The 64,570-nt window shown below is 41.5% G+C and overlaps 3 protein-coding genes across 8 annotated transcripts; all 3 read left to right on the top strand.

The window, feature by feature from the left end:
• The first annotated feature begins 4,216 nt into the window (after window positions 1–4,216).
• TLCD4 (TLC domain containing 4) lies at window positions 4,217–25,733 on the top strand. 4 transcript variants are annotated; one of them, XM_061379209.1, is made up of 7 exons: window positions 4,217–4,374; window positions 9,598–9,763; window positions 13,629–13,718; window positions 17,706–17,764; window positions 19,547–19,641; window positions 21,667–21,740; window positions 25,044–25,733. In XM_061379209.1, exons 2-7 carry the CDS (start codon window positions 9,609–9,611, stop codon window positions 25,357–25,359), a joined length of 789 nt encoding a protein of 262 aa, XP_061235193.1. In that variant the 5' UTR covers window positions 4,217–4,374; window positions 9,598–9,608; the 3' UTR covers window positions 25,360–25,733. The 4 variants fall into 4 exon arrangements, with proteins under 4 accessions (XP_061235193.1, XP_061235194.1, XP_061235195.1 ...); XM_061379210.1 differs by lacking the exon at window positions 4,217–4,374 and adding an exon at window positions 4,473–4,589; XM_061379211.1 differs by lacking the exon at window positions 4,217–4,374 and adding an exon at window positions 5,268–5,397.
• Window positions 25,734–34,319: 8,586 nt separating this feature from the next.
• LOC133226075 (holocytochrome c-type synthase) lies at window positions 34,320–38,914 on the top strand. Its single transcript, XM_061379208.1, has 6 exons — window positions 34,320–34,494; window positions 35,432–35,577; window positions 36,142–36,290; window positions 37,355–37,474; window positions 37,978–38,064; window positions 38,306–38,914. Exons 1-6 carry the CDS (start codon window positions 34,380–34,382, stop codon window positions 38,502–38,504), a joined length of 816 nt encoding a protein of 271 aa, XP_061235192.1. The 5' UTR covers window positions 34,320–34,379; the 3' UTR covers window positions 38,505–38,914.
• Window positions 38,915–45,175: 6,261 nt separating this feature from the next.
• RWDD3 (RWD domain containing 3) lies at window positions 45,176–54,189 on the top strand. 3 transcript variants are annotated; one of them, XM_061379359.1, is made up of 4 exons: window positions 45,176–45,323; window positions 52,308–52,792; window positions 53,506–53,621; window positions 53,721–54,189. In XM_061379359.1, the coding sequence occupies exons 1-4, from the start codon at window positions 45,287–45,289 to the stop codon at window positions 53,833–53,835; spliced, it is 753 nt and encodes a 250-aa protein (XP_061235343.1). In that variant the 5' UTR covers window positions 45,176–45,286; the 3' UTR covers window positions 53,836–54,189. The 3 variants fall into 3 exon arrangements, with proteins under 3 accessions (XP_061235343.1, XP_061235342.1, XP_061235344.1); XM_061379358.1 differs by lacking the exon at window positions 45,176–45,323 and adding an exon at window positions 46,747–46,850; XM_061379360.1 differs by lacking the exons at window positions 45,176–45,323; window positions 53,721–54,189 and adding an exon at window positions 46,747–46,850 and having other exon boundaries at window positions 52,308–52,745; window positions 53,506–53,582.
• The last annotated feature ends 10,381 nt before the right edge of the window (window positions 54,190–64,570 follow it).

Genomic DNA, 64,570 nt, shown 5'->3' with positions numbered 1-64,570 from the left:
TAGCAGGAAGCTGAAAATCATCAATAGAACCAAGATGTTTAATTGTAATTAGAGCATATATGAAAAGCAGAGCCTGGTTTTTCCTTTACATAATGTAAGTAAGATGATTCAGCTGAAGTCAACAGAATTATGCTGTTACGTGTGAATGCTACTGTGACACTTCTGTGTCTTCTCTACCTTCCCTATGGTCTTTCGGCACATCATCAGAGGGTTGGATCACCTCTCCTATGGAGACAGGCTGAGAGAGCCGGGCTTGTTCAGCCTGGAGAAGACTCCAGGTAGACCTTAGAGCAGCTTCTAGCAAGAAACCTGGAGAGGGGCATTTGACAAGGACATGTAGTGATAGGACAGTGGGGGTGGCTTTAAACTGCAAGAGGGGAGACTGAGATGAGCTCTCAGGCCGAAGTTCTTCCCTGGCACAGGGTGCCCAGAGAAGCTGTGGCTGCCCCACCCCTGGCAGTGTTCAAGGCCAGGTTGGACACAGGGGCTTGGAGCAACCTGCTCTAGTGGAAGGTGTCCCTGCCTGTGGCGGGGGTTGGAACTGGATGAGCTTTAAGGTCCCTTCCAACCCAAACCATTCTGTGATTCTATGATACGTGCCATCTATCAACACAGAATATAATTTTATGTTTTGCTCTGTGTTCCTAAATCTCTGTTCCACACCTCACCTCAGCAAGCCCATTGCCTGTGCCTCCCTGCCCTGATGAAGCTTGGCTTCAGAAATGGTGTTTGTTGCTCAGGAAGTTCTTGACAGTTATCCTTTAGTGGTGGCAACTTTGTTTTGCAGCTGCTGGAAAAAAGATGGCTGCAAAACAGAAGGGAGAGAGGAAAAGGTGTGTTAAATTACGAAAGCCAAACTGTGATCACTGTACAGCAACCAGCTGGCTGTGATACTGCTCTGGTGACTGTTTATTCTACCCTCTAGCTACTGTATTTCTGGTGCAGAAATATGTGCACCACTTGTACCATGTAAGTACAGTAAGTCTTGTACTTTTAGGACTTACTGGAAATGCTCAAAGTAATGTTGTGGTAAGTTCAAGCAACACTTGGTAGGAGTGGTTTTATTGGAATTGCTTTGCACATGAAATACAGGCACGTATTTCCTCTGAATGTTTGCTCTGAGGATCTCGTTGGGATTGCTGGACATCCAAGGTGAGATTGTTGCACATAAGCAGTAACAGCCAATCTAAGAAGATTATTAGGTATCTGTGTATAGCAGATATACAAGCCATTCTCAAAATCTTCCTAGAGAGCATTTCTGATTGCAAAAAGAGGACAGATAACCAGTCTAAAGCAACCTGGACTTATGGTCGCCATATCTAACCATGTCTACAGGCTTCCCTTCTACTGCAAGGCCTTCATACCCCCATAGACATCAAATTCCCCAAAATCTTGAGAAATATGCTGCCGTATGCTCACATGGAGAGCAGTTTCCAGGCAGGAGTCCTCAGTGCACCACCATTCTCAGCTCTACAGTCAACAGCGCTCAATCCAGTGTGTGTATGGTGGGGCTGTTGAAAGATGGCATTGCCTCTGGTCAAGATCTGCTGTGTGCTCAGCAACATGCTGGGCATGGGCCAAGGAGAGAGCAGTGAGGCAGGTCAGACTGGTTTGTTTCGCCCACGCAGCACACCAGGATGAAGGAATTATTTGATAGGCTTGTGTGCTACACAGGCCTGTTAGGGAGGTTTGAAGGAAGTCTGTTTTGTCTTCTAGATGCTTCCTAAGCACAAAGTACATAATGGTGATGGGTTATTTTGAGGCTTACAGCTCTGATAGGTGGTCTCTGGCAAAGTTATATGTTCAGTTTAAGACATTACTGCTAAAGTGTCTGCTTTACCGTGCTGCTAGGTATTAGCACACTCTTATGGTGGAGATTCCAAGTGACAGGCTGGCATATTAAAAATTACCTGCTTTCACTGTTGTGCTCTACTAGAGTGATTGTGACCTCAGGCAGTTGGAAGAAGCAACATCTTAAAACACAGCAGCTAAATCTGCCGGAGCTTGTTGTTCAGAGCTTTTCGTTCTTAACCATGAGTGGAAAGAGTTCTTGCCTGTACTGGTGGGACTGAGAACAACCATTCCTGCCCTCACGGCCACTGCAGGTCCTCTGGCACCCCACAGGTCCACTGCTGGTCCATATGGAAGACCGTGGTCATAGCTATTACAACTGAAGTGGGCAAGGAATATGCATAAAGAAACTGCAAAGTCACTGATACTGGATTAAGCAAAACGTGAGGACTGTTCTTTGGAAGGTGAATTATTAAAGAAAAAATTCTCATGGAATATTTAGTTTGTGTCATCCTGAAAGTGGTTTATGATCCCCCCATGCAGTTCTCGGGTTTTAGTGGCTGTTCTGTTTCACTAAATCTGTAGATGTAGAAAATAGGTCGAAATCTTCTTTTATATGAGGAATAAACTGATATGACATCAAAGATGAGGCTTTTATCCCAATTTCAGTAGCAAATTGTGTTGATATTTTTCCCCTTTATTTGACCATCTGTTTCTGGAATGGAAGAAGACTGGAAGCAGGAATGGGACCTCTTCCTTCACTCAGCTGAGAATGACCTGTGGAATTTTGCTGATCAGTTTACAGCGTGGTCAGCCATAAGACACAAGCCTGTAGGAAATCAAACTTGAGTAGCTCAAATGTTCACGTGAATGCCTACCCAGGAGTCAATTTGTGTTCAAGAATAGACTGAGCCAAGATGAAGCCAAGACTCAGTTACAGGTGCTGGCAGTGTGCCCTGCCCACCTCCCACAGGATTCTCTTCCTGCAGCAGGAATGGCTCAATGCTGCAGTAATCAGCACCTGAGTTTCTGCATTTCACAGGCGGGCCCTTCAAGACAAGCCAACATAAGTTTCTGTTCAGCCTTAAGCCACAGTGTTCCTGTCATGGGAGGCATCCTGCAAAAGGGATTGGTCTACACAGCTGGGGGAGGAGAGCTCTGTTGGCTGCAGCTTAATTAGGTGTGGGATATACATGAACACCTTCAACATTATGTTGAGAGAGGAGAATTCCTAAATTATCAGAAAGATCAGGACACCGTAATGGAAAACTGAGGTGGTTTAGGACATGTATGGTGGTAGAAGCATGCCAAGAGGAATGGTGATCCAGAGCAGCCCTAAGCAGGACTTGGGGGTGTTGGTGGATGACAAACTGAACATGAGCTGCGTGTGTGTTTGAGCCCAGAAACCCCCTGTGTGCTGGGCTGCATCAACAGGAGCATGAGCAGCACAGGTCAGGAGAGGTGATCCTGCCCCTCTGCTCTGCTCTGCTCTGATGAGACCCCACTTGCAGCACTGTGTGCAGTGCTGGTGTCCTCAACATCAGAAGGACATGGAGCTGTTGGAACAAGCCCAGAGGACGCCACGAGGATGCAGGGCTGGAGCAGCTCCGGTATGGAGACAGGGTGAGAGTACTGGGGCTGTTCAGCCTGGAGAAGAGAGCAGCTTCCAGTGTCTGAAGGGGGCTACAAGGATGCTGGAGAGGGACTCCTCATCAGGGACTGTAGCGATAGGACAAGGGGTGATGGGTTCAAACTGAACCAGGGGAAGTTCAGGTTAGATCTAAGGCAGAAGCTCTTCCCTGTGAGGGTGCTGAGGCTCTGGCACAGGGTGCCCAGAGAAGCTGTGGCTGCCCCATCCCTGGCAGTGTTCAAGGCCAGGTTGGACACAGGGGCTTGGAGCAACCTGCTCTAGTGGAAGGTGTCCCTGCCAGTGGCAGGGGTTGGAACTGGACGATCTTAAAGTCCTTTCCAACCCAAACCGTTACAAGATTCTATGATTATGCTTTCTAGTTAGAAAACTGTTTACCATGACCACACTTAATTTTGCCTGCATAATTTTGCTTCTTTTTCAACACAACAGCTCAAAACCATAAAATGAGAAACAATCGGACAAAACTCACAGCGAACATCCGCAATACCTGCTCTCCGCATGACGGATGCTACCCTCTGCTCCGCAGCGCTGCCGAGGAGCGCACCAACGGCTCCCCGGGGCACTGCCGGCCGCCTCAGCGCATTACCCGTCACACACTGCAGACAATGGGCCCCCTGTACAAGAGAACGCTGCCGGATGGTGCCGTTACGCGCCGCAAGCGCTCAGCCCCGGCCGTGACGGACCGCGGGAGCCGCTGTGGAGAGGGAGCGAGCGGCGGGAACTGCTGTGGAGAGAGAGCGGGCGGGGCCGCGGCGGGGAGCACAGCCCGGCGGCAGGTGGCGGCGGCGGCTCGGCCCCTTTAAGGCGACGCCCGCCGTAACCCGATCGCCGCAGTCGGAGCATCCTGTGTCCGGGGTAAGGCTGTCCCGTGGCCGCCGCCGCGGGGAGGTATGGCGGAGGCGGCGCCGCGGAGCCGGTAGCCCCGCTCCCAGGTGAGGCTGGCGGGCAGGGGTCCGCTGAGGGGCCGGGGCGGTGCAGCCTCTTCTCTGCCTCCTTCCCTCAGCGAGGAGCCGCCCACGGCGCGGCGCCGCCCCCCGGGGTCCGCGGGCCACAGCCCGGTCTGACCGCCCAAAGTGCAGCGGCCGCGGCGGGTCCGAGCGCTGCCTGCTGTCGCCTGGCAGCCGCCGGGGCTGACGGGGGAAGCTCGGTAATGTCCGCTGCGGGGGAGCGCTGCGCTTCTCGGGAGCCGGCCTGGGGAGGGTACCCCCGCGGCTCGCTGCCCCCTCAGGGGTTTGGGGGTGATTTCCCCTCTTCCCTGTTGCGTTCCGACTGCAAACTTCTTGCGGGGTTGAGGAGACGGATGTAGGTAAATGCCAGCGCAGCGCACAGCTCTGCATGTTTACCCGGTCCGCGTTAAAAGCGTGCCTAACCCGCTGGTTGCTTTGGCGTTTTAAGCGCAGAAGTGGAGTTTGGGGTGTGGGGAGCCTTGGATAGAAACGGGAACGGGATACGCTGTGAATAGCTTGGGTTTTGCAGCGTTTCTCCTTAACGCTGCTTACTGAGCTAAGACATTGAATGCAGTATGTCTGATCTGTTCGGAGCAATAGAAGCACAGCAAAACTCAGGCACTGCAGATGTTTTATTACTAGGCTTATTATAAACTGTGCAAACAGTCGGTGGTCCCACGCATCTCCCTGCAGATTAGTGCGGCGAGTTTCACAGGGTTTGGATTTGGCTCTCAGTTTTAAACCTATCAGGAGAGCATAGGGCTGGATGGGATGCCTTGGTATCACCGGCAGCTTTACAGTGTAATCTTGTTTGGACATTGATCCATCTCATCTTGAAATCCAGCCTTGAAAGGAGTAAAGGCTGCAGGCCTCATGCCATCTTCTGCATCTCCCTACTATGTTGTGTGGCTGTGCAGCTGCAGTTCTTGTTTTTATGATGTGAAAGTTGATGTGGAAGCAGTGGAATGAGGACATAAACGCTAAATGCTACTGATGGTACAATGCTAGGTAACTCTTCTGTTCCTTTATCCTCTTTCAGTAAGTTCTGACTTGTTTCTATTGGAAGTTCATGATGGTTTCATATTTGGGGTGAATGAATGTTGGGACTTGATATTGTTGGGCTTTTTCTTCTAAATTTCAAGTAGAAGTGGAATTGTAGGAAGACCACAGCATGTTGATATCTGAATGTATTTCCAGCTCTTACTGTGATTGAAAACTGTGTTAGTAGCTTGTTCAGAGTTACTGAGGTCAATAGAATAATGTGGTACTGTGCTAGACACATGTAAGCAGTATCTTGCTGAAAATTGTTATTCACTGATACTTACCTAAAGGCTACACTGAAAAGCTGCAGGAGTGAAGTTCCCATCACTTGTAATCACAGTTCAGCTGCATGGTTGAGGCAATGATTTGGGATAAGTCAGGAAAAGGCCACTGCTAACAAACTAATGGTGAAGAACCAACCTGGGTATAGTACTTTCTTCCCTGAATTACAATGTACTCACGCTACACCTCCCTCCCGCCAGCCTTCCACTAGCTCAAAAACTGTATCAGCAGACTGAATGATAATCAATGACCATGCAGTTTGGGAGAGAAGAGTATCCACTCATATCTAATCCATGAAGTTCTGTATCTTGATCAGACTTTGCAGGACAGCCATAAGAAGATAGAGGGGTAGAAAAACAGTGTAGTTGAAGCTGCTTTTGGCATGCTAACTTTGGCCATTGTCCTCAGGGCAAAGAAATCATATGTAATCAGAAATTTATTATGTTTCTTTTAAGTGATAAACTTTTGTTTGCCAACAGGAATGATTTTTCTTTGAAATGAAATCTGGTAAACAACAGTTAATTTTCATGTTAAACACGATATAGTTGAAAAGGAGATAATGAGAAAGCATTTATAGCTGAGCTGTTCTTCCATCTCACTTGAAATACTGTGTTTACACCTGGTCCTTGTATTGAATGAAAACACAGCGCTCTAAATTTGCTAGGTAAAGCATGACATTATTCTTGGACTTGGTATGTAATGTATTTAAGCGTCATCCTGATAAACATGTATGAAATCACCTTCTGAAATCAGTCTTGCAAAAGTGCTTGTGAGTATCTGTGAGACCAGCCACAGAGGCTGCGTGACTAGTTTCTTCTCTACTACCATCATACCTTTCTCCTCTGTGGGCATCACAGTTCTGTACTTGCTGGTAAGACTTTTGAGAGGTACAGGAATATGATACTTCTGGAAGACAGATCAAGCAATGTCCACACAAGTGCTTTTCCTTAAAGTGAATTCCCTATACAGGCTCCTGAGTAAAAAGATGAGGTTTTCTAATGCATTTCTTGCAAGGGGTGGTTGGGTGGTTTTCTGTTTAATTCCATAATCTCCTGTACTAAAATGAAAACCTGTCACACCCTGACACATTACTTATCTAATAAAATCTTCAGGTACTAAGGAGACAAAACAAAACATAGGGCTCTTTTGTCCAAGAGATTAAGTCAGTGGCTTTGAAGCTCAGAGGTACCAGTATAGTCGTTGCAGGTGAATAGAATGCGTAGCATCATGAGAATTGCTGTGTTCTAGTCAAAAGGATGTAGTAGGTGTGGTTGATGTTTTGCTGTGTTTCTGAAGAGAATTGTCTTCCACATTCGTTTTGGTTTCCTTCACTTTAGAAATGAAACCAGCTGGGTTTTTTTTCCTTTCACTGTCCAAGAGAGGAGTTGCTTACTACAAATGAGATGGTGTAACAATGAAGTGTTGGCCCTGGGAGCAGATTCTGGAATGGACACCCCACAGTGTTTTATCAGTGGGTTTAAACTGGGAGATAAAGAATTTTAATTAATTGTTTTATTCCTTCAGATAGAAAAGTTGTTGAAAATCAACTTTTAACACCCATTGTCTCTAGTACTTTAGACTGTGTCAAAAAGGGCATCAAATTTGAGTTGTATTTTGTATCTTCTTGATCAGTGGATGCAAATGGAGAAGTATGCGGAGAACAGTAAAAAGTACTTGAGAGAACAGTGAATGTATAGTATACATTCAGTATGGTGTTTGAAATTGTTTTGGTTTTGGCTGGGATAGAGTTGGCTGGGCTTAAACCATGACAGACTGGAAGTTTTAATAGGCTAGCATTAAAGAGTGTGCTATAGCATGTATGTGCTGAACTAGAACAGGCCATCAGATAAACAACTGGAATGAGCGCAAGTTTGTTGCAATGCACTGCAGCATGTGTACATTAAACTTTGAGTCTGGAGTAAGTAAAATGCACTTGGGAACTGAATCTTGTGATCCCACCCTGCTTATGGCCCTTCGGTCCATGATGCGTAGCTGTCCCAGATCATGCCAGCTGGGTGCCTTTTGGGTTATACTGAGCAGGAATAGCACATTAAATACAGTCTAACCACTGTAGAGTCCTTAGTACAGAATTACAGCTGGTCTGAAGCAAACACTTGAAATCCCTGATCTGGATGAGGTTTCACTCAGCCAATCTGCTCTTATTTGCTCTGCATTCTGCTTATGTAGCTGTAGCTTTTACTGTGGGTACCAGTCAGAGTCAGGTAATTCACTTTCTGTTTTTACTCTTCAGTTTTGGGGGGAGAAAAGAAAAAGGAGGAGAAGGAAAAAAAGTTTTAGATCATTGAAACTTCTGCTTCTAGATCTTTGAAGACAAAAATACACTGTTCCCTGGTCTGTGTGTAATACATCTTTCTTTTAAAGTTCTAAGTTTAAATGAAACCTGTGTTTCAATATACTCACCATTTACACCACCAAGTGAGAATACTGTAATTAATGCTTTGAAAAGTTATTATTCCAAGTGGTGGGCTTCTCTTTCTGCTCTGCCCTCCCCAAGGTAAAGTTTCTTTCTATCTGCAATGCAGATATAACTTCAAAACTCTAAGGCATGTTCCCTCAATCTCTAATGCATGGGAACTGTAAGTGCATTGCGTAATTGTATCAGTTTTTGCTGACCATTAGGTTGTTGTAGTAACATCAAACTATGCCAGCATAAGTCTGTTATTTTTAGGTATTTTCTTTGGTAAAACTACTACAAGTGACAGCATAAGAGCTATTAAAATAATTATTTAAGTATTTTAAATGAAGCCATTTGCCTTTTTCACCCTTTTCTGTTTAGCTTGATACAAGTTGACTTTTTATGAGCTTGTAATCTTTGCTAGTCTGGGAATATAAAACACTCCACGACACCATCCAACTGCATATATATGTCAAGGCCAGCTTGGACAGAGCCTTGGGTGACGTGGTTGAGGGTGAGGCATCCCTGCCAATGGCAGAGGAGTGCAACTGGATGATCTTAAGGTCCTTTCCGGCCCAAACCAGTCTGGCTTTCTATGATTTTATGGCGGAAATTTGTGGCTCGTGTGTTGCAAAATGTTGGTGACTTGGGAGGAATGACTGAAGTATTTAGAGACTGACATTTACCTTTGGAGTTGATTGGCTATTGTTTTAGACCTCATGGAATAGCTAAACACCCACTGTCTGAGAAGTGTGTTACCTCTGATCATAGGAAACTTCTTGGTGTGCTCTGAAATGGTGTGAAGTTCAGACTTTCACATGAAGAAAAAGAAGTTCAAATGCAATAGCCTATGTGCTCATCTGTGAACAGAGTGCAAATTGAGAACTGCTGTCTCCCTGAAGTGTACAAACATAAAGCTGCAGTGAGGCTGTTGCTTCCTGAGGCTGACCTGAGAATATCTCTACTGCAGCAGTTACCCAATTTCATTGTTGGCTTTAAAACCCTATTGGCAGCAGTCAGTCTGGTAAGAATGAGATTAGTTTTAACTCTGGAGCATCTTGGGACAGGAGTGGAAGCTTTTGAGCTAGTGGTTGCACTGGTCAGTGGTCCTCCTGCCCTTTCTGTGTAGATAAAATGCACGCAACTATAAGCAATGAAAATGTGTAGTATGTGTAAGTTTGGGGATACCTTAAACTATTAAGGCTTAAGTGGAAATGTTGAGCAAGATGAAACTTTTAGTGAGCAATATTTCTGTTGAGAAGTTAGCTGTCAAAACCACTTTCTGTGGCTGCTTAAAATAGTTCAGTGCAGAATGGACTGAAATGGACAGGTTGGACACCGCTTTGGGCAACATGGCCTAGGGTGAGGTGTCCCTGCCTGTGGTAGGGGGTTGGAACTGGATGATCTTAAGGTCCTTTCCAACTCAAACCGTTCTGTGGTTCTAAATTGCCACCTTCTTCTCTTCACAGGCTGAAGAACAATGGCTTCCTTCAGCAACCTGACTATTGGCATTATTGTTGCCAGTTTTACTGTATTTCAGTTCCTGTTCCATGTTTTAAGTTCTTGGGTGTCAACACGAATAACACCTGGTTTTAACAATCTCAGCCAAAAAAGGAAGGTCGAATGGAATTCAAGGTAAGAGTGTTCAAAACAAAATCCAGCTAATGACCTGCCTGGAATTGTCAACATCTGAATCCCCTATGTGTGTTTAACTCTGCGATTCAGGGTGCTTTCCTGCCTTTTTGAATCATAAAGGAAATATAGCAAAATGAGTTTTATTTGTAATATATTACCCTGAAAGGGTATGTAGTGGTGGTTGGAAAGAACCTTATGATCATCTAGTTCCAACCCTAACTATTCTATGATTCTGTATAGTATACAAGCTTCATTGGGTGAAATGAATTGATGGAGTATAACTTTATGCTTGAGTAGCCTATTGTAACTCTAAAATATTTTGCAGGTTTTTCCGCAGTTTGAAGCTCAAAACTGTGCTAGGTGGCTGTTGCTGCACTCAAAATGCGTTAGTTGTATCGTTGTTCCTCCTCAGTGCTATTTAAAGGCAGCATCAGGTGGATACTTCTAAACTTGTTTCCATTGTTCTAGGCAGCATTAGCAACTCAAATAGTCTCGCCTGTCCATTTGGCAAATGTCCACCTGCAGTGTTCTTAAAGGCCCCATCTTAATTTCAGTTTGATCTATGACTAATTACCTATCTGCCAGAACAATGCTGTAGGGTGCCAGTTCATGATACCAGTGCAGGTTTGGTTTATCTCTGTTACAACTGACAGTGGAGGCAGACAGGGAAGCTAAACTAAACTGTTATCATGCTGGAACTGAACTTTTGTCTCTAAGCCACATCAAGTGACCATAGAATTACATAATAGGCTTTCTGAGAACTTATTCCATGCCTTGTAGCTGTTGTAACAGCTTTGCATAATAACATGTGAATTGTCTCACACATAGCAGGTTTGCTGGAAATAACCTGCGCTGTAATCTCTGGGCTCTTTTGTAGTGAGCTGTTCAAGTTGATACAGCACCTGGTTTTACTTTTTCCAAGTTTTTTCTTAGGGTTGGTAGCAGGATGTAGATGTTAGCACACAAATGAGTTGCGGTCCAGTGCTCCATCCAGTTCTGGAGTTAGAAGGCATGCCACACAACATATCGTTCATCAACAGCTTGTTGATGTTATACCTGAGGAAAGTGAAAGAAAGGCTAACTGCTTGCCTTTCTACATAAGACTGACCCTTAACTCTGCTAACCAATGTTCTGTCAAACTGCCTCAACGCTCCAGTGTTTCACCAAAACAAAGAGGCATCCCAAGGAGTATCTTACACATTCAGAGGATGTAGATGGACATACATGCACTCTGCAGACAGCTGTGCAGGTAGAGAAAATTACTATCTCCCAGTAAAGTGAGTTGGGTTAGCTTAAATGATCTAAAAGCAGATGGTTGTTATTTTGTCCTATATTGAACTGGTGTAGGGAGCACTCACACAAATGGTTCTGTTGGCAGGCCTGAAGGAAACTGCCAACAGAACTGACACAGAGGATGGTTATGCATTTTTATCAGCTCAGCTGCCTGAAATGAGCCGCAGCATTGAAAATGCATTGTTACAGTTTGGAGGGTTTTGTAATCAAACATTGGGACTGCAGCTCTGGACTGTGTTTTCCATGCTGCCAATTTGTTCATTCTGACCTTCCAAGAATTAAGAACCAATAATGTAATTGCTTCTGGAATCTTAAGTGTGCAAATGCTCAAATTGAGTAAAATAAAACCTGTACTTTCACACAAATGTAATATAACTCTTTATTTTGTTGTGCATAAATTCCTGTTACCACTTCTACAAATACGTGATTGTACTGCTATTAAGCAGTTGGTAAATATGTGTATCTTCAGTAACAAAGGAATAAGTATGCAACTTACCAGTGCAACTTGTTTCTTTGCAGTTTAATGAGGAGTTAAAGGATACAAGCTTTGTCACTATTCTCAAAGAACTGTGTGGAGCTTGACAGCTTGACCTAGATTCCATATTAAAATGAAGTGTTGCACCGTTTCCCTCCTTCTGCCCCTTCTTCTATAGCAACTTCAAAGTCCAGAGTTGGAGGCAATCTGCTTCTTTCTTCCTTTTGGTTTTTATCCTCTCCCCCTTCATGTGCTGTGTTTGTGTATAGCTTGTATTCTAAACACTAAGGTTTGGATAACGAGCCGCTCCTGAGAGAAATTGCAACTGAGCTATATATTCTAAGACAAATTTTACTTCTTTCACCATTATCTTCTCCTCAGGTTCAAAACCACCAGGCATTTTTCAAATGCTAATACTATGTGCCATGCTTTGTTTTAAAGACAAAGCAAAGTTCCTAGCTCTCTGCTAACTCTGTGTTGCAAGAGCAGATGTCTTAATACTGGTAACTTAAATTTTTTTCTGTTTATTAAATAGAGAAAAAGATTTAACCAAAAAGCAGCCTGTGGCTAGTGATTAGTAAATGTTCTCCTTCAGCTTGTTACATTTGACTATTCAGCTTGCATAAATCTGCATTAATTTTTTTCGGAACACTGTTGAAAAAGTGCTGAAAATAACATGATGATACTCTTTAAACAAATCATAGAGACTTCTCTTATGAACGCACAACTAACTAAACTTCACGTTAAGCACATTAAGGAGAACATCACCCTTATTTGCAACCTACTCTGTCTTTGCAAAGTCTTCCAGAGGGAGTAGGATGATTTTCTCAGATCTTGCATGGTGGAGTTGAGACTCCTGAGAGTGATCGATGCACATTTAAAATATAAATGACTTCCAAATACATGTATTTAATATGTACAAAGACAAAACTAATAACTAACAGCATCTCTATATTTGTGTGCTTATTTTTCGTGCCGTGAATATGGTGCAAAGATGTTTCTGATGACACAGCATCAAACTTGGAGTTCTCATCTTTAAAGGGTATCCATGATTCAGTAGAGCTATTTTAGCACATTTTTTTCCCTTCCTAGCCACACTTGAGAACTGGGAGAGCAAACAGTAGCTACACAGGATTAAATGCAGTTTCTAGCAGTGTTAAACCCATGGCTAGAGGAACAAGGTGACATGTTTTGGACCCATGCCCATTGCATTGTTCTGCCTTCCAAGAATACATGTGGACTCCAAAGGGCAGGAATGGCTGTGTTCTGTGTGCTGGCAGAAACCCTGTCAGGGCCTCTGTAAATAGGTAGTTCTTTTTAAGTGCTTGTTAACTTTCAGAGTTTATCTACAGTGTGCATGCACCCTGTATACTTGAGACTGGTGCCATTTGGATGGGGAGGGGGAAGTGTGTAGTACCCAAGTATGGACAAGGCAACTCTGCTTATTGTGACTTTATATAGGACAAGAGGAGTGTAAATAAAGCAAAGCTTTAAGAGGAGTGTAAATAAAGCAAAGTGAGCTGCTTGTTCATATGAACATGTAGCTGTTACACCTCAGATACTCAGCTACCACCTTTTGTTATGCAAGTTTTCTCTTTGACAGCCAGAATCTACTCAAAATGCACTTGAAATTCTGATGCTTTCCCTGATAGGTTTTTCATTGAACGCCCCAACCTTCACTTGGCAGATTTATTATGGGTCATCTTATTAATTTGGTGCCTGAAAGGAGAAATTTGCTGCAGGACTCGTGGGCTAGTCTGAATGTGGATTGCATACAGACTTGCCAGCAAAATGGGACAACACAGCAAGTATTTGTTAGGGAACTGGATGTTATATTGTCTTTAAGGATTCAGTCATATAGGGGAAAATGAAGATCTGCTATTTTAAGACCACGTGTTCTGTTTAAGAGGCCCCTTGCTCCAATCTAATAGATTCCTTCTTTTTGACTGTTTTTCCCACCTCTCATTGTATTGCAGTTGGATGTACTGTAAAGATGATTGACCTTCACAGAGGTATCTGGATGCAGCTGAGAGCTTAAACACAGTATAGACAGTTGTGAGTGGCAGTACTTTCTTGTGACTGTAATCTCTTTTTTAGGACAGTGTCCACATTCCATGCCTTGGTGGTTGGTGGCTTTTGCCTCTATATTTTGGTATACGATGACGCCGTTAATGCTGACCATCTCTGGTAAGGAGTGTTACATGTATCTTGTGTTTATACAATGAAGTAACACAACTGAGTATGTTCGTTACTGAAATAATTAAGATCCCATTAAAATATGCAGTAATTGTAACATTGGCCTTTTCTGTATGTAGTAATAGATGACTAAATTGTTGCCTGTTTTGGATTTTTTGTCACTGCATTCTGGTATCTTTAGAGAGACCAAGTACAGGCTGAATATCTTACGAGATCTGTTAATCATGTTGGAAAGCAGTACGTTATTATGACTTCTCTTGTGTGTCTCTTGTGGTAAGGTTTATTAGACAGAAGTTTTTATTTTGCTTTGTTTGAGTAGAGCTTGTTCTAAGTAGTGCGAAAGAAGTCATGAAGGCAGAAATAAAAGCCTCTAAGTGATGATAAGTAAGTTGAATTTTTGCATTTACTAAATCATCCTGGTGTATTTCCAGGAAAAAATCAAATTAATCAGAAATCAATCCACTTTGTTTCAACTATTGCTTCTAAATAGTGTCTTCTGTTTGGATCTGTTTACAGTGATTGCTGTCAGTGGTGTTATTTACATTTGGTAGAGCAAGGAAAACTTTATATATATATATATATTAAAATCTAGTGGAAGTGTATCAAATCTGTGTGTTTTAAATGAAAGCTTCGGGTTCATTTCATGGGAGTATTTCTGTACATTGTTGCTTGGTCAAAATTATCTTAGCGGTGTCAGGGTCTTGTCAACTGCAAGTGCACAGAACATACTCCAGATGTGGAAATCGGTGTTCTCAGTTATTAAACTAGTATTTCTAAAATGTGTGAAGTATCAGTGTACTTAAAACAGTTGCAATGATTTGAATTCATGTTCATGCAAGTGATTAAGTGTAAATGAAGACCAAAGAGAATACTGCCTATGGCTTGACAAGTACTTCTATGCAGTCTGTGAGTGAAATACAATTTTGCATTAGGCTTTCCTCTACCAGTGAAGTCAGAATTTGCAGATGTGCATCTTCTTCTAAGGCTGACTTTTTATATTACTCTTAGTCTTGATTTTAATTAAATAAGACTGAAGAGGAAAACCACCAAATTATATGGGAAATGCCAGATGGCCTCTTGCAGGGCTGCTCAGTCTGGAAAACTAATGTCCTTTTGAAGTGCAGGCATAAGCTATAGAACTTAGTCATTTACAGATATGAAGGATGCATAAGGCTTTCTATAGGAGTCTCTTATTAACAATACAAGACACGTTTCTGCATCTAGTTTTAGCAGTTTCTAAGTAAATGTCCAGGAATCCTTCACGCAGCTTTCTTGCACTGCTCTAGCCCAGGCAGCCTGAAAATATTATGCAGATGCTCTGATTTTAGATTACTGGGAAGGTTTTGGTACAGACTCCTTCTCTCTCACAGTTGCCACCATCCTTGTGTAGTCATTGACTGTATGAATGGTATCCAGTCAGCTCTTTTCTGTGGGATTTAAAGATACCTCTATCTGTAATGACAAATCACAAGTTCTGAGCCTCTGTGTATGTCAACCTAAATTCTGGCTTCATGTGAAGCTTAAATGCATGATGCCTATGATACCTGTGTGTCTTGAAAGGGATCAGGACTCCTGCTGAGCATTTGGGTTCAGTGGAGACATGCAGTATTACTGTCAGGTAATGCCTGAATCTAGGTCTAATAGATGCTAGCAAAGGATAACAGAGACTGGAGCACTGATGAGCTAGAGGGAAGCATCAGCATACTGTACGTGTATCTTTTTTGATGCTCTAGGACTTTGCAGAACCCTTTGCTTTTTCTCTCTATGTAATACAGACTACCTAACATAGACAACGTAGAAATTCTTTTTGAGGTGGTGGGAATGACAGAGTAGAAAGTGTGGAAGTGTTAGAGATCAGATAAGGAAAAGGAGAATGTGTAAATAAGTGAATTAAATTGGAGCTTCACAGAACAGGTTTCTTCATACAACTGTCCACTTGATAGTCATTACTCTTTGTAATGTGTTTTATGATTCTGTATCTGCAAAGAAGTTTGAAAATAGTCATGTGCATGTTCATGTATAGTTCATTTGCTACAGATACTTCCTTAGCAATCACAAAAGAGAGAGCTCTTCCCTTTGCTTATTCAGATAACTCCCTGTTTGCCACCCCTCATTCTTCCTTGCATCAAAGCTAGGCTGCAAACATCAGGGCTTGTAAGCTCCATTGCACTTCCTATTCAAGCAAACAGGTTAGGAAATCTAGAAGATTGTAGGCTAAATTCTGAGTTTCCCATTAACTGATCTTAATCTGGGATTCTAACATGGACTCTTCTTGAAGGGATGTGGCAGATGGGCAGTGGAGCCTTGTACGTTGCTGAAGTGCAGGTTTAGAAAGTTCATAGAAGTTTTGTTGCAAGGTGACCATTCTCAAGGAAAGAACACAGGGAAGTGATTTGTTCCCTGTCTCATCCAGTTAAGTCACATTTACCAATACCACAGAACAAGCATACATTGAATCCTTTGCATCTGTTCCAGAGAAGAATATGAAAGTTCTACAGAGCAGGCTCAATCTTGGTGATGATTTACCAAAGTGTGTTGGGAGCACTTACAAGTTTGGGTGTGATGACAGAACTCTAATGGGAGGGCTGTAACTATCTCGAGAGTCTCTGTGTGTGAGAACACATCTGTTTATGCTCTGTGTCTAGCTGTGACTTTCAGAAGAGGTACACCAAAAGAAGCACTGGGCCTTCAACCTAGGTAGTCCATGAAACCAGGTTGAAGGCATGGAAAAATGTTCCTGTTTCAAGTTCTAGTTAAGAGAGCTTCTATGGCTCCATTCTTAAGGGCTTGTGAGCTCCAGGCTCTCCTGGTCATGTTTTTTTTTCTCATCTAAATAGCAGAAATGAGGCTTTGCAAATCCTTCTGTTTTCCTCTAAGCTTTCCTCTCCCTCAGGGAAGCAGTTAGTGTTAGATGCTGAGAAGGCCTTAAAATTTAGTGAACAGATTGTAGTAATACAGGAAATCTCTTCCACTGCTTCATTCCAATAGGATTAAAAAATAAAGGCTAAGTAATAGCAGTTTTACTGCTTTCTAGCTGAGGGAGACTTTGTGTTGGAGGTGCTATAAGCAGAGTTGTGTTCCTTTGATCTCAAAAGGTTTACAGCAAAACTTTCTTTCGTAGATTGTCTTGTGCAGTCAGTGTTGGGTAAATCTCTACAGCTGTCACCTGAAGCTCAATTCATACTTACACAAACAAGCTTACACCACTTAATTAAAAACATGTTATGATCTTTATGCAAAGGAAAAGAGATTTGCTTGCCAAACTCAAAATGTGGCCATACAGAGGATGGTGGAGGAAAGGATAAGTGCTGTAATGTGGATAATTCCCTTTCTTGAGGTGTATTCACAAGTTTGGGTTTGTTGAACATCCTTGAGGACCTGACGTTGTCTGTATGCTACTGAATGCCTGCTAAATGTTTGGCATCAGAAGGCAAGGGACAGAAGGTGTGAAACTCCTCTGGAAAGCATTTCTTCTCAAAGGTTCCTTAGTTTCAGAGAACTGGCAAATAATTCCTTTCATGTCTCCTCCTACTCTGTTTATCCCTGTAAGTATCCATCCTCTTATGAATATGAAAAGTACCAGCTGAGCAAGATATTTTTGTCATCCTTAAAGTTTTAACACTGGCAGAAGAACAAAAATGGAGATACAGCATTCTCTTTTATCCTCTTTTCAGAGAAGCCAGCTAAGGGTACGTGCTCTGTTCCAGTTCTAGACTCTAGCAAGGCTCTTGGGGCACTCTCTGCCCCAAGGCAGGGGGTGGGTATTCCTGGTTAAGGTAGTTAGTAGATGACTTATAGCTGGGTGAAAAAGGAATCCATTTACATAACTAGGACCTTTCTTAACCAAATCTTGAAACATCTTGCTGATGGGCTAAGAATAAGGTGACCTGATAGGCATTATGTTTTTGATATGTGTATATCCTTTGCAAATTGCCTTGTTACAAAGGGTGTAACTATGTATTTTTGGTATGTTTGCAGGGGTGACCCTTCAATTGTGAAACTGAATATTGCTATTACCACAGGCTACCTCATTTCTGGTAATTATGCAATGTGTATATGACACACAGAACCTGTGTGTTTACATTGAGTCACTATGCCTATATATTTATACTGAGTCACTGTGCCAGGGATGTGACATGTGTATACAATGCAGTTTCTCCTGTGCCTTTTAAAATTCCTAATGGAGTTGTGGGTTGTGGTGGAATGACAGGATCTTGCCAGTGGATGTGGAAGATGAAATATCATCTCCCCAAGTATGGAGGAAGTGCCACTGTGTGGCTTCATGATGGTTTGCTACACAACCACCAACTCCAGCTGAGATTTGTCCTTCAGCCAGTTGAGAAGGTGTTAAAGCAGTGCCCTTCACTCCCTCGGGGCGCTTACAGCTTGTGGCTCTATTGTCATATGTTTCTTCCTATGAGCTCAAAATGCTGGCAGAAGGATTTTAATAGCCTTCAATACAAGCTGAGGTGAATGATGGCATAGGATCCTGCCTGCCCACCTCTTAGTCTCCCTTTAAGCGAAAATTTAGTCATACAATGGGGCAATTTTCATTATTTTCTCGAAATGGCATTTTATCCCATATATGTGTCCTTAATTATTTACCGTAAACTAAAACTGCTATGGGAATTTTGCTGCAGATTGCTTTGGAGCTTTCTTTTACGGTGCATGGAGATAATACTGACTTATCAGAGCAAGAACTCGGTGTGGCTTGGACTATTATCAGGGAAAGGTACTCATGTTAGGATAGAGTCTGGTCAGAGACTGGACTTCACTATCTCCCAGACTAGTTTTGTCACCCCACTGGAGAAAGTCTGGTGATTGGCACCCTCCGTTAACCTGTGGGTTAGTTTAAGTCTCTGGTTTTTTCCATAAGAACTTCAGCTTTCATGTTTAAATTCATTGGTATCTATTTCTGACTAATTATGCATTAGAATTTCATGATGAATTAATGAATGCCTTTGAACAGAGACCTGAGCCTGGCCACTCATTCTCTCTCACTTCCTTGTATAGTTAATGTTTAATTATTAATAGGAAGTGGAGCAGCTATGTCAGGTGATATGAAGTCCTGCCTGAAGGTAGCTAATATAAAAGAGATCAAGACTCTCACTGGACATACAAAAGGCACACGAATAAAATCTTTGATTGGAAACCTTGGTCACTAATATTCCAGTTTAAAGTACTCATTTGGAGCAAGGGGGGGCAGAAATTGCTTATTCCAATACAAAATCTTCTGAAATCTTAGACCATCTTGGGAGAAGAATGTTTCTGTCAAAGCATTAACTCAGGCCCACTGCATCACTGCTGCAGTAAATGGAAAGTTCTGATTAAAGAAAGCAATCATGCTTCTCATTCCAAGTGTCCCTGGCAAAATATTTTTAGTAAATGGTTCACTGTTAGCTAATATAACTCCTTTTTGATTCACAAGTGCCCTGTAATAGATCCCTGCATGTATTTGTATATGGCTATGCCTGCTGTAGCCCCCATCCCCCCCCATTTTGGTGGTTTTTTCACTTCTTCCAAATATTTGGGTTCAGAAGTGTGAGGTCTCTCTCCAAGAGTCTGAATGCACCTTTTTCTTCCAAGATGTTTCAGCCTCTGCACGTCTATTTAAGTGAAAGTTGTAATTTATAGCAACTGTTGGAAGAAGACTGTTTCTTTATGCTTTGACTAAAGTTGAGCCTCAGAATAAAGGTTTTTCTCTTCTGAGATAGTGTTTCTATTGATGCCCTCTGTTGGCCTTTACACCTCTAAAGCTATTGTGAGGTAAAAGGTAATATAATAAATTGTTCTTTATCGTTATTTCTTTTCTCTTGTAGATTTGTTGCTTATTCTTTACTACTGGAAGGCAATTGGTGACAAGTATTTTGTAATACATCACTTGGCAGCTCTGTATGCTTACTATTTTGTACTGGTGAGTGCTGTATTTTTCCAGTCACATAACAAGCAGGTGGCATTGAAGACAATTTAAGAGGTCTCATTTGCTTAATGCTCATGAAGTTCTTCATTGGTTGGTGCTTTAGCTTTGTGAAAGGTGTATTTCTATTTACAGTCACTGTTACTTTTGAAATGGTTTTATCAGTCATTTGTGGTATGTGTGTAATATTTCACTATTACAGTCCTTTAACGCAAATGTGTAACTTATTTAACAGCTGAGCTTAAAACTCTGTTTTTGCTGTAGAGAGACTTTTGACAGAGGGCGTTTTCAAATGGTTGTAAGAAAAGGCTTTCAAACAAACTCCCAAGTGTGAAGTTACTTGAAGAATTGGAAGGAAATGGTTCCAAGGGGTTATGTTCTGCTTCTGATTGTATTGCAAGGCCATTGGTCAGTGATCCCTAATCCTGGTGGAGGATGTGCTACAATCAGCTGTGTGGGCTTTCTTCTTTATGGTTACTTTGGTGGGGAAACAGTGGATGATTAACTGTGTCTATCTATAAATATCTGTCACATACATAAACTGAAGGGAAAAGGGGAAGAGAAGGATACTGTCCTAGGATAAAACCTCACTTTGTTATTCCTTGCTGCTGCTGGAAGTTCTCAAAGCTGCCCATATGACTTGGTAGAAGTCCCATTGACCTCTAGAATAATGCTCCTGATTTCCTTCTGTAAAGCTTACGCAGTAAAAAAGAAATCTTATAAAATGCATTTTACTTCATTTACCACATTTCTTTGCCTGCCTGCTGTGTGAATCCCAGCCTTACAGTGCTGAAAGCATTGAGGTGCCAGATTACTGTCAGATTGCCCACGTAATGGGGATGAAGTATACTGAGAAGTAAATGCTCTGTTTCGGCTGAAGATAATTGGATCTTCTAATGTTATCATGGATGAAAGTGAATTAGAGCTGAAGATTAGAGAAATGAAAATACCAGTAGCAAGGCTAATCCCTGATGCAGGAAAATCATTAGTTGTTTCTGGATTTAACAAAGTCTACTTTGTGAGAACTTCATTTAAATCAGTTCTTATTATTTGCCCTTGGATGTCTGTGTGTTACTCTAGTTCTCTTATCTTCAAAGAAAGTTACTCCTAAGTATCTTATTTAAAATATGGCTCTTGAAGATAGGAAAGAATGATGAAGAACACAGATTCTCTGTTTGGTGTAGTGTGATCTGATGTGAAATCACTGAAGTAGTGGGTACAAACACGTTTGATGGGGAAAAGGGGAATCATGACATGCACTACACAGATTGTTCGTGAAGCCTACCAAAATGTTTTAAAAGTCTTTTTATCTCTACATTTGCTGCTGGCCCAGCCATTGTGTAATGGGACACAACCAAACGATAAGGCAGAGAATATGCTGTACTTTGTCACTTGGAGGAAAGTGCTCAGTTACAACGTGTATCAATGTGAATGTGCCACGCAGTCATCTGGATGCTGCCACGGAGGAGATGTGATCATCTTCCAACTCACAGGGCATGGCTGGGGCTGTGACACAACTGCTGGAAGGGGTTTCCCTTGCAGTGTGCAAGAGGCAAGAAAAGGCTTTATGTGCCCTTTCTGCTGCCAAGGAAGAGCTGGGAATTCATCTTCACTGGGTGAATTATGTTCCTAAACCAGTGCAGGGACACGTTTCTTTAGCTTATGGTGTTTATTTTGGGGCTTGTTTAAACATTGAGAAAACCCAAATCTTCATCATTCTCTTAGTAATAGCATTATTATAATTCTAACCTAACTTGTGCCAGTCTTGCATAGCATGGCCACTTAACTGTAAGCTTAATTTCAACAGTACTGATTTGAGCTACCTGAAGGACAGTTGCAGCTTTGGAAGTAAACCTTACTCTGAAGCTGGGAGGAAGTAGCCTAGAGCTGGTGAACTTGTTTGCTATTGTTTTAATAAAGAAACTGAGATGCTGTGTCAATCTGTGTGTACTTGAAAGCTGTAATCAAGGTTTCACATCTCTGCTGTTGATGTTTCAATGTCTGCTTTGTTTTGCTAACCAGAGCAAAGGTCTGCTGGCTTACTTTGGAAACTTCCGTCTGCTTGCAGAGTTCTCCACTCCTTTTGTCAATCAGCGGTAAGTGCTCAGGGAATGTTTGCATCATTACTTTACAGCTTAATTTGTATCACGATTTCTGCCACTTGGGAAGTGTTTTCTGTTGTCAAATGGGAATTTATATATATTGTATTTGTAAATACATATATTAATATATACAAACTAAGGATTACTATGTGCAAACCTTTTTTGCTGCTATAGCTGCAGCAATATAACTAATGCATTCATCCAAGGTCCTTTTTAGAATAGACCAGTCTTCATATCTAATGCCATTTTAAAATGAAGCTTCTGAACAGAAAACCTGACAAACATAATATTGTTCATTATCCCTTTTATGTTAATTTTTCTAATAAAGCCATCATTTTCAATAGGGATTTTTTTAGTACTGTGGATTAGGAAACGATAACACCATCAGAATCCTAGAATGGAATTGCATTGCCCTACGTAACTGGAAGTTTATTTTGCAGTGCTGCACATGTATAGATCAGTATTAATATATGAATACATGAAATAATATAAGTGCATATTCTTTATTTACTTTCAAAAATAGATCTGGATATTATTTTGAGGACTTAAACTAGAAAAATAATAAAGCACCTAAAATATACCTGGTTAATCTTCACACTTGTGTTCAAAGAAGGAAGTGGCAGAAGGCATTTTGCAGAGCTCAGTGAGCTGAAGCCTGCTATGGCTTCTGATCACAGTGTTGCTATGAGAATTGCTGCTGCGGGTATCAGAACGGGAGCACAATGATGCCCTGTACCACAGGCAAAGGAAGCAGTCAGGGGAGTTTTCGCAGTGCTCCGGGGAAGGTGACCTCTCTCCTGTGCCATAGCCACTGTGATCCAGCTTGGTACAGGGATTTGCCCCAGGAAAACCTCACCTCAGGAGAGGGGCTTTGGTATAGGGCAGTGCTGTCCTCCTCTCCCATAACTTCTGTACATGTGTGCCATCTGTTTTCCAGGCATCTGGTAGAGAAAGGATAATGTAAGGCAAAGAGGGACTGTAGTCCTCCTGCAGACAGGGTATCTTGACTATTACCCGTCACTGCATTATGACTATAAACCCCAAAATACTTGATGAGACTGCATCATTCCTCAGATTTCTAAGAATAAAAAAAGATTGTGCTGAGACCCCTTTCAAACATGAGCTTGGCAAATTGAAGTTGCAGGAGGGAAGGATGGGTTAATGACGGTCTCCAGAAGTTGCTTCCATTTGCCCAAGCAGAGTGGAGTCAGAGATTAGAGTCTAATGTAGTCTGTGCTCCCGTGTGCACAGAAGAACTGAGGAATAAGTAAACTTCTTTAAACTTATTTTTAGTAATACAAGGAAGAGGAGAATAAGAAGATGAAAAAGGGTGTGTTATATTCTAGGTTTTTATATTGACATTCATATCTGAGTGAATGGCTGTTGTCCCAGCTGACTTCCCCTGAGACAGAAGTACATCCTGGGTTGAAGTGGTACCTGTACTAATGCTTATCTTCCAGGCTGAGTTAGGAAGCATTGTGATACGTCTGGCTATTAAAAGTAATATGTATTATACTTTTTTAATGCCTGGGAGGAGATAATGTGTCTTTGAATACGGGCTCTTACTGCTTTCTCAGAACACCAGAAATCATTGCAGGAGATAACAGTTCCTTGCACTAAGGGACATAATCTTCTTAGTGCAGGAATGTTTTTGGGGGTTATTTTGGGTAGGTTTTTGTGTGAATATTTCAGGGTTTTTTTTAATTAAATTTGAAGAGAGCCAGACCCTCAGGGCAGAAAGTAGTGGATAATGATAATTACTTCCATTGTGTTTCATGTTTGCATTCTTAGGATTACCAGAACAGCTATTATTAAAGTATAAAAAGATACTCTAATCTCAGAACTGTCTATGTATTTCCTGTCTGTGTTGTTAGGGAGATCTAATTGGAGGTTGTCTCCATGCCAAGCATTTAGATCTTGTAATGTTAGTATCAGCATCTATGTAATTAAGTGTGAACTGTTGTGGGTAAACTTGTAGGGATACACGTGATTTATTGACTTGTATTTAGCTGAATTTGCTGGGAGAGGGAAGTTGCTAAGCAGATGTCCAGTCTTCTACACTGTCCCATTGCAGTGTATTTTAAACCCTGGTTTTATATTACTTTTGGAATCTGCATTGTAGATATCAAGGAAAGTACAGGCTCTAATTGTCAGTCTGACCAAAGATATCAGCTCTCTCTGTTCAGCATCCCAGTGAGTGTTTCTGTGGTGAGGTATCCTGCTTCTAGGCTGGGCTGCCACCTTGAGTACCTGGATTCTAACTGTCTCAGGATCCTTCTGTTAGAGCTGGATGTCTGGCAATTCCCTTTAGCATATCTCTAATTACCGAACATATATATTACCTACTATATCTCTAATTAATACTAAGCATTAATCTGTAGGTAATTAAATTGAAAATTACTTTCAAAATCCGTTTTAGAACTGGTATCGTATTAAATAGTTTTACCCTCATATCTCTTTGGAAATAAATGAATTATTCCACGTCTCCTCCCCATCTCCCATCACGAATACAGTGATTTAAGGAATTTTCTTCTGTTCCTATCTTTAACCTGCCACTGCTGCACTGATTTTTCCTTGTGTTTATTCTGGTGTAAGTGTTCCTTTTCCTAATAGAGTTCAACGCAGGGGTTCTGTGTGTAAAGCAGTACATAAATCATGCCTCTCTACTAATGAATTCATATGCAATAATTACTTTTTTTTAAGACCATTTACAGTAGTAGTAGCAGGAGAGGGGCTTTTTAGTTTTATCTTTTCATAACATACCTGGCTGTGACATGGTTTAGTGCCATTTACACTGGTGGGGAGGAACAGGAGCAATGCCAACTCTAGAAACTGGAAGATAGAGCACTGTCTAGATTACCGTATCCAAGTACAATGCTAGAATTGCTTTCAGGGGGAGGAAATTAGATTCTTAGTTGCCCATTGGTGCAAAATAATAGTATCAAGTAATGAGTCTGTATCATTTATCGTAAATTTCTCATATGAAATTTGTCATTTTGAATTAAAATTATAAAGTGTATTACACAACAGCACTGAAAGGATGCTGGTTGTCAACTGGTTTCCAGTTCCAGTTGGGATTTTCTTCATGTTATTCTGCAGTATACCAGTTATCATATACTGCTTAAGTGGGCTTCAGCCAAGCAGAAGAATTTGCAATTAAGCCAAGACAGTGTAAGAATTTAGAAATTATAAAGTTGGAAGCATTTAATAACTTACTGCTTAAAAAAAGGGAATAAAATATTTCTTTAATGAGATGGCTTCAAGTCTGCCTCATCTCTGTGACTGCTGCTTTTGCAGGTGGTTCTTTGAAATACTGGGGTATCCTAAATCTTCCAAGGCCAACATCATCAATGGTTTGCTGATGACAGTTGTGTTCTTCGTGGTGAGGATTGCCGTCATGCCAGTGTACTACAGCCACGTCGTTTCCTCCTTTGGAACAGAGGCTTTCCACAGATTAGGGTTTGCAGCCCAGAGCGCCTGGATTATCTCAAGTGTTGTCTTGGATGTTATGAACGTGATGTGGATGGTCAAAATTGCAAGAGGATGCTACAGAGTCATCTGTCTTATTGGACGGGAGGAAGTCAAAACTCACAGAAATGGCAAATCTGACTAGAAATCACACACATAAAATGCAATTCCTGCTGTGAAAGTAATCTGGGTTCACTGAAACAGTGCACATTTCTGCCATGGAATGATCCTCTTAAGAAAACAAGGTATTACCTCTGTACTGACCTTACTCTTTCCCTAACCACACTGCCTGCACACCCAGGGCCACGCTCTATGGATCCTGTCTGGTGAGGAATAAAAGCAAAAGCTCCCACAAATGAGTTCCATGTGTGTGATCTAAGCAGTTACAAGCTACTGAAGTTAGAAAGGAGCAGACTGGTTACTTATTTGTTGTCCACCAGTGTGTTCGAAGTGTTTCACTCAGGTTTCTCAGATTAATGTGTTTTATAAACCCAGCGAATATAGAGATCTCTCTTTTTTTAGGAAACAGAAACTTCCCAAACTCCTGATATGGTGCAATTTTCCTGGCACGTTTCTATGTTTTCTTCCGGGAATAACAATCAAGATTTCAGTCTTGACAACTTTTTAAGTTTTGCAGGAAAACCTAAAAATGTAGGTTTGGTTTTGTGAAGTCTTTTTACTGCTTTTTGTTCTGCCTTATATGAATGCAAACCATTTTGGGCAATGTATGAGGTACAGTGATCTAAAATGCTGTATTATAAAACTAGAGAGTAGCTGAAGAAGCGTTAAAATGCTCTGATTCTAATGGGAAGGGTTCGCTTTTGCTCTGTTACATTACGTGCAATTCTAACGCTTCTAAATTGCCCATGGAATTGGTTTTGGCAGTCAATATGGTAAATGAGGTGTGGAAATAGCATCATTCTGACACATTTCTTCTTTGTTGCTGCTACTACCTTGGCGAAGTGTTGCAACTCTCCATAGAGTATTTGTAACCACTGGCTCTTTGGAAGCGAAGTTTAATTGTAAAGAGGTAAAATTCTTGTGTTGATGTGATGGGTCACTTGCAGCAGTCCTTGTTTTCTGATCCACGATGACCCATTTGATCAGAAGTACTGAGGTTTTTGTCACGTTTTCCTTGTTAATCACAGCCTGAGGTGTTGACTAAACCCATTCTCAAGTTAACTGTGCCAGACTTGTGTAAAGCAGATCTGTCAGTAGGTACTCTGTTCCTTCTTCTGCAAGCTGAAAGGTTTGGAGGCTATGATAGAGGAATCTTACCATCTGGGACTAGTCTTGAATCTATTTTCCAATACAGTTTGAGGAAATTCTGGGCTTTGTTTGAGTTTTAAAGAGTTTTGAGAGGTGCACTGCTGTGTAGTTTGGTTTTGGTTTGCTCGCTTTATACCATAGCTGAATTGGGACTGATTAACTCCTGGTTTTTAACTTGCTGTGGTGCTTGGTTGGGTTCTGTGTTTGTTGGTGTTTTTTACATGTTGCTTGTTGCACCTTCTGGTAAGGTGTGCTGAAAGCCTGCATTTTCATTCAGTGCACAACCCAGCTACTTTAGCAGACTGCTTCAGCAATTCCTTTTCAAACAGAACAGTAAAGCATTTACCCTGTGTAGGATCATTAGTTTTCCTCTTGTCCTGTTCCCTGTAACAAAGCTGGGTGATGTGAACTCTCCCTTCTGTAGTCAGAGGTGTGATTGTCCCAGTCCTGTGCTCTCAGTGTTTGCATCCTTCAGGAACTGGATGGCTGTAAGGCCCCAAGAGGACCATGTAGGCTGAAATGCCTTCTAACCGAGGCAGCTGTGGTTAAGTGTAGTTCCCCAGTTAAATGATGCTAGGAAGTATTGTTTGGGCTAAATAATATACATTTTTATAAGCCTAGTTCCACTCCTTAACTGGGCAGGCTTTCTTTCAAAACCATTTCCTGTGTTAAGGGAGATACCAAGGGTTGTTACTTCCCTTGGTTGGTTGGATTCTGGGCTTATGAAAACTTCACAACCTGCAGACAAAAGAGCTGTTTATGCCTTGGAAAAGGTAGCAATTAATCTGTTTAGCTGGATGATCTGAGTGAGCGCTGAACGGGTTTGGGTACCAGTAAATCCATAGTCTGAGATCCTGTGACCTGCTATGCTGAAAGAAAGACTCCATTCTACACTGATTTGCAGAACCTGGTATCTTTTAAACTAGTGATTTCAGTGTATGAGATGCACAGTCTGGGCTGCATACAAAGGCTCTGTGTTTCTGTCACCTTTAGGATTTAAAGGTGTACGTGAAATACTTCATTTTCTCGTGCTTTTTAAGTCACTAGATCAGGGAATCGTTGTGTATTAGCTTGTTACTTCTGCTTCTGTTATTCAGGAAGCAGGACGAAAAACATGGGTAAGGTGATTTGGGGCAACTCTTAAGGTGGTAACTCATGAAAAAAATTAATTCATCCCTTCTTAACATAATTTTTAATATTTCAGTATCTTTGTTTTCAATGGAGAACATTCATTGAAATGCTCCATTTCTGTCACTTTTAGATACTTCTTTTCCCTTATAAGACACAAATGTAAATTAAGCTGTAATAAGATTAAGTTAAAACCAGATTGAAAAAACCCAACCAACCCAAGCCCCAATATAATACACTATGGCAACAATCCAGAATGGAAAGGCAAGGGATAACATGTTATAAAACATGTAGTATTTTGGATTGCTGGACAAAATTAGTGTAATGAAAGCAGTATTTTGCAACGTGTTAGGTCGAAAGTTCCTACATTTGATTAAATTTCCTTTAAAATGTATTACAGTTCTGTCCTGATGCATCTACTGTGTGTCAGGAGACAACTTCCTATTGAAGGAAGTTCTTAACACTTGTGTATTGGCAAGGAATGTAGTAAACAGGCTACAATGTTGTGTACTGAATACATGAGTACAGAGCACTTTTTACCTGCTGTTCAAAGCTTATAATGCAGCAAATTAGAGAGGTGCAGCACCCATTTTTTTTTAATTGCACTTTATTAGCTTAAAAGCTGTGGTGAAATCCTGCTGAAACTTTGTTGCAAGTGTGCGTCTTTGCTTTTTTTTAATGCAAGAAAGTAAATGCATGATAAGTAGCATCACAATAAATGCTACCTTTAGAATGTAATGTTATTAATGGCTTAAAACTTCTCTGTTTTAATAGCTGCACTGTCTACAAGCAGCTTATGGTGTGTCACCGGGTGTCTTTGCGATGGACATATCAAATGGAAGGAGTTCCTCTTGTAAAAGATGCTCAGATACGTTGGTTTTCTTTTCTTTTATGCTCTGGGGTACCAGGTGACATAAAATCAGCACGATGATCATGAGAGAGTCTGATTGTACCTGTAAGCCTGTGTGTAGGACTGCAAGTTTCCCCTTTTTATGGCTTTACTTTATCATCAAAAGCTGAGTAAATGCCACTTCCAGAACTACTACCGTGGAGTTGTAGGTCAAGTTTTGCTTTCATAATTGATTCGTGGATACTTGTACAGAGGAAATGTACATCAAATACTCATTTCCTTGGCGAGTGTTCCAGCTGATGTCCATGAAGTTAAGGGCCTTACACTACAGAGGTTATCTGTGTGCATTCTTCAGTGGAAGAGTTACATCTCTGGAGCCTATTCTACCTCTATAAATAAATGCTGTCTTGAGTGAGCTCAATAATTTAACAGCTTAATTGCCTAACAAATGGACTCTGACTAATAAAAGATATCCTATGCATGGGAAAATGAGGGGAGCTGACTTTATATAGGAATTCTTCACAGTTCCAAATTTTGTATTAAAGTTTATTACAAATGAAGTGAATTCCACTGGCTGGAAGATGATGGCTTCCAGCTTTACTTTGCATATCCTGGGAGAAGATTACTCAGGCTGCAGAACTAATGTTAACTGAAAAGTAGAAGCTCACACCAGGGAGCAAATGGGTTCAAGCAGGTTTACAGAGAAGAGGTGGAGGAGACTTTGTGAGCACAAGTACAGAGATCCAGGTATCTTCCTATTGCTGTGGCAGGCACAACAGCAGACCGATGTGCAGCAGAAAGGCTTGGGTATTTCCATCTCTCTGCTCACAGTGGAAAATGAACCATTATTCTTTAATGTTTTCAGACTGTGTGAAATAGATCATGAGTTGCTGTATGAAGAGGGCTTTTCTCGTGGATTTGTGTTGTTTTATGTATATAAAAGAGTTCCCTAAAAGATCATTTAATAGAGAAGTTTGTTAAAACGTTTTCTGTTGCTTCTGCTGAGCCATTCAGATGAAAATCAAGGGCTGCTTGACTGTTACTCCAGCTTAGGACGTGGTGGCATGTTGGCTGCTGGTGAAAGCCATCGATAAAGCGAATAGAAAGGGGCTAGAGTTGTCAGATGGAAAAGTGCAAGTGTAGAAGACCTTGAAAAGCACGAGCAGCCCTTTCAGTTTGTTAATAGCCTATTGTACAACATCATATCTGGCTACAAGGAACTTGATGAGGGAGTATTTGCTCCTGGTGGAATTTCCTTGTCTGTGGAATATATCTGATGGCTGTAAAAAGAACACTACTTCATTGCTGAGATCCTGACAGCAGGCAAATGGAATTAGCCATCAATATTTCTGAATTTTAACATTCATCCAAACTTGGATAGAATCTCGTCTTTTTTTGGACAGATTAAGGTCTTAGGATTTTTGCAAGCAACCTGAAAGTTCTTTTCATGGTAGAGAAGATGGAAGATGTGCTGCTTGGGATGTTTATTGCTCTGGGATTAAGCATCAAATCATACTTTGAGTTGATAACACTTGGTGTGTTACCCATTAAAAATCTCTACTAGCTACCTCCTTTGATGTTCTTGCTCTGTTTATAGTAACCAAGCACTTTATTGCTCAATAAAGAACAGAAGGTAGCTCTGAAGAACCAACTGTGTCATTTGGTGTCAGAAGTATTTTGGCAAAATCTCTTCTGTGATCAGTTTCATTTGGTGATGCCCTGCAGTGAACGGGCATCTGATGATACCCAAGTATTTCCATTTTTAATCTAGTTGTAAGGGAAATGTCTTTAAGAGCGAACTATGAAGAGTTCAGCATGACTTGGTATCAAACACATCACGATTCAGTGTGGTATTTGTGACTTCCTTCTTATTGAAACTGAAAATAGAAAAGCAAATAAGAGATTTGAGAGTATCTTACTTTTTGGTCTATGTGTGGGATGTCAAACACTGTACTTGTCTTGTGGACAGGACATGCTTGTATGAGCCTATAAATATGTAAGTATTTGAGAACCTGCACCCAAGTGGCACATGTTGCATGTGACTTGTCTTCTAAGTTTTAAAATGTTGGTGTTTTAACAACTTTGCTAGGGTTGATAGCACCATTTAAATATCAGCACTAATGTAACGCAGAACACAGCATTTTGAACACAGTGCAGAATTGATGAGGTTGTTTTTTTGTAACCCTATTCACTGTCACAAGAGAAATCCAGCATATGTTGGGGGAGAGGAGCAAAAGGGCTAACTGTGAGCTCGGCTGTATAATTTGCACACTTAATATGCACACATCCAAATATCCTGGATTTGTTTTGAGCATGCATATACCAAACAGTGTTTTCTTTAATACTAGCTACTATATATTTAGTGTAATTTAACAGGTAAGCACAGCTAACATGATAAAAACCCAACGTACAGAGAGCGAATGAGTTACAAGTTGGGCATGAGTAATTGAGCCTGCAAGTCAAAAGCATTTATTTAATCTTCTAAGAAGCTATTTGATAAATACATCTAACTCGTATGCAGAGCAAGGATGAAAACTGTATGAATTCTGGTAAGTCTGGACAATCTGGCTTGCAGTAAATACTAACACCGTCACAAAATCAGGGTCACATTATACTGTCAGATAGGAATGTGGCCTGATTGTAGTAGTAGTCCTTACCACAGCACAAGACGTTCAAAATGCAATATAACACTTGTGCAGATTGGTGATACATCAGTTGTCGTAAGGCAAATGGTTAAGTATTATGGGTTTCAATTTCCTTTTAGTAACCCCCCCTGAATTGTTTGCATTTCAGTGATACTGTAAAGCATTTCTCTTTTTTGTTTGAACACTTTAGGAGCTTGCCTCAAATAATACTGGCTTATGGGTTTTTTTCCCTTTTGATATATGCAATAATGTCAATGAGCAATAAATTGCATGTTGTATGCAAGATATTGGTACTTCATAATAAAGGAAAGGAACACATCTTATTCTGTGAATTTGTCTGTCTTAATATATTGATGGCTTATGTACCTGTAATGAATGCATTGTGAGAGAACATCTTCCTTTGGGTTGAGTTCAGGTACAACTGGCTTATATGGTAAGATGAAATCTCATGCTCCATCCTTTCTGATTTAAAAGAAGAGGGAGAGAGAGCATGAGACCTGAAGTCTTTTAAAGGCTGAAATGGACCAGCAATGTGCCTTAAACTACAAGTTTTGTTGTGTTTTGAGAAAAACCTCTTATATTGGATAGTATAATTACATTGCACTGTATTGCAAAGCCATGTGTTTCAGGACATAAACTGGACACTTGTCTGAAGGCTTTGGGGATAAAGAGATACTGTCGTAGCACATTATAACGTGAGGCACTATGCAATCCCTTGCTGAATACTAAGATGGGTAATTCAGTTTCTTAATATGGCCATTCCCAGATTCTGGATGTGCCATGGATGTGCACTTGGGAAGTGTGAATTGCGTGGTGAAACTCCTATGAGCATCCTCAGATGAAATTGCTGCTGGTTTGTATCTTAATTGGCTTCCAAGCATGGGAATTACTCAAGTTTCTTGGGAGTTTTCTTTTGTATTATGCAGTGGTTCAATCCCTAGAAGAAAGCACAAAACGTTGGGAGTGCTTTTTACTGTTTTCCTCTTATCTCTCAGGGGTGTTTAGTTCCATTTACAGGGTACTAACTTTACACTGTTAGTGCAGAAAACCACTCACTAACCAGCCCCTCTGTTTGGAAGTGACTGGGAAAGTCTGGAAATGCTATCTGGGGGCAGATTTCCGACTGCTTGAGGAAGGACAATGGGTGCTCCTGGGAGGCTTTTGTATTGGCACTGGGCAGCCTTCAACACTCAGTTGTGGGAAGGAAGCCCTGAACACGGCTGGGAACAAGGGATGCCTTTCACTGAGCTGTTCTTAACCCGGCAGCTCTTGCTTCAAGTGTGAGAGACGCCTCTCCCTCAGTTGTAGGATACAGAAAACATGTTGTATATCCAGTTCTGTGTCATGCTTGGTGCAGAGGTGCTCTTCATTTTCTCCCAAATTCAGCATTTTTTTTTTGTTCTTGCTGAAAACTTGTGGTTTCTGTACTTGTATTGCTGTGGTGACTCTGCAGTTTTTAATTGTTTTTAATCTTCACTGTGCAGATCTCCTTTCTTTGGAGATGGTGGACTGATGGTCTGAGCATCTTACTTTGCTCTGCTTTATGCTGAGGAAAAGGTATTTGTTACTTGGCTAGGCCTACACAGGGCGAAAACTCTGATCTCGGCAAAGATTAATCAAGTCAACGGTTGCAACAAGCAGTGGTTTGCTTCTGATGGAGCATGGTGGTGGAAAGGGAGACAGCACCCGGACAGCTTTATACTTGTGCTCTTACCTCCTGTTCACCCTGAATGGCAATGTCCTTGTTGATGAGAAAGATCTGATTGTGAAAGGTGGTATGTGAATATGGGCTTCAAAGCACTCGAGGAATGTCTGAAAGCAGCTTTTTAATGGAGGTGGTTGTGTAACTTGCAATAGTGCTGGTTAGAGCTGCCTCAGTGGGGTTTAGAGTTCATTAATCTTCATGGCCTTTCTCAGGGGAAATGGGAGAGAATCACTCAGGTTTTCCTTTACCGCAGACTGGATACAGAGGCTGCAAGACATGCCTCTCCCACATTTAAACATGGGTTTTCTGCATCCCAAGTTCAGGTACTCACTGAAGCCTCAGCTCCTTCCTACTATAATGTCATTTGTAATCCCTCCAGTGACACGGGATGGATCAGTTCTAATTGTTATATACCTATAATGAATGTCTGTGTTGTGCCTTATCCATTTGGCAGCTCCAGAAGCCATGGCATGGGCTGAGCCCTGCAGGGTCTGCATGCACTGTTACCGCAGAGCTGGCTCTTACCCCATTAGTCGAGGTGGATGGAGTAAGCACTCCTTGCTCTGATGCAGAACGAGCTCCATCCTCTGCCTCGCCAAGCGTTACACAGCATTTCATATGGTTAAACTGCACCTTCTGGCACTGAGGTGAGGCACCATTAGTGAATCTTGCAGCTGGGACACTCCTCTTGCCTAGCCGGTGTTTAAAGAACATTTTAAGCTTACAGCCATTAACTGCTAATTACGAATTACTGGCATGTGGATAACGATTTCACAGTCACACCCCCAGCACGCCTGCCCTGCTGCCGTAAGGACTGAAGGTGACCCTCGGCCCGGAACATCAGTGGCGTTGGCCAGTTCTGACCCAGCGGTTCTGCTCCTGAGGGTAACGGCAGTGGACCCACGCTAGGCTCCCTCCGCTGCCGCACCGCTCCCACACGCTGCCGGCACCCTCGGCCTTACTGCACCGGGACCGCTCCGCTCTCGGCTCGGCTCGGCCCCTCCCCGCAAGCGCAGGCGCGGAGCGGGCACCGCGCTGTCGCGAGGTGTCGTGCCGCGAGCGGGGCCGGCAGCGGGGGACCGGGCCAGGCCGGGCCGGGCCTGACCGGACCGGGGTGACCTGAGGTGAGGTGGAGCGGAGCGGCGGTTCCTGGGGAGGCGGGCGCTGAAGGAGGGCGCTGGGCCGGGCTCGCTGGGCGCAGGGGGCGGGCCTGACCTTGCCGGCTGCCGCCGGGTGGATCGGTGCGGCGGCATCGGCCTCGGCCGCGGCCTTACCTGAGGCGCTTCCTGCGGGCGGGTACGGTGCGTGCCGGCCCCTTCGGGCCTGGCGGGGTTCGGGTGCGGGCAGGGCCGTGAGGGGAGGCCGCAGCGGTGGGTGTCCCCTGCAGGGGCCTGGTCCCGTTCGCTGTCAGCCCTGGTAGGCGGTGGGGGGCTTTATTAACGGTGGGTGTTAGTTACTAAAGGCGCTGTGTAATCGGTGATGCAGGGCCGCACCGGTGCAGTTTGTAACGTGGATGTGTTTTCTGTCCTTGAGAGAAGCGGTCTGAGAAGACCCAGTGTGCAGAAGCCATGGGTTTGTCTGCATCCTCCCCGGCTGCTGCGGCTCAGGCACCAAGTGCATCCAAGCAGCATCACACGGCATCGCTGCCTTCAGAATGTCCAATGCATCAGGAAAAGATGAGTGGTAATTATTGTTGAGACTTAAGTAAACTCTTAGGGGGGAGCGCTGTGCCCAGTGCTGCGCTCCTCAGTACAAGAGAGACAAGAAGCTACTGGAGAGGGTCCAGCAGAGGCAAGGGAGCATCAGGGGTCTGGAGCATCTCTCTCATGAGCAGCGATTTCAGGAGCTGGGCCTGGTTAGCCTGGAGAAGAGCAGCCTGAGAGAGGATCTCACCAATGCAGATCAATAGCTCAAAGGCAGGTGCCAGGAGGATGGTGCCAGATTCTTTCCAGTGGTGCCCAGCGACAGGGTGAGGAGCAAATAGCCAAAAACTAACAACAGAACAAGTGTCTTTACGTGAGGCTGCCCAGGGGGTTGTGGAGCCTCCCTCTCTGGAGCTATCCCAAACCCACCATGGGCATGTTCCTGTGTGCCCTGCTCTGGGTGGCAGGGGTTGGATTAGGTGATCTCCAGAGGTGCCTGCTGTATAACCTCTGGGTTTCACAACCACTGTCTCATTTCACAGGGGTCCTGCAGTCTGTTCCCATCTAGCCACCCACCCAGAAAGGGTCAGGGTGGTGCGGAGATGGTAACTGGCAGCAGGCAGTTGTCAGTACCTGGGAAGGGGCAGCAGAAGGGTGCAGTGAGGTGGATGGAGAAGGAGCACATAAGCTCTTTCATTGGCACATTGAGCACGTGTTGGATTCCACTGCTGTGGAAATCTTAGGTACAAACAGTTCAGTATAGGGATTGAGTGTTCAAGGACTGCAGAAGAAGCCTAGATCTTGCCATGGTGATAGGTCCTAAAACACAGGAAAGAACAGTTTAAACTGTTGCAAAGCTTATAAGAAAAGTGAAATACCGGTTTGCATTAACATGAGCGTTCAATGAACTGTTTTCCACTTGTCATGTCTTAGTTTCCTTTGTAGCAAAATACATCCTGTTTTTTCCTGTATTTCAGGGTGTCCAATGCACATGAAGACTCCTGATCATAGAACTGAGAACACAGAAGATGTTCCTGCACATCAAGAAAGAGCATATGAATACGTAGCGTGTCCAGTGACTGGTGCATCTCAGATGAACGATGACATAGATCCTAGCAATATGGTAACTTCTGATTGTTTCAACTCTTTTCTTTGGTCTTGTTTGTTCTGAAATACCCTCCCCAAAATGTTAATGGTGATACTGTCCAAGGGAAATAATGTTACTTTTTAAACACTGTTTTTTCTCATTTTGTATGCAAATACTTGAATCAGACCAGGTTAGGCCTTCTTTAACATCCTCTTCTTCAAATTAACATCTTTTTTCCAGTTTGTGAATACCTTTTGCTGTCTGTTTTCTGTCTACATGCATGGTTGTTGTGCTGCATCAGTGGGTTCTGTGCTAGCACTATGGGTAAGCTCTCGTTCAGGTCTCTCCAAGATTTCCTGTGATTTATAGAAAGCACTACTCTTTTGGAAGTTGAAGGGTTCCTTTAGGTTTTCAGATGATGAAATGATCCAAAGAGTTCTCCTGCAGAAGAGAAAGGTAATTCTGGTAGACTTAAATAAAGGCTGAACTTACATCTTTTTAGCAGCTGATGAATTGTGCTTTTAATTCTTTCTTTTCAAACACTGTAACATAAGAACATGTTCATATTGAAGTTTGTTGTTGATTCTCCTTGTTTTCTAGATGCCTCCTCCTAATCAGCAGCCATCCCCAGGTCAACCCTTTCCATTGTCAACTGTTAGAGAAGAGTCTTCCATTCCTAGAGCACATTCTGACAAGAAATGGGTCTACCCTTCAGAGCAAATGTTCTGGAATGCTATGCTAAGAAAAGGGTAAATACACTCTGAGTTACCAGATGGAATGTGAGAGTCTAAAATTCATGAAGGAATATCATTAGTTATTATTAATCAGTATTATTAAAGAGTTTGTGGACTCTTAAATGACTGCTTTTATACACAGCTTTATTTTAAAGTGTGAGCTGGTCTCAAAGGCCATGTCTCCTCCAGTGAGCAGCAAGATGATGGAGCATGCCAGGCAACTGCCACAACTCAGTGCATAGGCGTAGAGAATCTGTGTGATTGCCAGCTTTCAGACTCAGCTGGCTTTATGCTAATCCTCTGAACCCATAGTAAAGGCTCTGTGATTGTGAGAACATCTAATCTGACTTTGCAGAGATGCTAAGTGTGGAAATGGTTTGACAAGTAGAGGTTTTCAGTCTGTAAACAAACCTCAGTGTAGGCAAGATCTGAATGATAAATGTCTCCTGTGGTTTGGAAAGCCTTCTGTGCTGCTGTTTTCTCACTCTTTTGTAATTATTTGTCATTCTCAAACAGATCAACTTTAAAGATGATTACGGTTAAAACAATAGTAATTTGTTCTGCATATCGGTGGTGTTCTTAAGACAATATGCTATAAGCAGTCTGTATGGAACACGCCAAGTTTCAATTCTGTAAACACTTAAATGTCTTTAGTGTTATGCCTGTTGAAAAGCAAATGCGCGTGTAGTTAATAGTGCAGGGTTGGAGAGATGAAGGGCATTTCTAAGTGTATGCAAAATGTATTGATACAGGATTTGTGTGCATTAGGAATGCAAGTGGGATTTTTCCAACTCATTTTTACAATACCATGAATGTGCTGATGTTTGCACACTCTGATAAGTTTCTGATCCAGTTAAGCTGTTAATTTATCTCACTAGAATCTGTGGATCTTGATGGGGGTAACTTTGATAGTGATTCTCAAGATGCATAAGCAGATGAGCCAGAAGTTTCCCTACTTGCTTTATGTCTTTGCATAAAATCTTAAACCTCTTGATTCAAAAACTCTCTAGATAAAGGGAAGAAGGTGGAGTAGTTACACTGTAATGTTTGTAAGCTGTTCTCAAATGCTTCTCTCTCAGGTGGAGGTGGAAAGATGATGACATAACAGGTGAAGACATGACCAACATTATTAAGATTCACAACCAAAATAATGAGCAAGCCTGGAAGGAGATTCTGAAATGGGAAGCTCTCCATGCTATGTATGTACATAGGGGATGAAAAGCAAATCCTTGGTTTAGCTCTTGCTCTTGTTAAGTCTTGGAGAATAGACTTTATGTTATGAAAAAGGTATGAGATGTAAACTTTGATTAAAAGTTCGTAAACCAGTCACTTTTTAGGTCAGGACAGACCTTGTTCCTAGAGGAGACAGACTAGTTAAGCATCCTGTGTGTAGAAATTGTTCTCTGGAATTCCATGATCTGTGTTACACTGGTTTGGATTGTGGTTTTCTGTTCGTGTGGATTAGATTTGCTGAGAAGTGTTTTGTAGATAAATCAGAATGATGGTGTGGAGCATGTTAAAGTTTCTGTCTCATAACAGCAGTAAGTGCTGTGAGAAACTGGGGAGCTTTTCCAATGTTAAGATGGTGGTTTAGATCACTTGTAATTTTTTTACTGCTGCTTTTTCTCCTATATGGTTTTTCTGTTACTAAACCAAACTGCCATAGTGGTTTAAACACTTTCTTTATGAACTGTCTACACAGGGAATGTCCATGTGGACCATCGCTGATGCGGTTTGGAGGCAAAGCAAAGGAGTATTCACCAAGAGCCAGAATACGTTCATGGATGGGGTACGTGGGCAGGAGGCAGGTCTTCTGTGAGGTGGGAGGGCTGGGAGATGTGTCTGAAAACATGGTGTAGAATTAAGCTGTTTCAGAACTGGAATTGCAAGTTATTATTACCAGAAGTACCAGTGGGAATCTTATGCCAGTATCTGGATAAGTAAAACTTCTTAAACAGGATTTCCACTCCCTCTCCCTGCTTCATAATATCCATTAAAATATATGCGTGGTCCATTCTCTGTCTTTCCAGATATGAACTTCCCTTCGACAGGCATGATTGGATTGTTGACCGATGTGGAAAGGAAGTACGATACGTTATTGATTACTATGATGGTGGAGCAGTAGACAAGAACTACCAGTTCACTATCCTGGATGTTCGCCCTGCCTTTGACTCCCTCTCAGCTGTATGGGACAGAATGAAGGTAGCTTGGTGGCGGTGGACTTCCTAACTACGCCTGTGGTGTGTAATCAAAATGTGAACCACTCTCCTAGACTAAGGATGAGTGAATACTAGGACTTGATATAGAAGTTCAATGCAACTGTTGATGTTTTTGTCATCACCACTGTTCTTTGTGTGGTGGGAAGGGAGGGTGGGGAAATGCGTTGTTTTGAAAGAATAAATTGATAGTAGCAAAAACTTGTATCTTAATTTTCTTAAGAGCTGGGGAAGGTATTCTTACTTTGTCACAGGTGCTCAGAAAGCTTGCCTTCATTTCCTGACTCCAGTGCTTCACCACATCCATTAACTACCTGAGCCTGACTGGAGTTCTGAGTATTACATAGTGAAAACTGTAAATTTCAAAACCAGTTTAACATAGTTCAGTACTTGGATACTGAGATGACGAATAAAGGGACTGTTACCTGTATAAAACCATTTATTTGTTTCACATGGGCACTTTACCTATTCAAATACATTCTTCCTCAGAAAACTTTAGTCCAGTTTATTGTGTTAAAAGAAATATAGTAGGAGTATTTTTGAAGGTATGCTAAATTGAGAAGGAAGATATACTCATGCCTTAATCTGCAATCTGTCTTTGAACAAGAGAACATTTCTTAGAAGCAGAAAGCGTCAGTTATTCTAGAAGGAAATAAAATTAATATTTAATGGCTGTTCTGAGTATTTAAAAGATTTGGTTTTTGACATAAGAAAAGAGTATTCTTAGTATTTTCATATCTTTAATATGTGTCTCATGTAATACGTTCAGGGCAGAATTAAGACTTATTTAAATAGCCTGTTGTGTGATGCATCTGTATTTTGCATCTTGCCTTCATCAACTGAACCATAGTGTGGGGTTTTTCTATACTACAGAATTGCACAAAGGTGTATGACTACACAGTCCTACATATTTCTGCATAGTGGTTGCAGTGAGGGAGTTTACAGGTATGTGTATAAATTGGCTAAAAGGGTATCGAAAATGCCAAGGAATGAGGTTGATTTGAGTGTTTCCTAAGAGTGATGTGTGTTAATGCTGTGTGGCTTAAAGATTTGATTAATGTTCATGCTTAATAAGGGAAACTTAACTTTTTTATAAGTCTTCCACTGTCATAGCTTTAAATTTGCATGGCTTGCTAAATTTCAGGTGCCACATGCCTCTAAATTTAAATGATTCCTTCCTTTCAGCATAGATTACTCATGAGAATGAATCTTCCACACAAAACACTTGGGAATGAGAGATGTAAGAGAGTTTCACATTGTAGCTTCTCAAATGGGAGAAGCTACATGAAACTTCCCAACCTTAACAGGGAACCAGCTGTACTTTCATATTTGGAAAGTGGCTATTTTTAACTGAGGGGAAAGCTCCTCAATGTTCCAGTCAAGTAACTTCCTGTTTAGGAAAAAATTGTGCAGGAAAGCTTCTATAGTTTAAGGGTACTGTTCCCACTTCAGAACCAGCTGTCCAGCATGGTGAGAACAAATACTACCCAGAAGTCCAAATCCTAAGAGAAAAACACACTTTTCCCCTTATCCACTCCTTAATTGTTTTTCAGTGATTCATACATACATATATATATATACATGAGAAATAATTTTGGGCAAATAAAAATAATCTGAGCAAGCAATGCATGCATGAGATTTGAGAAGTGTGTGAGCTTGGATGAAGTGTATCTGATAGTGAAAGAGCTGCTTCTCCTCTTGTAACAGTGAAGACTGAGGCTCATTCTTTTTGAGGTGCGTTGTTTTGGTTGTAGGATTATGCATCAGTAACTTGGCACATGCAGAATTATGTATTTCTCACAACTAAAGAGGGAAAAAGCATACCAGTGGAGGGAGTGCTTCAGGAGCTTCCAGAGAATGAGTTTGGTTGATCTGGGAAGTGTGATGCTGAACTTGTGATAGCTGTTAACTCTGGTGAAAGGTGTCTCATGCCACATGCCTGGATTGAAAATGGCTCTTTTATGTGCTGCTCTTAATGAAATGTACCACTTTGAGTCTCCTTTTTGTTTGAATACAAATAAATATACTTTTCTTAATTTTCGTATTTGGTGACTCTATTTTTATATGTCAGAATCATTGAGATGAGCTCTTGCGTCATATGAGACTGTATTCTGTTAGAACTAATCATATCTTTATATATACTACTAATTTATTTAGGTGAATACAGAAGAGCCAAGGACTAAATTCATGTGCAGCAGCAGCACTCAACAGAAGAGCATATGACAGCAAATATATTCATCCTGATTCTGGGTAGCTACTGAAGAGAGGAATGCAAGGAATTACAAGTTTTTTTAACAGTCCTTGCAGTAGAAATTAATGTAATATCTACAAGCAGTAAGACTGAAGGAAGCAAACACGGAGTTTTCCCTTTTTGGTTTGAGTTACTTCATGCCTGGTGTTGGCAGTTCACTATTTCTCAGAAGGTGGGTGTTGGAGTGATCAGAATTCTAATGTCAGCTTGGAAAACTGATATAAGTTGATGTGGTTTTACCCTTTGGGGAATGTTTGAGCAGTAAAACTATTGTCTAGGCTACATTCAGGTTAATATATGTGCCTGCATATATAACTCATATCCTTTCTTTGTAAGTACGGAAAGGTGTGGGGAGTTCATGAAGCTCAAACAAGTGAAGATATATCCTTATCAGACCCTTTCAGGGAATTTTGCAGCAGCAGCAGGTTCCCAGTCAGGCTGAAACAGAAGTTCAGAACCCAGGATCTCAAACCAGGTTAACCTTGTGCATGTTCAAAAGGGAAAATATGGTCACTGTCATTAAATCAGTTGTGCATTTACACAGTTCACCTAAGCTCTGCTATATTGTGCCAAAGCCCCACTTGACCTGTTGTGTTTGACTCTTGCAGTTGAAACAAGTTAGAGCTCTCCAGGCCTGCAGCTGAAGATGTGTCCTTCAGGGATATTCTGGTGCTCAGGAACTGCAAATCTGTGGCTGATTGATGGAGAAGGACTTCTGCATTAACACTCCAGCCATACTCAGGTCTTGGGTCATACATGCATAGTCAAGAGTAGTACTGATCTTTACTCCCTGGAGCAGGAGGCTCCTCTGCATTCAAATACCTGGGTTTGACCTCTTGCTGTTGCATTGCTGCAGGCAGATAGTGACTGCCCTGCAGTTAGGGTGATGCCAGTCTAGAGAGGCACCCAACACAGGGTGGTTGTGCTCACAACACCCTCCCTACCCAGTAACGTTGACGCAACTCTCTGCTCTTCCACAGTATGCCTTGTTAGCATCTGGCCAACACAAGTGCCTTGTAATTAGAGAGTAATTCACAGGTTTGTCATGCTGGAATGCCTGGAGTTCCTGCTCATGTTTATAGTCATCCTATGACATTTTCCCCTTGCATTGCACTAGCAGACAGTTTGAAAAGGGGAGCTGTAGCTCTTCTGTCACTATCCTATCTATCTATTTATCTATCTGTCTATCTAATCTCCCTCTCCCCTAGAAACGGCTTTACTCCTTCCTTTCATACTATGGCAATAGTGCTAGCTTCAGTCTTGGCTAACTTTTCAGTTAAGCTCTAGAATTTCTGCCTTGCTTTGCTACAGAAGAAACTGTCTTGCTGAGAAGAAGGTATTTGTGCCCCTTGTTGATTATTACTGTTTTTTACTGCCAAAGCAAAGTGTCCTAGACTAACGTTTTTGGATTCTGGTGTGAAAGAGGGATGCTAGTTTAGTGTGAAATGGGATAATAATGCTGTCTGGTGCTTACATAATGTATTTATTATGAGGACTTTAATGTGTTCTGTAAATAATTAGTTAAAGTCTAAGATACGATGATGAATATTGTTCTGCTTCCAAAGGGTGTGAGAGTGGTAAAGGATCTCTGGGTGCTCTGAAAACCACCATGAATAGTCTGTCATCTTAATGCACTCCCATTTTGTTTGTTCACTCTAGTGTCAAAGTGTGGGGAATAATATCTAATGTGCCCAGGTTCAAAAGATGGAGGTGCAGATCCTAAGGTTACTGAAGCTCAGCAGCTAAAATTGCAGGAACTGGAAAACTAAGGAGCACTGCTCTTCCTAGTGCTGTGTTTCTTCCTAGAGGGCAGAAATGCCCGTCAGAAACACCATTCCTTTACTTTTTAAAGAGATCTGTCCCCAACATTTACTAAGTTAAATGACACTTTAATTCTTTGTCTCTCTTTGCTTACACCTGGAGGCAAATCCATATAGTGATGTTCCACAAGCAGATGTACTTGATGTGGAAGCTCAACTTACTGTGAGGGTAGAATATACTGTTCATAAGCTGTGCTTATGTGTTCAGTATCATACCTTTCCCTACCCACAAGTATCTTTACGTATGTCCTCTTTAAAAATAGATAGCATTGTTAGTTTTCTACAAAGTTTTAGTAGGCAACTTCATGTATTTTTACTCTCACTGAAAAAAGAAGTGTGTTCTGTTTGTTATTCTGTCTTACTTTGTACAAGGTAAATTGTAGGCAAAACTACATGCAGTGAATCAAGTAAGTATTGATTCTTTTGGCAGTGTTAGTAATAACAGGTACCTATGGGCTATGTCCATTTTGTAAGAAGGATCATTTTCCGTTTGCATTAGATGGTTAATGACTTCTATCTGCATCTCCTTCAAGAAAAACAAATGGCTTGCCAAACTCCTAGAGAAAGAATCTTAAATTCTTTTATGAATGTGACAGATGCATCTATTTGGACTTACTACTTGTACATTGAATTCTATAGAAGCTTGTGGGCAGAGTACTAGCCTTGACTCCAAAACTAAATGTGTGGCCTTGAGTGTGTGTGAAATGCTGCATTATTTACATAGAATCATAGAATGGCTTGGGTTGGAAAGGACCTTAAGATCATCCAGTTCCAACCCCTGCCACGGGCAGGGACACCTCACACTAGAGCAGGTTGCTCCAAGCCCCTGTGTCCAACCTGGCCTTGAGCACTGCCAGGGATGGGGCAGCCACAGCTTCTCTGGGCACCCTGTGTCAGCGCCTCAGCACCCTCACAGGGAAGAGCTTCTGCCTTAGATCTAACCTGAACTTCCCCTGTTTCAGTGTGAACCCATCACCCCTTGTCCTATTGCTACAGTCTCTGATGCAGAGTCCCTCTCCAGCATCCCTGTAGCCCCCTCAGACACTGGAAGCTGCTCTGAGGTCTCCATGCAGCTTTTCTTCCCCAGGCTAAACAGCCCCAATGTTCTCAGCCTGTCTCCATACAGGAGGTGCTTAGGAGTGAACCACTGATCCCAAAGGCAGCAACTCACAAGACACGGCTGCATGTTTTCAGCTTGGGTACATGTTTTTATGACTGAAGTCTTGAGCGAACCCAGTTTTCAAAGGATAATGGAAATTAATTGGAAGTATTGGGATTATTAGGCCTCATTAAAAAAGAAAACTAATTAAAAGAACAGTTTCCTTTGCTGATGCTTAGTTTGAACCATAGCCTCTCTTATGAAATAGAAAACATCACATTTGTTTTCAACATATGACCAAAAAAAACCAAGTGATGATTTTTGTTTTCTGATGTTTTGCTGGTTTTGAGGTAACTGTAGAAAGTTTTAGCTGTTTTTCTACCATGCTGCTGCTCTTGCCTCCAGCTTCTGAAGCCTGCAACCCCATAAACCTCCTGTCTATAGAGACAGCTAATGCTTTAATTGATCATTAGTAGACTTTCAAAATGAGTTTCCATCTGCCAAAAGATTAAATGTCTTGGGGAACTGACTTAGAGCAGTTTGATGCTTGGAGGATAAATGCAAGTGCCTTTAAAAAGCACTGCTACAGCACAAATCCTTGAAAACCTTGCTTCTAAAATACTTAAAAGGAAAAGCAATAGAAAAGATTTTTCCTCCGATTTGTATTTTTTTCCCTCAGATTAGAGAAGGGTTTTTTACATAAAAACCATACATTTTTATGTATATATTCTATCAGTAGAGGTATTTTTATATGAATTCATTAGGTCGCTTTCAAGAATCAAAGAGCAAAACCTCATGCAAATGTTGAATTTAACATCAGAACAAGCCATACAAACATTGGCAGCTTTTAATTTGCAGCATCATTTATTTGCTAAATGTATTTATTCCAACTTTAAAAAACATGCTTTGGGGCAAAAGAAAAAGATGCTGCAAACTTTTTTACTACCTGTGCTTGAGAATACTGAGGTGAAACATCTCTGTTTTACCACCATCTCTCACAATTACAGGGGTTGCTTTTCCTCCTGTTGCCTTTAAACTTTCGCCTTTTAGCTGATTTGGAGTGATTTTTAGAGGTTTTCTCTTTGCCATTTTAGGTACAAGCTACATTTGGGAAAAAGTCTGCTGCTGCGGCAACACTCGAGAGTTGTTACTGCAGAAATAATGGCTTTTTTCTTTGGTATCTGAAAAAAATCAGTGCTGTTTAGCTCTGTTTAAAACAGGGTTAGGTGGCACGAACACCCTTCTAGCTGCATTAGAGCTGTCAGCGTTGTTGGAGCAGAAAACTGTTGCAGCAGAAAACTGTTGCAGCAGTGCCAAAAGGAGGATATGACTTGTGTTGCAGAGGTGAGGTTATGGGTTCCTTATTAGTCTTTGTCGTGTGACCCCAAAATGGGCAACCTTAGGGTGAGGTGTCCCTGCCCATGGCAGGGGGGTTGGAACTTGATGATCTTAAGGTCCTTTCCAGTCCTAACTATTCTATGATTCTAACTGCAGTGGTTTTTAGACTCTTCCTAGTTCTTTAACGCCTTCTAGAGTAATGGTTGCTGAGGTGGGAGAGTGGCTGGCATAGGAATGATGGTTAAAAAACGTAGACAGACATTCCAAATTTACATTTTGTCCCCAAAATGTCTGCCTCCTCTTATTTACCACTCAGGAAAACAGGTACAAACACAGAGTTTTCTATAAAATCATCAGTGGTTGTTGGCACAGCACCTAATTGATTGGGGCCATAGCTATAGTGAGGGGAAAGCAAAGGATATTACTTTTGCAGATAACACTGGGAAGATGAATCTTACCCGTGTATGAAAGGTTGCTTTCTGTTTGCCTTGTCAGGCAGTGGAAAATGGTGGTATCATCAGCGGTGTATTAATTATGACGTGATGCTGGAGCTGCTTTAATACAGGCTGACTCTAAAAAGCATGATGTTCTTCTTAACTTGTATTTGCCACATTAATAGGAAAGTATCCTTTTAGGGCACTGAATACGGCTGATGTTATTCTATCAAACACTGCAAAGTTTGAAGAAACCATAGGAAAGAGAGAGGGTGAGAATAAGATCTTGAACTCCAATTTAATAATGGAATATGAAGGCCAGCCTGTAACTGTAGAAGTTCATTTCCAATTTAAATATTTAGCATTTTCACCAGTCTGCAAATACAAGGAAATTTATTACATTAAGATGGAATTTAGATCTTTGACATGAAGCTGATATTTTCCTAGCGTGAAAAATATCAAGCTGACATTATACTGTCTCCTTTGATGACTTCCAAATGTCAGAGTGCAGTAACTTATTCATGGGGACCTCAATGTCTTGTGATAGTGTCAATTTAAAAGACATTTACATCGACTTCTTTTATTTAAACGTGTAAAATGGAATATGCAAAGTGGGGGTGGGGGGAAGACCAGGGGCAAGGAAGTTCTTAATAACAGAATGAGGCACTTTTAAGGCTAGTTTCCAGCAGAGCCTCCTCTGACAGTCAGCAGCATGGACTCCTACCTGGCAGTGCTGCTGGCAGCTCTCGTCTTCTTCCCTTCTGTTACGTCCTTCATTCCCATTTCAGCACTTCGATGTTTCCTGTTATTTGAACAGAATTTAGGGGATTAAAATTAGCACGATGTATTGTCTAATAAAAGTAAACCACCCTCCCTTTCTTTTAAAAGCTATCTGTAATACGGAGATGCCGACATTGCAGGTGATTATACCTGCCTGGAGACCTGTCAGCTAAAAAAAACTACGGAGCCACAACAGTTGACTGTAACCAACGTAAACCTATGTTTTGGTAAAGCTTTATGTAAGAGCGTGGACTTCCACACGCCGAGGACGGGCGGGTTATTCCCTTCGGTGTATCAGAGCTGCCGTGAGAAGTGCACCCGGAGCGGGGAGAGCGGCGCCGCCTCACACGGCCGCCATGTTTCTGTTCGGCGCTGAGGGAAAGACCCCCTCCACGCCGCCGCCTCTGCTGGTGCTTGTTGCCGCTCGGTGCCTCGGGGGCTGTCTGAGCCGAGCGGCAACGTGAGACGCAGCCGCCGCAGAGCTGGAAGGGCCCGGCTGCCAGCTGCAGCGTCCCGGAGGCCCGGCCCTGCGGGAGGCCCCGCCCCGCCGCCATGTCGGAGCTGGCGCTGGAGGAGCTCTCGGCTCTCGCCGCCATCTACTGCGAGCCGGACGCCTGCGAGGTGCTGGCGGTCTCAGGTGAAGGCGGCCGCGGGTCGTCCCGCTTGGCAGGGTCTCAGCCGGGGGTGATCTGCCCGCTGTCCCGCGCCGGCCCCGAGGGGAAGCGGCTCACGGGGGCTGCCCAGCAGGGCAGTGCCGGCTCAGGCGCTTGCTGTTAGTGGCAGCGCCAAGGATGGGTCCCTTCCCGCCCGTTCCTGTGTCCTCACTCTGTAGGGGACAAATCCCAACGGATCCTGCTCGTTTGTAATTAGCGAGCTTCTTAATCGCAGCTGTTTGCGGTGCACGCTGAAACTTGCAGTAGGTGAAGGGCAGCGGTGGGAATGGGCTGAAGCCTATTGAGGTGAATCATAGAATGGTTTAAGCTGGAAAGGACCTTAAAGATCATCCGGTTCCAACCCCCCTGCCATGCACAGAGAGCAAGCATCTCCTGCATGTAACAAGAGTGGGTATTTATCCTGTAGTATATCATAGGGGTGCAGCTGCTGCAGTGTGTGAGAAGCTTTGGGTGATCTTTGCCTTACTGGGGGTAAAGTGGTAATCTGGCTCTTTCCATGTACCAGGATGTCCAGCAGTGTGTTACGGCTGTGGGTTTACAGGGTGCTGAGGCTCATCCACCATGTTTGCTGAGGGTGGGAGCCTGAGGTGTGCAGTGTTTGCTCCCATCCACTGCTGACTGCTGGTCACATAGGGTGTGAGAGATGACTTTTCAACAGTGCTGCAAAGATGGCCCTCCATCAAGGAGCAGTAAATCTCAATAGTTCCAACAGCAGTTACTGTCAGCCTTAAAGAAGCATCAGGTGGGATATGTGAGTGTTGTGGGGGTCTGTTCAGATAAAGAGTATAAGTAGATGGGAACTCTCATCTATATTTGTTGTAGATACACACAGATAATGTGCATGTGCTCTCTGTTATAGAGAACATGCTATGACCATGTATTTTCTATGATAGATGTGATTCTCTGTGATACTACATTAACATTTAGCTTATGGTCATATATAGCCATAAACTAGCACACAAGTTGTCACCTCAACATGAGGAAGGTCTTATTTACATGAGGGTGTCAGAGCCCTGGCACAGGCTGCCCAGGGGGGTGTGGAGTCTCCCTGTCTGGAGCCATCCCAAACCCACCATGGACACGTTCCTGTGTGCCCTGCTCTGGGTGGCCCTGCCTTGGTAGGGGTTGGACTGGGTGATCTCCAGAGGGCCCTGCCAACCTCAACCATTCTGCGATGCTGTAAAAATCACTTTGGTATAAAATAACGTGGCTGCTTTTGACTCACTTGAACAAAACAGTCACTAGGAAATGAACCGAATAAACCTCAAACTTGTATTTAAAAACAGTTGGAACTAGATTTGCACAGAACAGCAAGTGGTGATTCGAAAAGAGGGCTTTGTGCATGGACAGCCTGAGAGGGATGAAGGCATGAGTGCATGGAGCACAAGTAACTGGCATAATCTAAAAGCAGGATTGCTTTGTGTCTGGCTTTCCATGACACACCTCTTGCTCCAGTGTCAGGCTGTAATTCTGCCATTTTAGTTGGAGATTGGGGTTTTTTTAGAGTTCTATTTTTAAAACCTGACTGATGAAATGTTTCAAGACTTATTTTCTTAAAAGTCAAGAAGTTCAGCGCTGTTATTTCAGGCGTCGTTTGAAAATACACCATCCAGGCCTAACAGACGTTTCACTTTAAAACGTGAACGTATCTGAACATTGCATATGCATGTCTGTTTCTTCAAAGCTGTTACAGAAATATGTGTGCATCCTTCTCTCTGCTTCATATACAGGAAAATGGACTTGTGCTTAAGTTACCAGGACATAAATGGCTTAGAAACCCTCCTGGAACATAAAGGGAAGGGTGCAAGTGCACAGCAGGAACAGGCTGTTGTATTTATATTGATAGTATGTGACCTTGCAAGGCCTTTAGCCAGGTTGTGCTCATGATATGTTAGGATCATGTATATTTGGTTGTTTTCCATTGTTTTCTGCTGGAATAGCAAAGATTATTTACAATAATGATTATTGGTAGTTTTCTTACTTTGGGAATTTACTTGTTTGCGTTGGAGCTGAAGAATCCTTTAGTTTGTATACTGCTAACTCACCTTTGCTTTATGTCTTCAAACCATACAAATTGTCGTTGACAAACGGTACAAGAAGAAACTTCCAGTAAGACTGTTAGGTTATGCTGTCTCTAATACATTAATTTGTGTGTAGACCCACAGCATCCAAAAGGAGGCTGTTGGGGACTTACAGTTTTGAGGAATGTAGGAAAATGCTTTTGCATGTCTCTTGGTAAGCTAAAAACTTTGGTTTTCTGGAATTGAACAATTAAAGTATTCAGAATGTAAAATGTGTTTTTATCAAAAACAGTGTGTTGCTACATTCAAATAAACTAATTACAGCATATCTTCTTTACCTTCCATATCTATTTACAAAGATCAGTGTTACAGATGGAAACCCATAATGTACTTGTTAATCTGTTCTCTTCTGCTTTGCTCACCAAGCTTCCCATAAAAATATATATTCGAAGCGTGTACGTTAGTAGGTGCCATTTTCTGAATGTAAAAATAGACTGCATGTGTTGCATAAAATGCCTTTGGGCAGGAGAGGAGGGGGATATCTGTCTGGTTGACATGGAACATAAGAAAAAATCTCAAGGATGCTAGAGCTAAATATACTGATAAGCATATTCCCCATGCAGCCATGGGGAAAATGAGTTAAAATTCATGGAGCTCAGTCTTACTAGCCTATTAAATGCCAGCAGAATGGTCATACCTAAGCTTTTACTTCAGAAATCATCACTGTTTCACCGGGAAGACAACTCTAAACCTGGTAGCTTGTGCAAACAAAGGAGGTACTGCTCCAGAGCCTCATTATGCAGGGTGTTCTGCTCTTTGCTCTGCCAGGCGTCTGCAGTGCTGGTGCAGAAAAGGGGATGGACGCTGGGGTGGTGACATAAACTTTAGATGCTGTAGCCCCACAGATGTTTCAAACCAATTCTCCTTGTCAGAAGTAAGTCCAAAGCAGATGTAAATGAGCATGGCTCAGGGTGATACACACACCTTGGGATTCCAGGCCGCGCTGCTTCCTTCGGGTTAATTCATCATCACAGAGAAATAAAGGTGTGAGATTGTTGCAGGCTTAAAGGTATGATTGCTGCAACAGGAGGCCCTTGCCAAAGGGGCAAGGCTGGCCTGTCTGTTTATCTCTTAGTTACTTCAGAGTTGGTGAGATCTGGTATGACAAGCTAGTGAAAAAACCTGAGGAGGATTATCAGATTATCAGGTGTTTTTATATCACTGTAATTAAGCTGGCAGTAGTGTTCTTCAGCTCATTTATAGGCTGTGCAGTTTTACAGTTCTTGGCAACATGGTTTAAAATGAAGTGATTCACAATCGGGGATATAATCATACTGTTCAGCCAAAGGCAGCTTGGCTGTGTACCTGGTGTGGCTGCCCTGTGCAAGGGGCAGCTCAAGGAGGTGGGTAACAGGCACTCTTACGTGTTTGAAGACCCTCCATGGTGGTCAGGAGGGTGCTGAAGGTCCCAGAAGGTGCAGTGCAGGCTTTTCTTCTTGTGTGTGAGGTTATGTGTACTGAGCCTACCCTTGTGACAGAGGAATTGCACTGTTACAGAGCATTGCTGCTGCCCACTAAGAACATTTGTCAGTGCAGCAGAAGACACAAACGGAAACAGGAAGGCTCAAGGTCCTTGTGCATAGTTACTCCCAGGGTAGCAAGCGCTGCTTGCTGCCAGCTGCTGTGGAAACTGGAGTCTCTTCTAAGGCAGGTGTATTTTTGAGGAATAAAGTTGCCTTAAAAATAATCTGGAACCTTTCATAGCATCTTAGAAGGCCAGAAAGCACCTCCTGATGGCAATGAACGAGGCTTTGATGTGTAGTGCCTCTAGGTATGGGTATGGTTGGGTGTAATTTCATTTAGTTCACTGGGTTTGAATCCACTATTTCAGCACTGGATTTGACTCTGTTTAGGTAGCAGGTTTGCAGATGTTTGCTTAATGGTAACATTAGAGTTTGATTATTGGATTTTGAGGGTTTCCTTATTTCATTTGGTGACTGCTCTGGCCTAGAAAAAGTTCCTCTTAGGATCCTGGAAGGAGGTTTGGGAACAGGCCCTTGGCTAAGCTCTCTGAAGTGCTTCTGTCTGTTCAAGTCACTTTTAGCTCCTTTCACTTATTTAGTAAGGTTCAAATAGAAAATCAGAGAGAGCACTGAGGTTGGTTAGCAGCATCAGCAATACTTAAACATAATTCAAATGGCTGTCATGTAAAGGAGGGTAAGATAAGGTAGAGGGAGAAGAAGGCAACTCACTTCAAAAGAGCTCCTCTGAAACTCAGCTCTACTCTAATCTGCCTTTCAGATCTGGCTTCTCCTGCCCTCATAGATTGAATCAACCAGATATTTTAGCTGTTTCTTTAAAGGAAAGGGGTGAAGCAGAGAACATCTGAAGAAGATCCTCTTTTATCTGATACCCTGTTTCTTCATGGGCAGAGGACCAAAAGTAGGTTAGATCTTTGTCCCCACTTTTCACTTGATGAGGTTTTGTATTGTTTTTCCATGAATCGTGTTTTAGTCAGAAGGTTTTATGGCAGGAATTACCATACATAACTTTCATATTCAGCATCTTTGACATGTGATTTATCAGGAGGATGCCTTCTGCCCTTCCTGCTACATACTGTATGTATCTCACTCTGAAAATTATTCTAAAGTAGACCAGCAACAGGTTTTGAGTAGATATGTGGGTGTATACACATATATGTATGTAAGTATATGCATATATATGTGCATGTATGTAGCATCTCGGATCAGATGTACAACAGAGATGTTCTTATTATGCCAGTCAACTGTTGCACATGTAGAGAAGTTGGCAGAACAGAATTAAGCGATTTTATCTGAAAGTTGTAGGCAACAAAGAATCTTCATTTTTTATATTCCAAGTCTCTCTTTAGTGTGGAACTGCTTCTGAGCAGTTGTCTTAAATACCCACTGCAAGTCTATATGCTTTGCACTCATATTGGTGTTAGAAGTTTTACAGATTTCTCTAGGAGCAAAGTTAGGGCAGTGCTGAGTCCATTCAGAGGAGTCTCTGTTTTCAGTTGTCCTCACTGCTGCTGTTGAGCTGTAGAAGCTGACTTACGTGTTTCTAAGAGAAGCAGTTCTTTATTACTGGCTTGTCTAGACTTTGAAAGAGCCAAAAGGTGTGAATGCTTTTCAGAACGTGTTAATAACTTTCCTTCTAGTATGATATGGAAGTGTTTCATTTCAGGATTCCCTGCAAGTCTAGCTTGAGCCATGGCTGCAACCTCCCACCCTGCAAAATACCCCCCCTCCCCCTTATTTTATATAGACTGGCAGTCACTTGAGTTGAACTATTAAAGAAAATGCCATGAATTAATAATACATACACATTTCAACTAAAAGCAGTCTGTTCATGTTTTTTTTTTTTTATTCTTTCTAGAGACGCATGGAATCACATTTCAGATTCAAATCAGTGTGAAAGAACTGCTGGATACGGATGTACTCTTAAAGCTGTTATTTCATTTACCAGTCAGTTATCCATCGACTCTACCAGATATTTCTGTTAGCTCAGCCCAGCTTACAAGGGCCCAATGTATGGATGTGAAAGATAAATTACTTGAACAAGCAAAGAAGCATCTTTCTGAACCCATGGTACACGATCTGATTCTTTGGATACAGCAGCATCTTAAATACGTCATTAAGCAATCAGCAACAGTTTGCCATGAAAAAACTACTTTGTCAAAAGAGAAAAGTACAGAGGATGGTATCTGGATGCTCCTTTTGCATTTAGATCATATGAGAGCCAAGGCAAAATACGTCAGAACTGTGGAAAAATGGGCTTTGGATCTAAGGCTGACTGGAAGACTGATGTTCATGGGCAAGATAATATTGATTCTTCTTCAGGGTGACAGGAGCAACATTAAGGTGCAGGAACAATGAATGTTGACTAGTTCTATTGATTTACCACTGAAACCTATGTGTCTGAATATTTTGTGTGTGTTTTTCTAAGATTAACAATTTGGAAGCAAATTGATCATTAGGAGAATAGGAGGGCCCAGCAACTTCATTCTGTATTTAAGGAAAAAAAGGTATTCTGTGGGAAAGAAACCAGTGATACCTGTAGACCTGTGACCTGTATTGCTTTGCTTCCCACTGTAGTTAGACCCCTATATTTCCTGTGTATCCTGATTGTAATATGCCTAGGTTCAGTCTCCTGTATTTCCCAAATGCCTCAGAAAACAGAAAATTTGTGATTAGAAACAAATAGCAGATACATTTTTAGCTCATTACTGTCTCATCTCTTGCCCTAGGCCACATGGTGTTCCTGGTGCACACCTGGGCTTTGAACTTCTGTCTGTATTTAAGAACTCCCACTGCATTAGGCAGCTTTTTGTGGTGATACTAAAGGAGAATGTTTAGTCTTTTCAAACTCATGTTCTCTACATCACTGAAGACTGTATGTAACTTCAACCTGATGACTAGAAGCGGTCATGCACTTTATGGGATGGGCACTTTGAAAGTTTGGTTGCTATGTGCTGAAAAAAACCCTGTATGTTTTGCATAGATTTTTGCATTTTACTCAACCTCAGAGTTACTAAGGTGACATTTAATATTTCACTTCTTTTTTTTTCACTTAGGAGTATTTGATACTTCAGAAAACTTCGAAGGTAGATGTGGACTCAAGCGGAAAGAAATGCAAAGAGAAAATGATTAGTGTACTGTGTGAGACGAAATTACAGGCACAGCAAAAAAGGTATAATGTAGTAGTGTTGTGGATAGAAAAGTAACGGAGTTGAGAATTACATTCTGACAAATCTGGGCATCTTCATGAGTTACCCTTTTACAATTTCAGGTTTCAGACGTTTGAAGTCAAAGAATATTCAACACTGGATGAGCTGCAAAAGGAATTTGAGAACTCAGGACTTACAACGCTTTTCTTGGAGTTTGTGCCTCCTCTCTTGAAATAGAATTAGAAGAAAGCACTGGACCGTTGAGCAAACCAGTAGTAAACTGCAGGTGCTGATGGAACATAAAAAGTCTAATTTGGCAAACAACATTAAAGCTTTTCTGCAAAAGATGCCAGAAGTAGCCATCATCTTACAAGAAGGAGAAAGCAATTCATACATTAAGAACAGATAATTTCTTGACCTTTATGTACTGGTAACTTATCCCAAGGAATGTGAAATTAATTGTGATAACTGCATGGTTAAGTGTGAGAGACTGGGGAAGAAATCATGTTAAAATAACAGTCTTTTAGTTAGAATCTGTTTTGGAAGCCCTGTTTTTCAGTGTTTTGAGTTTTGTCTCTCATGGTGGTGGTTTTTCATGGCCTGATTAGTTTTGCTTTGAAAGCTTATACAAAGATATTTCTATAAAAAGAGTATCAAACACATATTTTAGTATGAGGATGACATATTCTTAATATCCCTTAGGAGTTCATCTCCTAACTTTCCCTTCTCCATTTATTTGATTATAAATGCTAGACTGTTGATGTAAAGGAAAAACGAATGTCACTTGTGGCCTGAACAAACGCCAAGTGTCATTTTGAATGTTAGTTCTTGTTCTAAAATGCACATAAACACCTAAGTGGAGAATTGAAATTGATTAAAAACCTAAGGTAAAGGCAATTGTAGTATTTTCTTTGATAGTTGACAGATTCCTTTTTGCACTTGATCTGGTTTTACTGTCTGTGTGTCTATAGATATCTTGATTGAATTAAAATGTCAGAGCAGTCTATATACAGACTTCAGTGTTGTGCCTCTCAGGACTTCTGTCAAGTCTCTGTCATTTGAGAAGCTGGTAAGTTCTATAGCATCTTAAAATTTCCTCACCTTTAACTTTTGTACAAATTGAGTCATTCAAGATCTGTTTGCCATGGGAGAATTGGATACTTATTTCTAATTATTAATGTCCTTTGGTTTCTGTTTTACCTGATACCATTCTCTAGCAAGACTAGATAAATTTTCCAGTAGTAGACATTTTGTCAGTAACTAGCAATGCCATTTCAATTTGTTTTAGCATGTAGCTAAACATGTGCTTTACTGCTCCCTAAAACTCACTCCTAAAAAACAAATGTCGTATGTATTCTTTGTTAACTGAATAGATTTGATCAATACAGTGTAAACCAGTTTCTCTCAGCTGTACTGGGGAAGACTGGTACAATTTGGTTAGTTCCTATAGTGTGGTCTGGCAAATCATTAGGTAAGACTGTGATTTCCAGTTTCATACTCAGCCCATGTGATTGTATCTCTGTATGTACACTAGAAAAGCAGCTAAAGCGACCTATAAGAATCTGTAGGTTTTACTATTTGAGATACCAAATGCAAAACGAATTGTAGACTGTTTGAGGGTTTCTTAGTTTTTGAGGAGTTTGGTAATTTTCCTAATATGGAGTGTCTCAGATACTTACGTTGCATGTTATTTTTTGCACCAAGGTGTATTTAATGAGAGAGTAGCAAAAGGTCTTCTTAATGAGGCTTTTATGTGTAGCACATAGAGTACTTCAGGCACAGTAGAAACCAGACTGGGTTAAACAGGTTTTACAAATCTGTTCTGTGTTATTTTGAAATGACTTCTGGAGACAAAGTGGAATTTTCTATCACTTCAAATGAATGTGCAGATGAAATTTCACTTTTCTAAAGAAGAATAAAACTAAAGTATATTTCAAATATTAAAATAATATATATTTTAAATTATAGTTTTCAGAATTGGGCTGTTCTCAGTTAAAATATCTGTGCTGAAAAACCATGTGTCAGTGGAGTATAAGCCTTGAGAAGATGCAGAGGCTCTCTCCTTACCCTGTGTGATAGATCTGAAATGTACAGTGTAAGAAAATGTAATCAGTGTCTCTCTGCAAATCATAATGTTGTAAGGTTTTGCCAGATGGATTTTCTTTCCTCAGCCACATCTTTACTTTAAAATGCTCCACTCTTCTGGAAAGAGAATAGCAAGGTACTTCAGAACAAATCCTCTATCACAGTCTTAGCCATTACAGTCTAGCTGGGGCCTTATCCAGCATGCATATCAATCAGTTGCGTATGCTTGCTGCTGATCTGGGGTGAACAGCATACCTAACCATGTGATCCCAAACTGTGTGTGACTGCAGAAATAACTGAGGCACACAGTTGTTATGGTTATCATTCTGGCAAGATCAGATGGAGATTGTCCAAATTCTTCCTTCCTACTGTCCAAGCTATTGTAATACTGCATAAGAAAAGGTGTTTGTAGGGTCAGTGGTTGCCAGTTCCACTTGGATATAAGCTCATGTATTTTCTTGAATATTGTTGCCTGATGGCTTCTTGGTGAATTATTTGGTCAGAGCTAGCATTCTGCAACAGCCAAGTGGAAAAAGAGCAAATTACAATTAGATAACTTGCAGTTGTCTTCTGTCTGCGCTCATCTTCTTACCAAATGAAGTTGTTCTAAGAAGCTGGATGATTTCTGTGTTTCAGGAGTTGTAAAAAGCAGTTTATACAATGGACTTTTATCATAGTTGAACATGCTACTCACTAACTTACATTGGACAAATCAAGTCCAGTGTGGGAAAGGACTGGAGGATTTTTGCTTTGCTTTGCTGCAGGAGAATTACAAATCTGATCAGCTTGATACAGTTCAGACAGCAGAGAACATGAAAACTGATGGCAGTCTGATTCTGTCAAAGCAAATGCTTTTGCCTACCTGTCAATCAGTCACTTAGTTTGAAGGGTAGGGTGAAATCTTGTGTTCAGACAAGTTAACAAATACATTTAAAGGTTGTTCTTTTAGAAGGATGTTGCAGCTGTCTGTTCACTGAGAGTTTGTTTGCATTTATTGTAAGAAGAGATGGGCAAGCCTCTGAGCCCCTGGGGCACAAAAGTCATCAAGATGCATGCTGTGGTGCATGTTCCTGCCCTCCAAGGGAACTGAAGCAGACACAGGGGAACAATACCCATAGAAACAAAGTCCTGAGAATCCTTTAAAGAATGCCTATCAGTGTCTAAAAAGTTAGTGAAGTGTATACAGCTGTTGGAATCAGACAACTCAATTCCAAGGAAAAAGCAATCCACAAAGACAAAGAAGTGGTTTAGAAAATAAAAAGCTAGCTTTCTTGTGGATACTGTATTACAAATAGTTCCTCAAACAGTATGGTTAGTAAAGCCTTGCTTCCTGTGGCCTTCCTTGCAGAAGACGCATGATGGTGCTCTCCCAGGTGAGTTCATATTGATTGTGTTCTCTGCTGAAATCATTTAAGTCTCAGTAGCATTTTCTTCTACCTGTTTTCATCAAAGCTGTAGGTACTTGGTTTCTTTCAGGCTGTTAACCTCTCAGTTCAATTGAAAGGAGTTAAAAAGTTGGAGAAGAATTGTGTAGTATAAGTGTAGTTTCCTTTGAAAATCAGGCAGAAATGAAACCGGTTGCAATAGGACTGACAACTTGAAGAACCAAGGTTTTAGGACAAAACTGAGGTTTGCTTGGTTCTTTTTAATCTCTTGGCTTATTAAGTGTGAAGAAAACCCTAAACCCAACATCATCCTATTTGCCCAGTTGTTTTTGCACAAATACATCACAACCAAAGCATCCATTCTGACCCTGGAGAGATGTGCTGCTTCTGCGGGAGGGTGTGCTAAACAACAGTTGAATGAATGCCCTGGGTGAGCATCTGCAAGTCTCTAGAAGAGGTAGCCCTGGCTGTGTCAGCCAGGTTTGTTGGAGAACTGTTGACTTTTTCTCCTCCTTTCATATAATCATGAGTGGTTTATGTATGTCTGTATTTTCTGTAGCGTGAGAAGAAGGATGCTCTGGTCATCTCTGGTCATCTGAGGAGTGTGTCTCTCATTACCCTTTATGTGGCAAGTATAAACTGGAGTGACTGAAAGGGCGACATGAAGTTCAGGTAATTTTTATTATTACGTGTAACATCAGGTCTTGGAGCTACTACACCAGGATAGTGATGTCTGTGGAAACAAGGACTTTGGAGTGCTAAAAGATTAAATTACTCGATTCTGCAAGAAATCAGAATTTCTACTTATTATTGCTTTTATTATCGTCTCTTGGGAAGAAACTTTTATGAGCAGCCCATACAGTGAAGTAGCCTACCACTCAGGAGAATGGCATAACAGCTGGACTTGATCTTCAGGGTCTTTTCTAACCTAGCTGATTCTGTGATAACTTCAGTGGAAGTAATGCAAAGTTCCAGAGGAGGGGAAAACTTTTAATGGAGGGCATCATCACTGTTGGGAATTCACCAACTTCTTTTACTTACTCAGTCTCATTAAGATTATAATTCTTGCACCCTGCCCCTAACCCCTCTCAATATTTGTTAGTTGCTGTTACAGGGAGGATGAGACCCTGAAAGAACTCATAGATGAAAATCCTTAATATAATCAATTAAAAAAATGGAGAGTAGATTGAATTGTTTTGTGAATAAGGCTGATTTTGGGAGTTTGTAGTTCTATCTCACTTTCCTATAAGATGATTATTTGCTGCTTATTTATAGTTTAATAAGTTTAATGGATAATTTAAAAGCAAGTGTCGCCTGATCTGTTCAGCTTTATCTGTGAAAATACAAACCTCATCATGTTATAGTTAATTTGAAATCAGATGATGAGATGGTGAATTCACTGTATTTCTGCCAGAGTTTGAGACTAAAATTGCTTGTATTGTGAAATAGTGCCATTTCTGGAATCAACTTTCATATATTTTATAGTAATATTAAGCATTATCATGCTGTCTCTTTGTGTGGAATGAACACATGCAACACTGGCAGCACTCTTCTGGTTTTCTATTTTAAATGTATGCGTAATTTTATGTTATGCAAGAGTTATTGTTTATCTGCTTAATTATAGACATAAATGGAACTTGAAAAGTAAATCTACTAATAGCATTTTGCAGTTACTGTTCTGTGTTATTTTCATATATTGGCTTTTATATTAGCTTGTGTTTTCTAACCTCCAAGCATTAACCTGCAGGGAAGGAACTCTTCAATAACAGAAAAATTTGCCTAAAAGACATTAATTTAAGGGATTCTTTAGACTAAAAATTAACCTATTCATATTTTTCAGTTAATTATGCATTCAGGTGCTTTAATTTTATGCTAATCGGGTAAGAATAATTGCACTTTTGATTTTCTTCGCCCTTATTAATATAATACAAATAATCTGTTTGTATCCTGCATTAGAACATAGCTGATCATGGAAATGGGGTCAATATTTTATTAGTATTTCCCATTATAAATACTTATGACTCATGATATGTATGCATTGCTATCTATTGCAACGTGAACGCTAAGTGTCACTTTAGGATGAAGCGTGATAGAAAAGATCTCTGCGTGAGAACAACTCTACTTTGGGCTGCTTCTCCTGTTGTCACCTTTTACATTCCTGCAAATGAGATATGGAGACTGATTTTCTATGGGAAGTAGTCTACTGATCCCAGTTCTTTCGATCTGAACTTAACAGGCCAACTCACTGTGTTACATACACTCGATCTTGATACCTGCTGGTTGGTGGTGGAGTACTCTCCAGGCCTTTTGCTTTTGGCAGCATCTAATTACTCTTAGTAATTAGTTGGCTAATTCTCAGTGTAGAGAATTAAGGGAGCTAATCTCACCTACGCAGAAAGCATTTGACTGCTGCTTGATGGAGCTTTACATCAGGAGAGCTGCCTGGCACTCATCTGGTGTTAGTGCCAGGGGCTGGTAGGCTAAAGTTTACCTTTGCTCTAGTCACAGAGCAAAATTAGGGTCATTTTTATGCCTGAAGGTGCTAAAATCAATGTACCTTTACTGTGTTGGGATGCGCTCAGGAAAAAAATCAGTGCAACATGATTATGTTGGTCTCTGATCTATCAGTAATCTGTAGTAGCATAGAGAAGCAAGGTACATCTTTATGGGTGTTGATGCTATGAGTACCTCTCAGTTAAGATAGTATAAAAAGCAGTTCTTTTTTAAAGTAAGATAACTGAGTTAGTTGTGAGAACGGTGTCCATGTGAGATGCTGAACAGAAGCAGGGCTGTACGGATACAGGTATGCCAGAGGCTCATTTTTATTTGGTAGAAGTGGCAGTGTTAGAAAGGAACAGGCAGCAGTAAGGGCACTGGTGTTGTGGCTCTTGGAGAAAACAAAGGTCTTTTTTGGATTGAACTCTCTGGAAAGAGATCTGGGAATATGAGCAAAGAGACTGCTACGGGATCCAAGCTTCGAGTAGAAATGCCTGAAATAAATACACAGCTTCATTGTAATTTTCTCTTTTTTAGCAGGAACTGTTGTGTAGAACTGAGAACAAGTAATGGAGGTTTTCCTGGGTGTAGAGGTGACTAACTGCACTCAAGAGCTGTAGGCTGTGTGCAAAGGAATTAGAGCAATTCCTAGAAACTTTCCTCAAATGACCCAGGGATGACAGAGGCTGTGTTGAGGCAACAACCTCCAGAAGTCTTCTAAAACTGGGAAACCAGGCTATGGGACCTCCATGTGGTTGGGAAGATGGGTGGAAGAGGTGACCAGCATCTCCCAGGATCACATTTTTTTCAAATCTGGGCATTCTGGAAAGTAAGGACTAAGAGGGTTTACAAATCACTTTCAGAGGAAAATGATGTCTGTCCATACATGGAATCAGAGAACACAGGTAAGTGTTTATGAGACTTTTTCTGCATTGGTATTGTAGAGATATGGTGTGGTCCTTGCTCAAATAGTGCATAATGTCTTGGGATGTGGAGCTGAAATACAAGAATCAGTTTGGATTATAATAGTGGCATTTTAAGCCACAGTGCTGGACCTATTCTGGATCAAGGGTTTGTTATGGGATTAAGAACCCACCATGTATGGGTTAGACAGGGGCACATCTAATAAGAACAAAAATGGGAGGGAAAGAAAATGCTCCACTGGAATGGCTGCAAGAATTCCAGGAAACTGGGGTTTTGAGGCGCTGGTATGGCAAAGGAAAACTTTTTTTACCTTTGCACTGACAAGGAGCTGAATGCTAGAACCTCAGCTGGTGTGAGGATGTCACTTGGAGTTTCTGAGCTGTGTGGTATCTGGAGTGTGCCTGGAGCTTGGCACAGAGCGTGTGTCTTCCTTGCTAGCCATGCACCAGATTGATCTCTGCAGACAGGGTTTCTGTTATTCCTACAATACTCACTATTGAAAGATGCTCCAGGTTTCATTCAGACTCGTTTTGAAGAATCAGGGGAATGGTTTTCAAAGCACATAAAGGAACAGTAGTAAAACCTCAGAGGAGGCTGCTCATTTACCTACAGGAGCTCTGGTATTGGCTCAGAAATACTTATGTAACTGATCAAATCTATTGGAAAAGGTTAATTGAAACCGTACAATAAGTTCCAAAGGGAGATGGTGCCTGTAGGAGTTCAAGCTGTTCAGTACTGGGGGCACTGATTTTGGACAGTTGGAATGTTCTTGGTAGCTAATCATTGGGATTTTTTGCATAGTTAATAGCTATGTAAAAGGAGAACTAATTGATTCTCATGTACTTGATGGGTTTGGGGTTTTAATCTATTAATTCATTGCCCAGTTGAAACAAATGAATTGTGGATACTTGTTTAGCAGCAACATAAAAAGTTCTCCTGCCTTTAGGTAGAATGTGAAGTTGCAAGTCCTAAGAGAAAGGTTATCTGTTAGGTTTCTTACGGATCTGAAGTAGGAATGGATCCATTTCTTATTAAATCATTAAAAGGGGAGCAACAAATGGCAGAAAATGTCAGCTGCTGTGGAATATACTACCCCAGAGAAAAGTGTGAATATGTGTAACTGCTGTTACTCAGTATTCTGCAGGAACTTTTGGGAGTAGCAGAAAGGAGGTCTAAGATTTTTCTGGGTAGAAATAGGCAAGAGTTTCCCTTTATGCCATTTTGCAATAGCAGAAAGAAAAGGGATGTACTTCTGGGAACATGTCATGAGGGGGTAACAGAACAGAAGTAAAAAGGGTGGACTTTCCACCGATGAACTGAAAACTTAGGCTCTGCAGAAATAGGAGGCTTTGGCAGTTCTAGAAAATCATTACACAGTGTGGTAAAGATCAGAACTATACAGTGAGTGGTTAGCAGGCTGCTCTTCCTTTGGTCCATGTTGTTTCACAGCCCCTTTTATATTGACCTTTTGTACTGGCAGCTGGAGATGGAGGAAATGGGAAGGTGAGGTGCTTTCTGTCCAAGCAAAGGGGGCTATTCCCAGCAGTGGCTGTCCGTGGCCAGCCCTGTAGCAGGCACAAGGAGTTAGGTGGGCATCAGAGCTGGTTTTAGGATGAATGAGAACTGGTACTGAGAGTGCCTCTAGGGACACCCAACTGTCACCCACGTACATTATATGCCGCATTATTCCATTAACTGTGCAAATAGTTACATGGATTGTTGTTATATGTGGGCATTTCTAGCCCAGTTCTAGCACTGGGTGCTCTCTTGGCATTGTAAGGATGGGAAGACCTTGATTACAGAGCTCTGTGCTACAAAATGTGAGCCTTTCATGATTTTACTTTGAAATATCTTTCCATTGGCAAAGTGTAAGAAAATGACAAGTAGAGAAAGTCAACTGCACAGCAAAATACAGATGGGATGGGATGCAGACTGTCAGTCTGTGAGAATCCATCCACTGGCACTTATATAAATGGAACAATAATAGTTTGTTCCTCTTCAGAAACATAGTTTATGCAGTCTCTATAAAGGCAAATTATTTAGTGCAGTGCAAGGAAAATTCATCTTTCCTTTTTTTCCCCTATCTGAAACCAATTTAATATTAACTAATGAAACCATTAGAAGATACTGAGCCCAGTATGAATCCCTTCGGTGGAATACATGATATGGAGGAGTGGTTTATCTCACAAAAACCTGCCTCCAGTTTGGAGGTAATGGGGTTTGTATTTTACTTTTCTTTTGCTTTCTTAATAATAGAGGAAGAGGGAGGGCTAGATCTGCTAGAATGCTCTCCTTATCATCTCCCCAGCCTATGCTCTCATGGAGGGGAGTAGCTGAGAGTTGAAAGGGGAAAAATCCTGACTATTGTGCTTTCCCTGAGATAAGAAATGTTTGAGAGTCCCTTGTCTCGTGCATGAACCCTGGTAAAAGGGAGTTATATTAACATAAGGAAGAGGGTTTTGGAAAAACAGATCTTGGGCTCAGGAGTCTGTTTGTGACTTTTGGCTTCTCTGGGTGTTTTATATGTCTTTGAAAATGAATGCTAAAAGGCGGACTGTAAGCCACATGGGCTGAGATTGATGCAGTGACCTCAAGAGGTGAAAGCACAATTGAAAAGGTCTTCTTTTAAATGTTTAAGGAATTAATAATTGCTGAAAAGTGCAGATTAATAGAAGAACGAGCATTTTATATGTTATGTTGCAGACAGATCTGGCACTCATAGGAGGCATTTGTGACAACAGTCTTTTAGTGGGTGACATTTATGTACATGATAAAGAGACAAGACCTCTGTATGTAAAATTTACAATGAGCTTTCTAATGTCATCTGGTGTTTCAGGCTTCAAAAATGCCTTCTCTCATAAAGTTAACTCCTTGTGTTTAGTGATGAGCTTTTGGAGTTGTAGCAGTGGATGTAGCGGGAGGCTGCAGGGATGGGGACCCGAGGTGGTATGGGGCAGGATGCTGCTGCCACTGAAGTCTCCCAGTGTTTGTAAACCCCACTGGCTGCATGGATCCCTTCTTGGAGCGAGTGCCTTCTACGTGATGGAGATCAACAGAAAACCGTATGTACTGGCTGTAATTGAATTGGGAATTTGTGGTGAGAATCCTAGTAAGAGATTTGTGCTAGTAGCCCCATGGAGTCTCCGACCAGATGCATTGTGTGGCTGTTTTCCATCTTGACCCCACTTATCCTGTTTAATATGGCAGTAGTAGGTACTCTTACTTCTACAGGAGAAGCTGTACGGTGAGGACGTGTGCTCCCCCTACTCTCCCCAAACTCTGCCTGCTGTGTCCCTGATTTAATCCAGAATAAACTGCATTTTGCTAGGAAGTGCACTAACCCATTCAGATACTGTCTTAGATCTGGCAGGCTGCAGCGCATCAGAGTATTTTGATAAGCATCATGTCTCCTTGGAAACTACTACTTAGCAGTAACTTCATGCTACATTTGGAGTGCTATGATTAATTTAAGCCTTGCTTTTGCAAAGAAACATGGTATAGGCCTCCTCCTGCAGAAGTGAGGAGTCTTGTTGAGCTTATCAGAACAGCTCGCATGTTCTGAAGTGGCCCTGCGGGGTTTAGGAGTTCTGCTCTGAATCTCTTCAGGCTCTGCTTTAAGCTCGTTGGTTATAAATCTCACTTGCTATCCATAGGTATATTTATAGGAGTCTGTTGTCTGATTTGATATTTTAAGAATATCCCTAAAAGCTCTACCTCTACAGTTATGAATAAATATAGAGCTCCTTCTGAGGCTGTTAAATAGGATTTTAATTAGGCTGGCAAAATTGCTTTTGCCTTGTCTTTAAAGTCTTTAGTATCTTATTTCTATTAACAAAATGGTAATCAACGTTAAATTCTGAAATGTAACCAAAGTAGGTCATATTTTTATTAACTGGAGATAGATAATGAATGTGCCCTACATAAAGATTTGGATTAAATCTTCTGAGATGCTGAGGATAGTGTTTTAATTAAGGTAATCCTTATTGCAGTTAACAAACACTATTGCTGCTTGGAAATTTAAGACCTCAGTGGTGCATATTAGTACATTGCCTCAATGAATCTAATAGAGATTTAATACTTGT

Source organism: Neopsephotus bourkii, unplaced genomic scaffold, assembly GCF_033783945.1.
Source record: "Neopsephotus bourkii isolate Nb327-2 ecotype Australia unplaced genomic scaffold, CSIRO-AGI_Nbou_v1 NB_1768, whole genome shotgun sequence".
In the NCBI taxonomy this organism is placed as follows: domain Eukaryota; kingdom Metazoa; phylum Chordata; class Aves; order Psittaciformes; family Psittacidae; genus Neopsephotus; species Neopsephotus bourkii.
The sequence above is the reverse complement of the archived record's forward strand: the minus strand, read 5'-3'. Positions and strand labels throughout refer to the sequence as shown.

Bases quoted from the DNA above. Each gene is read 5' to 3' on its own strand.
- LOC133226075 (XM_061379208.1), top strand. From the start codon at position 34,380: ATGGGTTTGTCTGCATCCTCCCCGGCTGCTGCGGCTCAGGCACCAAGT. The intron at 35,578-36,141 runs GTAACTTCTGAT...CTTGTTTTCTAG, and splicing joins ACATAGATCCTAGCAATATG to ATGCCTCCTCCTAATCAGCA. The intron at 36,291-37,354 runs GTAAATACACTC...CTTCTCTCTCAG, and splicing joins AATGCTATGCTAAGAAAAGG to GTGGAGGTGGAAAGATGATG.
- RWDD3 (XM_061379358.1), top strand. From the start codon at position 46,766: ATGTCGGAGCTGGCGCTGGAGGAGCTCTCGGCTCTCGCCGCCATCTAC. The intron at 46,851-52,307 runs GTGAAGGCGGCC...TATTCTTTCTAG, and splicing joins CGAGGTGCTGGCGGTCTCAG to AGACGCATGGAATCACATTT. The intron at 53,622-53,720 runs GTATAATGTAGT...TTACAATTTCAG, and splicing joins TTACAGGCACAGCAAAAAAG to GTTTCAGACGTTTGAAGTCA.
- TLCD4 (XM_061379209.1), top strand. From the start codon at position 9,609: ATGGCTTCCTTCAGCAACCTGACTATTGGCATTATTGTTGCCAGTTTT. The intron at 9,764-13,628 runs GTAAGAGTGTTC...TCTCTTTTTTAG, and splicing joins AAGGTCGAATGGAATTCAAG to GACAGTGTCCACATTCCATG. The intron at 17,765-19,546 runs GTAATTATGCAA...TTTCTCTTGTAG, and splicing joins CACAGGCTACCTCATTTCTG to ATTTGTTGCTTATTCTTTAC.